Consider the following 72089-nt stretch of genomic DNA (forward strand, 5'->3'; position numbering starts at 1 on the left):
AACCCCGAACAACAATTTGGCCAGGTTGCCTCCAGTTTATCCAAATAGCCACTCACGTGTGCCACATGACCTTCATCAGGCCACCTGATTCACCCCAGTGACTAAAAGGCAATATATCAGTTATTCCCGCAGCTGTAATAATCCACTGATCATCAAATAGGTATATATATATATATATATATATATATATATATATATATAATTAGCTGGCCACGTGACAGAACCAACATAAAAAAGCTATTCATAGAAAAAAACTTTTAGTCAAAAAGTCACTTCACAAAAAATTTTTTTTACAAAAGTTTTTACAGAAAGTCCATTCGTCCTCCATGTTCTTAATATCTTCACCAGGGTAATTTCAACACTGTTACAAATAGTGATATATCTAAAAAAGAATAAAAAAGAATTAAAATCAGGAATAATCACAAAAATTACAGAAAATTATTCCCTATACAACCATAGGCCCTCAACACAGCACATACAGAGGAACTTTCTCACATAACAGTATTTAGTTTAAATTCAGCATTTAACACTTTCGGTTTTAGTGTATTCAGCTCATAGATCCACTTCAGTTCCTTTCTCTTAAGTATAAGTTCTCTATCACCACCCCTTCTCTGTATTGGGACCACATCAATTATTCTAAGTCTCAAGTCCCTCTCAGTATGATTACACTCCACACAGTGTTTTGGGATTGGCAAATCAAGTTTCTTCTTTCTAATAGTATATCGATGTTGATTTATTCTGGTCTTAAAGTCCCATGTGGTTTCCCCAATATACCACAGTTTGCAGGGGCATTCCAAGAGATATATCACGTGATTGTCACGCCCGCGCCTTGGCTGAATGGCGCGAGCCGGGGGTTGTGGCCCCACTGTGCCACAGACCAGACTACCCTGGAAGGGGCGTGACTGCGACAGCTACCTTGGTCTTCACTGGAGCCTCTGATGGTGAGGTCAGGCTTGTGCGGCAGATAGCTGTCAGGGTGCCACTCCAGGGTGGTGTCTGGCTGTGGCTGCTGATCCCACTTGGAGACAAGTCACTTGGACAGATGTGACTGACAGGCAGACTGAGACACAGGGCAAGAAGGTACAACAGATACAGGGCAAGCAGGCGTGGCTTGGAGACACTGGTTTAGGCGGGCACGGCTTGAGACACAGGACAGGCAGGCACGGCTTGAGACACAGGACAGGTGGGCACGGCTTGAGACACAGGACAGGCGGGCACGGCTTGAGAAGGAACAGGTAGGGACCTGTTCACACAGCAGACGCAGGTATGGATGCAGGCAGGCAGGAGTGGAATATGAAGGAACAGGTTTGGACCTGTTCACACAGGAGGTGCAGGTATGGATGCAGGCAGGCAGGAGTGAAATAAGAAGGAACAGGTTTGGACCTGTTCACACAGGGGGTGCAGGTGAAGGCAGAAGTGCAGAGAGAAGCTGCAGAAAGAGGTTCTGCAGTGACAGCAGGAGTGGAGCAAAGCTGGACCACAAGGTCTGTGGAGAGAAGCTGCAGCAAGAGGTACTGCAGCGGCAGAAGGAGCCGTGCAGGCAGAGCGGCTAAGGAGCCGTGCAGGCAGAGCGGCTAAGGAGCCGGGCAGACAGAGCGGCGAGAGTGCAGATGCACAGATAGAGCGACGAGAGTGCAGATGCACAGATAAAGCTGCGAGAGTGCAGATGCACAGATAAAGCTGCGAGAGTGCAGATGCACAGATAAAGCTGCGAGAGTGCAGATGCACAGATAAAGCTGCGAGAGTGCAGATGCACAGACAGGGAGGACACAAGGAAAGACACAGCAAGGAAGGGAGCCATGGACAAGGAGAAAGGGAGACTGATAGACAAAGGTAAGACTGAGTTCAGACAGAGAGACTGGGACAAAGACAGAAGGACCAGGATATTCAGCCTCCTGGCAGGCGGGCAGAGAACAGACAAGGCACTGGGAACAAGACTCAAGGACCAGGATATTCTGTCTCCTGGCAGGCGGACAGAGAAATGCTAGGCAAGGTACCAAGACACAGAAATACGCAGTAAGAGCCTTCAGAGAAGGCAAGACATAGGACAGGGCCTGGCTAGCTCAGCAGCAAGGAGCTAACTGAGTTTAGACATTGCACAGGCAATGATTCAGTGGGAGTGGCGAAACTAAATAGTCAAGGGCTCTAGGTGATTGGTCAGGGACAGATTACACAGGTGCACCCTGACTGCATAAGAACCAGAGAATTCTGGCGCCGCCCCCCTATACACACATGGCCAGGAAACATACAGGAGAGCAGAGGCACAAAGTACGGAACACAGGGCTGGCAAGAGACAGAATTCACAGCATGGCTTGAAGCAGAAAGTAAGTTGGTGTGCAGGGGATGGGAGGCCATGCAGTGACGCCAGCAAGGTTGTTACAGTGATCAGAGTTACAAATTAGAAACTGATTTATTTTATAGATTTTAGAAGTTTCATGATGTTGGAAAGTGGAACCCTTTAACATTAGTGGACAATTCACACATGACAAACATGGGGAGCAACCTGTTCTTTTGTTACCCGTCAGTGTAACCTGTAGGTTTCTTTTTAAAGATCCAATATCAGATTTAACTAGAAAATCTCCAATATTCCTATTTCTTTTATATGCAAACAATGGTGGTACAGGAAGTTCCTCAACATGTGGTAAACATTTACCCAACATACCCCAATGGTTTTTTATTATAATTGATATATCTTTGCTTTCCTCATTTTATGTAGTTATAATTCGGATTCTTTTTAAATCTTTTCTCTTGCTGATATCCGACTTACCACCAATTAATTCTTTCCTACCCTTTTCCAAAGTTTTCCTTTTTATATTCTCCAACATATATTGAGGATAACCCCTATTCATAAATTTTTTGCTCATAGTGTCCATAACTATATCCACCTCACTATCCATCCTCCTCACTCTCAATAGTTGACTGAGTGGTATTGATCTTATTATACTGCGTGAGTGTTGGCTGTCATATACCAATAAATTATTTTTGTCAGTTTCTTTAACAAACAATGTAGTAACCAATTCACCTTCTATTTGTTTTATTAACACATCCAAAAACTGTAACTGTGTTTTTGAAGAAACCAAAGTGAATTTGATTGTTTCATCAATTGTGTTCAAAAACCGATGAAACTCATCCAATGCATCCTCTGTGCCAGGCCAGAGTAGAAAAATGTCATCTATGTACCTCCACCACACCAACGTATGTTGAAAGTGGGGAGACACATAGACAAAGTTCTTCTCTAGGACCCCATAACAATATTTGCATAGGCAGGGGCCATATTGGCCCCCATTGCTGTACCACGTCTTTGCGCATAAAAAAAAAATCACCAAATAAAAAATAATTTCGGGTCAAAATTATTTCCAATATTTTTAATAAAAAATTCTTCCCCTCTTCAGTGTATCCGGCCTGTTTCAACATCTTATCAACTGAACTAAGACCACACTTATGGTCTATTGAAGTATAAAGTGACACGACGTCAAAAGACGCCAATATCACTTCACCCTGTAGTTCAATTGTCTCCAATTTTTTAAAAAAATCTGTCGTATCTAATATATACGATCTACAACTCCTTGCAATTGGATTTAATATTTTATCCAAAAATATCCCCATGTTGCTGAACAATGAGTCGACTCCTGATACTATCGGTTGACCCGGGGGATTTATTAACGTTTTGTGGATTTTTGGAATTGTATATAGTACAGGGGTACGGGGGTTTCTAACTAACAAAAAATCAAACAAATCTTGATCAATGATATGAAAATCCAACGCTTCTTGTAAACACTCCCTTATTTCTTTCATTATTTTAAATTTTGGATCACTAACCATAATTAAATACACTTCATCATCCAAAAGTTGTCTCCTTATCTCTTTTCAGTAATTATCCTTGCCCATGACGACGACCGCACCCCCTTATCTGCGGACTTGATGACTATGTCGTCATCATGGACAAGTTCCTGTAATGCCTTATATTCAACTTTTGTAACATTCGGATGTCTAAAACCCTCAGTCATAGAACTTCTTAGTTTTTCAACATCACCCCTGACTGCTTTCTCAAAAGCTTCTATAACAGCCGAATTACTAGGAGGAAGAAAATCACCCTTCTTTCTTAAATCAACTTGATGTAAATCAAATTCACTTTTCCTCATTTTTTTCACATCATTTTTACCATAAAACCACTCTTTAAGCTTAATGTTCCTAAAGAAATGTTCCAAATCTAGTTGAAGTCCAAACCAATCAGTGTGTGAACACGGGCTGTATGACAAACCCTTACTTAATATTGAAATCTGAGGCTCAGTCAATACCTTGGTGGATATGTTGACTACAAGATCTAGTCCTTTTTCTTCTGGGTGGCTTGTCTCTGTGGCTGTAATCTGTTCTTTTCTAATTTTCTTCTGGCTCCGATGGTGACGCTTGCCCCATCTCCTTTTACGTCGGGGAGATCCCCTGTTCCATTGTCTAGCTCTAAAGGGAATAAAATCGTTAGTAAAATATCTAGGACCAACAAGATTATAATGACCATCTTGAAATTGACCTCTTTTCTTCCATACTGGTTTAATATTATCCTTCTGCCTTGTGTAAACATGTCCACTCTCATAGTCCTCCATATCAGCTCTACCTGGCCATAAATTGTAGGCTTAGCCCGGTAGTCACATGTTTGTCCAAAATTGTAGGCTGATGGCCCAGAAGTGGCTTATGTACGGTAGAGCAGGGACCCATCAGGGGAGGTCACCTTGCCGTGGTTGATGGGCTTACATGAAATGGCCAATTTGTGCACTAAGAACCTTCATTTTCATCTTACTGTAAGTAAAAAAAATTTTTTTTGAAATAAATATTTTTGAGGATTATTATCTAAATTGAATGGTTTTAATGTTTCTCTGTGTTTTCACATGGCCTAGATTCATGTACATGTGCTGCTGTATTCTTTTTCTCTATATTGTGCAGTTTTTGCAGCTTGCACGTGTTTACACTAGGAGGTGCTGGTCGTTTTTTTTTTTATCTATCTATCTATCCCTAGGTCTACTGTACGGTTGCACAGGTTGCAAAGATATGTCTCCTCTGTCTCTCTCTATCTATCTATCCCATATCTACCTATCTGTCTACATATCTACGTTTCTATCTATCTATCCCATATCTATCTATCTATCTATCTATCTATCTATCTATCTATCCCATATCTATTCATCCATATATATATCTCTCTATATATCCCATATCTATTTATTCTTCTATCAGCTATCTTTCTATCTATCAACTATCTCATATTTATCCATTCTCTATCTATTCATGATCTATCTAATCATCCACTGGTGAACACAGACATAAAAAGGCCCCTGTGCAAGAACCACATATGGGCCCTTTTCAGTCCCGTAGCTCATTATAATACACAATTACACCGGCTTTGGAGGTAGAAATGGTCCCCTTGACTCATTGGGCTATTGGTCTCCCCTGTCACTCTCTATCTATCTATCTATCTATCTATCTATCTATCTATCTATCTATCTATCCCATATCTATCTATCTATCTATCTATCTATCCCATATCTATCTATCTATCTATCTATCTATCTATCATCTTTACATCTTTTTCACATTTACCTTTCTTTTTAAATCATACCTATATATTTCTCAATCTAATAACATTTATCCTCTTTCTTTCATCAATCTATCTACACTTTTTATATCCTGACTTTTTCATATCTATTGATCATATGTATCAAATATCTTTAGATCGCATATATTTGTGATAGCTATCACTCTGTTTATGTCATACATGTTTCATTTTCACTCTAATAATATCTAATAAGTGCTGCATTCAGCTTTCTTCGAGAATGAATGGTGCGGCGGCCGGGTTTGAGCATTTCAACTCCATTCTAATGGGAAGTTGCTACCTATCTTGTGACTAGGTGATATCCTGCTCCAACCTGAATACCATTTAATTTTCTCTATTTTTTCCTATTAGTAAATGCAATTGTTTAATATGTTTTACAGTTTCCCTAGTGAATACAGATTTAGGCCTCCTGCATATAGCGGTATTACAGACCTGTGGGGTGCTAAACCCTAAATATGTGGTCCAGAGTGTGCCACCATACTGTCATTATGCAAAAAGCAATAACAGCCATATATTAGAATGCTGAATAAACACACAGACACAAATAGGCAACCTCTCTATATGAGTTGTCACAGATATAACATCTCAGTCGTGTCTCAGTTAACTCCAACTTGACCTCTGATTTTATAGCCTAGCTTTGTTTGTGAAACATAACTATAAATTAAAGTATGCAGAGCAGATATTCTACCAGGAGATGGAGACAAAATCCATTTAGAATTTGGAGGTTGCAGCTGTAATGTCATCTTTTAACCACTAGGGACATATTCCGTTGCAATGGTGTCATAAGTATAGAAAATTCTCATCAGCATCACTTTGAGTGCTCGCTCACACCACCGTATAAATCTGATGAGTACTATCTGATTTTTTTTATCAGATAGCCCACTAACCAATGTTATTCAATTGGGCAGTGCTGATGACTGATCTGCTTTCACTGACAGACTCTGTCTGTAAAAAAAATTGCAGCATGCAGCGATATCACTCCGAAATCGTATGGGTGCAAAAAAAAAAAAAAATTGAATCCCATAGCTGATGAGTAAAACTAACAGATTGCACACAGAGAAAAAAAATCGTCCCACTTTTCTGAATGTAAATCAGATCGATATATTTTATGTATTCGTGTGACTCTAGCCTTAATCAGGCACTAGAAAGGTGCAAACAAGTTGAACACACACTTTTCGATAACTTGCTTTGAGATGCTGTCGGGTATTAGAAGAAAAATCATGCTAAAGTAGGCTGTCAAATTATGACAGTATGCGATGCGCACACTGTCACAATTCCACTGTGTACTCCGTGTGACTTATGGGCGGACATACCGCCTGCGCGGCTGCATCGGGGCCTGGAGGTGGAGGGGGGCCCCTGCAGGGCAGCTAATAATGAGGGCAATCTGGCCTGCTTATCCGGCCCTGAGGCTCCAGGGGGCCCCTGACCAGATTGCCCTAATGTGGGGCGGGCAGGGAGCGATCCTTGCAGCTCCGCTGCCTACAAGAGAAGTCCGTCCTCCTTCCCGCCCGCGCTTCCTCTCACACAGACAGCAGCACTGCTGAATGATGTCATCATTCAGCGGCCAACAGTGCCAGAGAGAGGAAGCAGCCAGCGATGGTGATGCTGCAGCTGCGGGAGAGCGTGCGGACAGGAGAGAGATGCTGTGTGTGTGTTTTTTGTATGTATGTGTGTAGTGTATATGTGTAGAGATGAGTGGTGGTGTGTGTGTGTGTATGCATGCGTAGTGCTGGGAGGGAATGAGCAGAGAGGTGAATGGTGCTGTGTCTGTGTAGATGGAGGAGAGGGGAATGATGGGGGTGATGGGGAGAAGGCAGTGATGGGGTGATGGGGAGAAGGCAATGATGGGGTGATGGGGAGAAGGCAATGATGGGGATGGTAGGGGAGGAGGAAATGATGGAAGTGGTGAAATGGGTGAGAAGGAAATGATGGAGGTGGTGGAATGGGCAATGGTGGGGGGTAGAAGGCAATGATGAAAGTGGTGGAAAGGGCAATAATAGGGGTGGAAGGGGAGGAAATGATGGAGGTGGTGGAATGGGCAAGCATGGTGGTGGTGGAAAGGACAATGATGGGGATGGTAAGGGAGGAGAAAATGATGGAGGTGGTGGAGAGGGCAATGATGGGGTGGTGGTGGAAAATGCAATGATGGAGGTAGTGGAAAGAACAATGATCAGGTGGTGAGGGAGAATGCAATGATGGTGGTGGGGGAAAGAGCAATAATGGGGGTGGTGGGGGAGGAGGAAATGATGGAGGTGGTGGAATGGGCAATGATGGGAGTGGTGGGAAAAAGACAGTGATGGGGGTGGGAGAGGAGGAAATGATGGAGCTAGTGGAATGGGCAATGATGTTAGTGGTGTGGAAAAGTCAATGATGGGGGTGGGGGAGAAGGAAATGATAGAGGTGGTGGAATTGGTAATGATGGGGTGGCGGGGGAGAAAGCAATGATAGTGGCGAAGGAGAAGGCAATGATGGAGGTGGTGAAGAGGGCAATGATGCGGGGGGAGGATGACAATGAGGGGTGTGGGGGATTGGGATGGGAGGAAGGGGGACTTATAATGGACTTAGGAGTACAGTCCCTTAGTATATAGTGTACTCACTTTTTATGTCTACCACAGTCCCTTAGTATATAGTGTACATACTTATTATGTATAACAGTCCCTTAGTATATAGTGTATTGACTAATTCTGTATAACACCATCCTTAGTTACATAGTTTCCTCTTTTATTATGTATAACACCGTCCCTGGTCGGACTGGGGTGTCTGGGGCCCACCAGGGGAATTGACTCTAGGGGCCCACCCTACAGCTATATACAAATATCTGTCAGTCGTTATCCCCATTATAGTGGAGCATCGACTGTAAAATACAGGCGACTCCTGTACATCTACTGTGCGCCACCACAAATGGGATGTATAATTACAGGAGTTTACATTAATGGGGTTCTTTGGTTAAAACAAGTTATCATCGATCCATGGGCTCCACAGGATAGGTGATCGCTTAGGTCCGACCATTAGAAACTGCACCGATCGGAAGAATGAAAAAGTTTTATTGCTGATAGGACACTTATCCTCATTTTAAAATGGAGCAGCAGGTGGGATATCTGATCGAAGCTCCATTCATTCTCTTTGGAGCGTCTACAAAAAAAGTGGAGCCACTGAGGGAAAGAATGGATCTGTGGTCAAGTCGGACATGCCACTCCAGTCTAATGGGGATAAAAAGTTTCACATTTTGCTGAATGGGTCCAAGTAGTCAGACCCCCACCTATCAATACGTTATCATTTATCCTGTGGAGAGATGATTACTTTTTTCCACAGGAAACCCCCTGTAAGTGCATCTCTGCCGCTGTGTACACAGTATTTAATCTCTAGTTGAAATAAAGAATCTTCTCCTAAATAATATCAGAGAGAACAAATGACCGCCATACACAACACAATCCACTATACCAAGACCAATACCACCACATTCTGGAAGAAATACCAAAACATCATGATCAGACCACATGGAGACTGAATAATACTACATACAAGGGACAAATACCGCCACACCATGACCAGACCACATTACCACCACATAGTGACTGAATAATATGACCTATTACCAGCATATAGGGACCAAATAATACCACATACAAGGAGAAATACTGCCACACCGTGACCAGACCACAAATTACCACCACATAGTGACCGAATACTACAATACCGATTATGAATACAAACCACAATACTAACAACACTTATTACCACCAGTGACATTATACACAGTACCTCTGTATAAAGTGTCAGTGTACAGGTAATACAGTGATCACCAGTGACATTATACATAGGAGCTCTGTATATAGTGTCAGTGTACAGGTAATGCAGTAATCACTGCTGACATTATACACAGGAACTCTCTATATAGTGTCAGTGTACAGGTAATACCAGTGACATTATACACAGGAGATCTGTATATGGTGTCAGTGTACAGGTAATACAATGATCACCAGTGACATTATACACAGGACCTCTGTATATAGCATATAGTGTACAGATAATACAGTAATCACTGCTGACATTATACACAGGAACTCTATATATAGTGTCAGTGTACATGTAATACAGGGATCACCAGTGACATTATACACAGGAACTCTGTGTATATCTCATCTAGCTGCTACTTGCAGAAGTATTCTGATGACTCTGCAATAGTAGGCCTCATCAAAGGAGGAGATGAAAGAGAGTACAGAGATACTAACCAAGCTTTTGTGGAGTGGTGTCAGAGGAACCACCTTAGGATTAATTCCGGGAAGACCAAGGAATTGGTGGTGGACTTTCGCAAGGTAAAAAATCCACCAGTAGTGGTGAACATTCAGGGAAATGACATTGAGATAGTCGACACCTATAAGTACCTTGGTGTGATCCTCAATAATAAGCTTGACTTGGCCCATCACTTGGATGCAGTGTACAGGAAGGGCCACAGTAGGCTTTATCTGCTCAGAAGGCTGAGAGCCTTCGGAGTTAGGGGGGCACTCTTTGCATCCTTCTTCAACTCTGTTGTGGCATCAGTCATCTTCTTTGGTGTGGCGTGCTGGGGTAGTGGCATATCAACCAGGGACAGGAATAGGATGGACAAACTGATTAGAAGGGCCAGCTCTGTCCTGGGATGCCCCCTTGATCCAGTTCAGGAAGTAGGCGACAGGAGGATACTGGCCAAGGTGAGCTACATGGTGCAGAATGATTCCCATCCAATGCATGAGACCGTGACAAAGATGTGCAGTACTGTCAGTGACCGGCTACTTCATCCTAAATGTGAGAGGGAGCGCTATCGAAAGTCCTTCCTTCCTGCTGCAGTTAGGCTGTATAACCAGCACTGTCCAAAACGGAGAACGACCCAGACAGTGCACTGATAGATCCAAAGATGTGATAGTCCAGTTATATCCTTTTTTTTTTTTTTTTCGTATATGTACCTACCTACTGTCAATGTAATGCCTTTATGCATCTGTATCTGTACGTGTTCCTGCCTTGCTGCTGTAATGCTCTGAATTTCCCCATGGTGGGACGATTAAAGGATTATCTTATCTTATAGTGTCAGTGTACAAGTAATGCAGTAATCACTGCTGACATTATACGCAGGAACTCTATATATAGTATCAGTGTACATGTAATACCAGTCACATTACACACAGGAGCTCTTATATAGTGTCAGTGTACAGATAATACAGCGATCACCAGTGACATTATACACAGGACCTCTGTATATAGCATATAGTGTACAGGTAATACAGTAATCTCTGGTGACATTATACAGAGGAGCTCTGTATATAGTGTCAGTGTACAGGTAATACAGGGATCACCAGTGACATTACACACAGGACCTCTGTATATAGCATATAGTGTGCAGGTAATACAGTGATCACCAGTAACATTATACAAAGGAGCTCTGTACACAGTATATAGTGTATAGCGTGTGTGTGTATGTAATACACTGACTCACCAGTGACGTCTGTAGTTGAAGTCCTTCATCTTTGCTTTTCTTCTACCAGCATAGACCGCCGTCTTTTCTTCCAGCCAGGACTCGTCTCTGCAAAAAATAACACAGTCATCAATAGCTGATCGCTTCCAGAGCATTTTCCTTACTTTTTCCCTGACTTCTACACTCTGTCAGATGAAGAAGAAAAGCAACGTAGTACTGCCCTGCACAGTAACAAGATCCCCTTTTGTTCCTTCCATGGAAAACCATTTCCTGAAAAGTAAATTATATTACAGTAGTAATAATGTCCCTAATTGGACCCTAAAGAAATTATGTTCCCCACTTGTCACCATAAACTAATATAGCATGTTCCTCATTCTGGCCCCCAAACAGTAATAAAGTCCCTCATCCTGGCCCCCTTTATTTAATAATCTCACCCAGCCTGAACCCCTATGTCCCTTGTCTAGACTGGCACCCAGATATCCATGCCGCTTTCCCAGGTATACATACTGGCCCTCAAATGTCCCTTGTCCTGCCTCACCATATATTTCTCCTGGACCCGCATATATCCTTCCTGGTCCCTTGTCCTGCCCCCCCCATATAGCCACCCTGGCCCCACATATATGCAACCTGCCCCCCCATATATATCCACCCTGGCCCCTCCCCATATATCTGCATCTTGGTCCCTTGCCCTGCCCCCCTCACCCATAAATCTATCTTGGGCCCCCATATATCTGCATCCTGGTCCCTTTCCACCATATATGAATTCTTGTCTCCCCACTCATATATATCCATCCTGCCCCCCCTCCATATATTCATCCTGGCCACCACCTCCCCCCATATATCCATCCCGGCTGCCCCATAAATGAATCCTGGCCTGCCATTTATATGCATCCAGGCCCCCCTATATATATGCATACTGGTCCCTTATCCTGCCCCTCCCCCATATATCCATCCTGGCCCCCTCCCCATCAATGCATCATGGCCACCCCCCTTATATATGCATCCAGGCCCCCCCCTATATATATGCATCCTGGTCCCTTGTCCTGCCCCTCCCCCCATATATCATCAGGGCCCCCTCCCCCATATATCCATCCTAGCTCCTCCATATATGCATCCTGACCCACCATAAATATGCATCCTGGTCCCTTGTCCTGTCCCCCCATAAATCCATCCTGGCCCCCCCACATATATGCATCCTGGCTCCCACATATATCCACCCTCGTCTCTTATCCTGCCCCCCCATATACAGTACAGACCAAAAGTTTGGACACACCTCATTCAAAGAGTTTTTATTTTCATGACTATGAAAATTGTAGATTCACTCTGAAGGCATCAAAACTATGAATTAACACATGCGGAATTATATAATTAACAAAAAAGTGTGAAATAACTGAAAATGCTTTGATTAATGCTTTGCACACTCTTGGCATTCTCTTGATAAGCTTCAAGAGGTAGTCACCGGAAATGATTTTCACTTCACCGGTGTGTCCTGTCAGGTTTAATAAGTGTGATTTCTTGCCTTATAAATGAGGTTGGGACCATCAGTTGTGTTGTGCAGAAGTCTGGTGGATACACAGCTGATAGTCCTACTGAATAGACTGTTAGAATTTGTATTATGGCAAGAAAAAAGCAGCTAAGTAAAGAAAAATGAGTGGCCATCATTACTTTAAGTAATGAAGGTCAGTCAGTCTGAAAAATTGGGAAAACTTTGAAAGTGTCCCCAAGTGCAGTGGCAAAAACCATTAAGCGCTACAAAGAAACTGGCTCACATGAGGACCGCCCCAGGAAAGGAAGACCAAGAGTCACCTCTGCTGCAGAGGATAAGTTCATCCGTGTCACCAGCCTCAGAAATTGCAGGTTAACAGCAGCTCAGATTAGAGACCAGGTCAATGCCACACAGAGTTCTAGCAGCAGACACATCTCTACACCTATTAAGAGGAGACTTTGTGCAGCAGGCCTTCATGGTAAAATAGTTGCTAGGAAACCACTGCCTAGGACAGGCCAAAAGCAGAAGAGACTTGTTTGGGCTAAAGAACACAAGGAATGGACATTAGACCAGTGGAAATCTGTGCTTTGGTCTGATGAGTCCAAATTTGAGATCTTTGGTTCCAACCACGGTGTCTTTTTGCGACGCAGAAAAGGTGAATAGATGGACTCTACATGCCTGGTTCCCACTGTGAAGCGTGGAGGAGGAGGTGTGATGGTGTGGGGGTGCTTTGCTGGTGACACTGTTAGGGATTTATTCAAAATTGAAGGCATACTGAACCAGCATCTTGCAGCGGCATGCTATTCCATCCGGTTTGCGTTTAGTTGGACCATCATTTATTTTTCAACAGGACAATGACCCCAAACACACCTCCAGGCTGTGTAAGGGCTATTTAACCAAGAAGGAGAGTGATGGGGTGCTACGCCAGATGACCTGGCCTCCACAGTCACCAGACCTGAACCCAATCGAGATGGTTTGGGGTGAGCTGGACTGCAGAGTGAAGGCAAAAGGGCCAACAAGTGCTAAGCATCTCTGGGAACTCCTTCTGTTGGAAGACCATTTCTGGTGACTACCTCTTGAAGCTCATCAAGAGAATGACAAGAGTATGCAAAGCAGTAATCAAAGCAAAAGGTGGCTACTTTGAAGAACCTAGAATATAAGACATCCAGTATTTTCAGTTGGTTCACACTTTTTTGTTAATTATATAATTCCACATTCATAGTGTTGATGCCTTCAGAGTGAATCTACAATTTTCATAGTCATGAAAATAAAGTAAACTCTTTGAATGAGAAGGTATGTCCAAACTTTTGGTATGTACTGTATCTATCCTTGCCCCCCATATGTATCCATCTGGGCCCCCCACATGTATCCATCCTGCCCCCCCCGAAAGGGTATCCAACCAGGCCCCTTGTCCTGCCCCTCCCCCCATGTGTATATCCATCCTGGCCCCTTGTCCTACCCTTGGCCCCCATGTGTATCCCGCCTAGCTCCCTCCCGTACGTGTATCTATCCTGGCCTCCCCCGTACATTCATCCATTCTGGCCCCCCAGTATGTGCATCCATCCAGGGCTCCCCCCTTTCTTGTATGTGCCTGCATCCAGGCCCCCCTCCCTTGTATGAGCATCCATCCAGACCCCCCTCCCCTGTATGTGCATCCTTCCAGCCCCCATCTATCCCCTGTATGTGCATCCTTCCAGACCCCCCTCCCCTGTATGTGCATCCTTCCAGCCCCCTCCATCCCTTGTATGAGCATCCTTCCAGCCCCCCTCCATCCCCTGTATGTGCATCCTTTCAGCCATCCAAAGCCAAACACATTACTGCAGCTTATCACACCTGTACCTACCAAGCAGCAAAGGACAAGATAGATCGTTAATTAAATGACAGATTGAATACAGTGCAATGCCTTCCATATAGAGGTGAATAGCACTTGCTGTAGTAGAAGAGTTGGTCAACTTAAATCAAGGCTAAGGAATTGGAAATGTGCAACTTGGACCAAGAAAAACTCATAGCAGAGCAGCGACATTTGAAAAAAGCATTCAAATAATGCTTTGAAAACACTACTTGTGTATCCCGATTTCAATTCAATCTGTCTTTGGAAACCGCTTAAGAGAGTGAGTGCACCATTCTCAGAGAAACTGCCGATACTGAGCGAGCGAGCGAGCGAGCATCCCCCCCACCTGTCTGCTGAGGCTCCCTCAGCAGACTGAAGCTGACTACTACTGCGCATCTGCTACAGACTCTGGGTTGCCCATTGTGACACGTGGTCCCATTGTTCCAGTGATCCAAAGTGTTCCAGGAATAGAACACATCCAAGCATTGTGTTCTATGAATGGAATGAATCCTATCATAGTGTTCCATGGATGGAACACATCCTATTTACTGCAGGCAAGCAGCGCACCTAGCTGCTGCTGCTGCTACAAGCCACTAGAATACCGTCTGTCAGACAGGTGGATGTAGGCCGAACATTCAAATAACTCGCCAGATAAATTGTTGCTTTTCCATTTAATTCATATATGAATTCATTCAAAATTGAACAGTAAATTTCAAAGTTGAAAGGCCACAAGAGGGGGACAATGTTTCAAAAATGAAATGACATATCATTGCATGAGGGATGTGGTAGGAATTGAATGCTTGAATTAGAATCATAGAATCATAGAATCGTAGAGTTGGAAGGGACCTCCTGGGCCATCTGGTCCAACCCCCTGCTCAAAGCAGGATTCGCTAAATCATCCCAGTCAGATGTCTGTCCAGCCTCTGTTTGAAGACTTCCATTGAAGGAGAACTCACCACTTCTCGTGGCAGCCTGTTCCACTCATTGATCACTCAAACTGTCAAAAAGTTTTTTCTAATATCTAATCTGTGTCTCCTCCCATTCAGTTTCATCCCATTGCTTCTAGTCTTTCCTTGTGCAAATGAGAATAAAGTTGATCCTTCTACAATGTGACAAGATTGGGGAATTAAGGCTGGGGAAGTACTGAGGGGAAGAGGCTGCAGGCCTTGTAGCAGGTGGGTGTGCAGAAATGTAGCTATCCAAAGCCAAACACATTACTGCAGCTTATCACACCTGTACCTACCAAGCAGCAAAGGACAAGATAGATCGTTAATTACATGACAGATTGAATACAGTGCAATGCCTTCAATATAGAGGTGAATAGCACTTGCTGTAGTAGAAGAGTTGGTCAAGTTTAACCCCTTCCTGCCATCCGACGTACTATCCCGTCCACGGTACCCGGGCCCGTATGACCGGGGACGGGATAGTACGTCGGCGCGATCAGCGGCGCCCACGTGGTGAGCACCGCTGATCGCGGCCGGGTGTCAGCTGATTATCACAGCTGACACCCGGCACAATGTGTCAGGGGCGGTCACGGACCGCCCCCGACACGTTAACCCCTTGCACACCGCGATCAAACACGATCGCGGTGTACCGGGGGTTAAAGGGAAGCATCGGCAGGGAGGGGGCTCCCTCCGTGCTTCCCTGAGCCCCCCACGGCAGCGCAATGTGCAGCGCTGCTGCGGGGGACTCCCTTCCTCCAGGCGCCCGAATCCAAGATGGCGACGGGGGCCTTCGGGGGCCTGCGGAAGCTGGCTTCCTCAGTGCCTGCAAAGCGCAGGCATGAGGAAGCCTTGTGCACTGCCTGTGACAGATTGCTGATCTGTCACAGTGATCTGTCACAGGACAGTGATGTCCCACCTGGGACTATTTAATAAAGTAAAAAAAAAAATAAAAAAAAGTGTAAAAATAATTTTAAAAAAATCGCCAAATAAATTAGAAAAAAAAAAAAAATATTCCCCCAATAAATCCATTTTTTGGAAATAAAAAAAAACAATAAAAGTACACATATTAGGTATCGCCGCGTCCGTAACGACCCGCCCTATAAAACTGTCCCATTAGTTAACCCCTTTAGCGAACCCCTTAAAAAATAAAAATAAAAAACGAAGCAAAAAATAATGATTTATTATCATACCGCCAAACAAAAAGTGTAATAACGCGCGATCAAAAAGACGCATATAAATAGCCATGGTACCGCTGAAAACGTCATCTTGTCCCGCAAAAAACGAGCTGCCACACAGCATCATCAGCGAAAAAATAAAAAAGTTATAGCTCGCTGAATAAAGCGATGCAAAAATAATTATTTTTTATATAAAATAGTTTTCATTGCATAAAACCGACAAAAACATAAAAAACGACCTAAATGAGGTATCGCTGTAACCGTACTGACCCGAAGAATAAAACCGCTTTATCAATTTTACCGCACGCGGAACGGTGTAAACGCACCCCCCCCAAAAGAAATTCATGAAACGCTGGTTTTTGTTCATTCTGCGTCCCAAAAATCGGAATAAAAAGTGATCAAAAAATTTCACATGCCCGAAAATGGTAGCAATAAAAACGTCAACTTGTCCCGCAAAAAATAAGACCTCACATGACTCGGTGGGTCAAAATATGGAAAAATTATAGCTCTCAATATGTGGTGATGCAAAAACTATTTTTACAATAAAAAGCGTCTTTTAGCGTGCGACCAAACATAAAAACCGCCATAAATAGTAAATCAAACCCCCCGTTATCACCCCCTTAGTTAGGGAAAAATAATAAAATTAAAAAAATGTATTTATTTCCATTTTTCCATTAGGGTTAGGGCTATGGTTAGGGCTAGGGGTGTGTTGGGGTAGGGTTAGGGTAGGGTTAGGGTTAGGGCTAGGGCTAGGGTTAGGGTTAGGGCTAGGGTTAGGGTTAGGGTTAGGGGCGTGTTGGGGTTCGGGTTGGAGTTAGAATTGGGGGTTTCCACTGTTTGGGCACATCAGGGGATCTCCAAATGCAACATGGCGTCTGATCTCAATTCCAGCCAATTCTGAGTTGAAAAAGTCAAATGGTGCTCCTTCCCTTCCAAGCTCTGCTATGCGCCCAAACAGTGTTTTACCCCCACATGTAGGGTATCAGCCTACTCAGGACAAATTGCAAAACAATTTTTGGGGTCCAATTTCTCCTGTTACCCTTAGGAAAATAAAAAATTGGGGGCAAAAATATCATTTTTGTGGAAAAAAATGATTTTTTTATTTTCACGTCCGAGTGTTATAAACTTCTGTGAAGCACTTGGGGGTTCAAAGTGCTCACCACACATCTAGATAAGTTCCGTGGGGGGTCTAGTGTCCAAAATGGGGTCACTTGTGGGGAGTTTCAATAGTTTAGGTACATCAGGGGCTCTCCAAACGCACATGACACCCGCAGACCATTCCATCAAAGTCTGCATTCCAAAACGTCACTGCTTCCCTTCCGAGCCCCGACGTGTGTCCATACAGTAGTTTTCTCCCACATATGGGGTGTCAGCGTACTCAGGACAAATTGGACAACAACTTTTGGGGTCCAATTTCTCCTGTTTCCTTTGGGAAAATGAAAAAATTGGGGACTAATTGATCATGTTTGTGGAAAAAATACGATTTTTTTATTTTCATGCCCGGGCATTATAAACTTCTGTGAAGCCCTTGGGGGTTAAAAGTGCTCACCTCACATCTAGATACGTTCCTTAGTGGGTCTAATTTTCAAAATGGGGTCATTTGTGGGGGGTTTCCACTGTTTAGGTACATTAGGGGCTCTCCAAAGGCAACATGACACCCGCAGACCATTCCATCAAAGTCTGCATTCCAAAACGTCACTACTTCCCTTCCGAGCCCCGACGTGTGCCCATACAGTAGTTTTCTCCCACATATGGGGTATCAGCATACTCAGGACAAATTGGACAACAACTTTTGGGGTCCAATTTCTCCTGGTACCCTTGGGAAAATAAAAAAATGGTGATTAAAAGATCATGTTTGTGGAAAAAATAAGAATTTTTTATTTTCACGCCCGGGTGTTATAAACTTCTGTGAAGCACTGGGGGGGTCAAAGTGCTCACCACACATCTAGATAAGTTCCTTAGGGGGTCTAGTTTCCAAAATGGTGTCATTTGTGGGGGGTTCCACTGTTTTGGTACATCAGGAGTTTTCCAAACGCGACATGGTGTCCGATCTCAATTCCAGCCCAAAACGTCAAATGGCGCTGCTTCCCTTCCGAGCTCTGCCATGCGCCCAAATAGTGGTTTACCCCCACATGTGGGGTATCAGCGTACTCAGGACAAATTGCACAATAACTTTTAGGGTCCTGTTACCCTTGGAAAAATAAGAATTGAGGGTGAAAAGATCATTTTTGTGGAAAAAATATGATTTTTTAATTGTATGGCTTTATGTTATAAACTTCTGTGAAGCCCATGGGGGTTCAAAGTTCTCACCACACATCTAGATAAGTTCCTTAGGGGGTCTAGTTTCCAAAATGGTGTCATTTGTGGGGGGTTTCCACTGTTTTGGTACATCAGGGGTTTTCCAAACGCGACATGGTGTCCGATCTCAATTCCAGCCCAAAACGTCAAATGGCGCTGCTTCCCTTCCGAGCTCTGCCATGCGCCCAAATAGTGGTTTACCCCCACATGTGGGGTATCAGCGTACTCAGAACAAATTGCACAATAACTTTTAGGGTCCTGTTACCCTTGGAAAAATAGGAATTGAGGGTGAAAAGATCATTTTTGTGGAAAAAATATGATTTTTTAATTGTATGGCTTTATGTTATAAACTTCTGTGAAGCCCATGGGGGTTCAAAGTTCTCACCACACATCTAGATAAGTTCCTTAGGGGGTCTAGTTTCCAAAATGGTGTCATTTGTGGGGTGTTTCCACTGTCTTGGTACATCAGGGGTTTTCCAAACGCGACATCGTGTCCGATCTCAATTCCAGCCAAAAACGTCAATGGCGCTGCTTCCCTTCCGAGCCCTGCCATGCGCCCAAATAGTGGTTTACCCCCACATGTGGGGTATCAGCGTACTCAGGACAAATTGCACAATAACTTTTAGGGTCCTGTTACCCTTGGGAAAATAAAAATTGGGGTGAAAAGATCATTTTTGTGGAAAAAATATGATTTTTTAATTGTACCGCTGTACGTTATAAACTTCTGTAAAGCCCTTGTGGGTTCAAAGTTCTCACCACATATCTAGATAAGTTCCTTGGGGGGTCTAGTTTCCAAAATGGGGTCACTTGTAGGGGGTTTCCACTGTTTAGGTACATCAGGGACTCTCCAAACGTGACATGGCGTCCGATCTGAATTCCAGCCAATTTTGCATTGAAAAAGTCAAACGGCGCTCCTTCCATTCTGAGCTCTGCCATGCGCCGAAACAGTCGTTCCCCCCACATATCAGGTATCTGCGTACTCAGGACAAATTGCACAATAACTTTTGCAGTTCAATTTCTCCTGTTACCCTTGGTAAAATAAAAAAAATTGAACCTGAAGTATTTTTTTTATGAAAAAAAGTTAGATGTTCATTTTTTTTTTAAATATTCAAAAAAATTCCTGTGACGCACCTAAAGGGTTAATAAACTTCTTGAATGTGGTTTTGAGCACCTTAAGGGGTGCAGTTTTTAGAATGGTGTCACTTTTGGGTATTTTCTATCATATAGACCCCTCAAAGTGGCTTCAAATGTGATGTGGTCCTAAAAATAAAATGGTGTTGTAAAAATGAGATATCGCTGGTCAACTTTTAACCCTTATAACTTCCTAACAAAAAAAAATTTTGTTTCCAAAATTGTGCTGATGTAAAGTAAACATGTGGGAAATGTTAGTTATCAAGTTTTTTGTGTGCCATATCTCTGTGATTTAAGGGCATAAAAATTCAAATTTGGAAAATCGCGAAATTTTCAAAATTTTCGCCAAATTTCCGTTTTTCTCACAAATAAACGCAAGTTATTTGAATGAAATTTTACCACTAACATGAAGTACAATATGTCACGAGAAAACAATGTCAGAATCACCGGGATCCATGGAAGCGTTCCAGAGTTATGACCTCATAAAGGTACAGTGGTCAGAATTGTAAAAATTGGTCCGGTCATGAACGTGCAAACCACCCTTGGGGGTGAAGGGGTTAATCAAGGCTAAGGAATTGGAAATGTGCAACTTGGACCAAGAAAAACTAATTGCAGAGCAGCGACATTTCAAAAAATCATTCAAATAATGCTTTGAAAACACTACTTGTGTATCCCGATTTCAATTCAATCTGTCTTTGGAAACCGCTTAAGAGAGTGAGTGCACCATTCTCAGAGAAACTGCCGATACTGAGCGAGCGAGCGATCCCCCCCACCTGTCTGCTGAGGCTCCCTCAGCAGACTGAAGCTGACTACTACTGTGCAGCTGCTACTGACTCTGGGTTGCCCATTGTGACACGTGGTCCCATTGTTCCAGTGATCCAAAGTGTTCCAGGAGTAGAACACATCCAAGCATTGTGTTCTATGAATGGAATGAATCCTATCATAGTGTTCCATGGATGGAACACATCCTATTTACTGCAGGCAAGCAGCGCACCTAGCTGGTGCTGCTACAAGCCACTAGAATACCGTCTGTCAGACAGGTGGACGTAGGCCGAACATTCAAATAACTCGCCAGATAAATTGTGGCTTTTCCATTTAATTCATATATGAATTCATTCAAAATTGAACAGTAAATTTCAAAGTTGAAAGGCTACAAGAGGGGGACAATGTTTCAAAAATGAAATGACATATCATTGCATGAGGGATGTGGTAGGAATTGAATGCTTGAATTAAGGCTGGGGAAGTACTGAGGGGAAGGGGCTGCAGGCTTTGTAGCAGGTGGGTGTGCAGAAATGTAGCTATCCAAAGCCAAACACATTACTGCAGCTTATCACACCTGTACCTACCAAGCAGCAAAGGACAAGATAGATCGTTAATTAAATGACAGATTGAATACAGTGCAATGCCTTCCATATAGAGGTGAATAGCACTTGCTGTAGTAGAAGAGTTGGTCAAGTTGAATCAAGGCTAAGGAATTGGAAATGTGCAACTTGGACCAAGAAAAACTAATTGCAGAGCACCGACATTTGAAAAAAGCATTCAAATAATGCTTTGAAAACACTACTTGTGTATCCCGATTTCAATTCAATCTGTCTTTGGAAACCGCTTAAGAGAGTGAGTGCACCATTCTCAGAGAAACTGCCGATACTGAGCGAGCGAGCGAGCGAGCATCCCCCCCACCTGTCTGCTGAGGCTCCCTCAGCAGACTGAAGCTGACTACTACTGCGCAGCTGCTACAGACTCTGGGTTGCCCATTGTGACACGTGGTCCCATTGTTCCAGTGATCCAAAGTGTTCAAGGAATAGAACACATCCAAGCATTGTGTTCTATGAATGGAATGAATCCTATCATAGTGTTCCATGGATGGAACACATCCTATTTACTGCAGGCAAGCTGCGCACCTAGCTGGTGCTGCTGCTACAAGCCACTAGAATACCGTCTGTCAGACAGGTGGACGTAGGCCGAACATTCAAATAACTCGCCAGATAAATTGTTGCTTTTCCATTTAATTCATATATGAATTCATTCAAAATTGAACAGTAGATTTCAAAGTTGAAAGGCCACAAGAGGGGGACAATGTTTCAAAAATGAAATGACATATCATTGCATGAGGGATGTGGTAGGAATTGAATGCTTGAATTAAGGCTGGGGAAGTACTGAGGGGAAGGGGCTGCAGGCCTTGTAGCAGGTGGGTGTGCAGAAATGTAGCTATCCAAAGTCAAACACATGGTAGCATAAAGTCCACCATAACCCTTTAAATTACTGTCACTAAATAAATAAATACTCAGACACGTTACTTTTGGAATAAAAAATGGCCGTGGTGTTTTATTATTGGTAACTTTATAATTTAGAATAAATCACCATATTATTAAAATCATAAATAACCATAAAAATTCATAAATATCAAAACACATATACAAACCACAATCCACCCAACATAGTTGGGCGATTTTACCCCAACTAATAAAACAGCAAGACAAAAATAAGAAACGTTAAAAAACATAATCTTAACAATGGGAGGGTGGGCGGGGGATTCTTATTGCTTCACAACTGTCACTGACACAGTTGGCTCACAGCTGGCTCCTTATAAAGGTAAGGCTCCCGCGCTTTTTCTTTCTCCACCAATAGCATAAATCAAAAATAGGCGCGCAACAGGCTGTCCAATCACACAGCCTGCTCGCGTTACTCACTGAGGGCAGATTAACCCCAAAATTAATCTTCCATAGCTACACCATTAAACACAACGCAGCAGGCTGACCAATCACAGCAGCCTGCTCGTGTTACCACATGAAGGGCATTAACCCTTAAATGCCCACACTGACTTCAGCACTGCCGAATAGCACAAGCTATTAAACAAACCACATAAAATTAAACATTTTCGGGCCCATGCCACCATGTAATCACCATGCTATCCGCTGCGGTGATTATACATGGTAGCATAAAGCCCACCATAACCCTTTAAATTACTGTTACTAAATAAATAAATACTCAGACACGTTATTTTTGGAATAAAAAATGGCCGTGGTGTTTTATTATTGGTAACTTTATAATTTAGAATAAATCACCATATTATTAAAATCATAAATAACCATAAAAATTCATAAATACCAAAACACATATACAAACCACAATCCACCCAACAAAGTTGGGCGATTTTACCCCAAACGGCCGAGTATTAAAAATACGAGGCCCCCCAAACACCACAGCCATTTCTCAATCATATTCTGAATACCCACATTAAAAATGTCTAGACCCACATCAGAAAGATGCACACCATCCGTTCTGTAAAGGCCAGCTGTGAAACCTTCTAAGTCAATATGGCGATATGAAAAATCACCCAAATTAATAAAAAATTTTGCCATTTCCCAATTTACCCGTTTCCTTATTTTTTCCAAAAAGGCAAACTAGGTACAACTCCAGGCCAATCTCGGAACAATTTCGGAGAAAATCAATGATGAATCAGGAAAAATGTTCTTTATTAAGGCAAAATCCCTGCGGAAATTAGCTAATAACTCCAATGTTTTAATCTTTCCTAAATCATTACCTCCAATATGAACAATTATGAGATCAGGATATGGGTGCGTCAACAGCATGCTTTTTAAGCTGGCCACTAAATTTGAAAATTTCAGACCTCTTACACCATACCAAAAAACGTTAACCATGTCATACTTAAAAGATAGGTTCTCTGTGTAGCTTCTGCAAGCTGCTCTCCTCTGCGCCCAATGTATAAATGAGTGACCTACCAGCCAAATGACCATTGGGCCTAGAATTGGAGAGAAACAATATAAATTAATTATAATAAATTGGGACGGACATACAACTGATATCGGTTCGACGCCCATCTACCAATTTTACAGATACTTTTTCTATTAAGGCCTGCTCTTGCTGCCTCGGTTGCAGCCCCAATACGAAAGGAATGTGATGAAAAATTAGAGCTATCCAACTGTAATTTTACTATACATTTTTTTTAATATGGCATTAAACTGAAACTTAGTGGCAGGAGAACCATCTTCATATAAAAATAACAAACCGGGAGTATCCCCCCGTAAAGAAAGCCAGTTAAACAAATTAGTGACAGGGCATACAGACGAACCTTGTAAAGATCGCAACTTCAAAACACACCCCTTACCCAGCTGATCCATTTTAGACCTATTGATAAACAGTATAGCCTGAGCATCGGATAAACTAACATCATTTCTACACAAGCCGGAGGTGTTGGACCGACAATGAGATAGCAATTCGCTAATCCTAAGAGCTGCAAAGAAACAAATAACAAAAGCTGCCCGAAATAAACACAACTCAAAATTATTAAAACAAACTTCGTATAACACCGACCATAACCTCTCTAATAGATTTACAGATATAGGCCTGCGGCTATCAGGCACAGACCAACCTTTTTTACAACCTTTTAAAGCTTGTCGAACCGGAAAAAGGCTTAATAAAGACTCTTCGCCATACAATTTTAAGAAAAAAGAGACCCCACACAACGATTTATACAAAAAAGTGTAACGATAACCTAAACCTATGTAAAAATTCAAAAAAACCAAGTGCTATAGTAACATCACACTTATAAGGAAGCAGATTCCTGGCAACACAAAATTGATTCCATGTAAGCCAAGCAGCCGAGTATGCTCTCCATGTCCCTGGCGCAAGGGAGTTTCTAATAGATTCGAACACTAATTCAAAACTGCCTCCCATAATTGGGACGGGCAGACAGTCGGTAGGGGATCCATTTCTTTTGTACTTTTCTTGAAATCCTCTAACCTCTGAGAAGAGAGATGAAAAACAAAAGCATTACTGTACTCCGGGGAAAAACGAGCTTTCAACCAAATGTTCCACTTCAAACACAAAAGGACTAATTTCCGTAAAACACTGCCTAAAAACCTGCATTTCACCGCCAATGTGTTTAAAGCAAAAACCAGACCTTGGCAACTAGATACGAACATAACCCTCCTATTCGCTAACTCCTCCCCCCAATATGCAGTGAAACAAAAACTGTAAAGAGCTCCAAGAAAACCTGTTTGTCTAACAAACCTTGAGCAGACCAAGACGAGGGCCACGAAGAAAAACACCAATGCGTTTGAAAAGTTGTACCAAAACCAACCTCACTAGTTATCCCAGTAAACCACAATAAATCCTGAGACGATACAAAATCTTGCTGAATTCAACTAATGCCATTAAAACTTCGTAAAAATTCATCCCAAATTCTTAAATCCATTTTCATCTCCCACGAAATTCTGATATGTGACCCAGAGCACCTAACACCTCTAGTTGCATCATACAAACGCCTAGAAAAGACCCTCCCCATTGGTAAAATTCTTAGTGCAAAGTTCAAACAACCCAACAGAGATTGAAGCTCTCGAAGGGTGCATTTCTTTCTCACTAAAAAACCCGCAATACAATACCTCAACTTCACAATCTTTTGGCAAGGGACTCTCAATTCCATTTTTTCTGAGTCTAACACAATCCCTAAAACCTCAAGCTCTTTACAAGGGGCAACTGTTTTGTCATGGGCTAACGGGACCCCAAACCATTCCATCAAACTCAAAAATTTATTCAATAACCTCAAACAATGACCCAGCCCACCCACAAACAAAAAATCATCCAGATAATGTAACACACCCCCTTCTAAAAACCCATCCTGAACCGCCCAATGCAAGAACGTGGAAAATGACTAAAAATAAAAACATGACAACGAAAATCCCATAGGGAGACACCTATCAAAATAGAACGAACCTTCAAAACAGAAACCCAAAGAATAGAGTTGAGCGAAACGAGTCGAAAAAATTCAAAAGTCGCCGACTTTTGACAAAGTCGGGTTTCATGAAACGAAACCCGACCCTAGGATGAGGTCGGCCACGAGGTCGGCGACTTACGCGCCAAAGTCGCGTTTCAAAAGTTTGTTTTGCGCTCTTTTTCAGCCAATCATGATCCACGGACACTGTGGGCAACGTGATGACATAGGCACGGGTCAACACCATCTTTCAGAAGGGCATGCAGTGATTGGCTTGCACGCCGACCGCCATCTTACTTCTGCCGATCTTAGTATAGGGAGAGGTTGCTGCTGATTCTGTAGGGAGAGCGTTAGGCAGGGAAGAAGACAAAAAAACTGCTTCTGCTGCTAGCGATTTGGCCTGCACAACACACCAGTCACTGTGTGTGCAGTGCAAGGGGAGGCTATATAGTGGTGTATCAGTGGTGTTGGTTGTTGGGCTGCCTTCTAAGGCTTCCTGACATTCCTGCATTGCTGTTTACCCACTGCTCCGCAAACTGCTTTTTTAAAAGCAATCCCAATTTTTTTTTTTTGTCCTGCTGAGAAGACAAAAAAACTGCTTCTGCTGCTAGCAATTTGGCCTGCACAACACACCAGTCACTGTGTGTGCAGTGCAAGGGGAGGCTATATAGTGGTGTATCAGTGGTGTTGGTTGTTGGGCTGCCTTCTAAGGCTTCCTGACATTCCTGCATTGCTGTTTACCCACTGCTCCGCAAACTGCTTTTTTAAAAGCAATCCAATCTCCCTTATCCTCTAGTCACTTTTGTCACAGCTGTGCCATCGAGCCTGTCACATAGCGCTCAGATATTCATTGGGCCTCACACAATCCAAACGTGTCCAGTGTCCAAAAGTGTGTGCAGAGATTCAAAATCTCCCTTATCCTCTAGTCACTTTGGTCACAGCTGTGCCATCGAGCCTGTCACATAGCGCTCAGATATCAGTGGGCCTCACACAATCCAAAAGTGTCCATCCAGTGTCCAAAAGTGTGTGCAGAGATTCAAAATCTCCCTTATCCTCTAGTCACTTTTGTCACAGCTGTGCCATCGAGCCTGTCACATAGCGCTCAGATATTCATTGGGCCTCACACAATCCAAAAGTGTCCAGTGTCCAAAAGTGTGTGCAGAGATTCAAAATCTCCCTTATCCTCTAGTCACTTTTGTCACAGCTGTGCCATCGAGCCTGTCACATAGCGCTCAGATATTCATTGGGCCTCACACAATCCAAAAGTGTCCATCCAGTGTCCAAAAGTGTGTGCAGAGATTCAAAATCTCCCTTATCCTCTAGTCACTTTGGTCACAGCTGTGCCATCGAGCCTGTCACATAGCGCTCAGATATCAGTGGGCCTCCCACAATCCAAAAGTGTCCATCCAGTGTCCAAAAGTGTGTGCAGAGATTCAAAATCTCCCTTATCCTCTAGTCACTTTTGTCACAGCTGTGCCATCGAGCCTGTCACATAGCGCTCAGATATTCATTGGGCCTCACACAATCCAAAAGTGTCCAGTGTCCAAAAGTGTGTGCAGAGATTCAAAATCTCCCTTATCCTCTAGTCACTTTTGTCACAGCTGTGCCATCGAGCCTGTCACATAGCGCTCAGATATTCATTGGGCCTCACACAATCCAAAAGTGTCCAGTGTCCAAAAGTGTGTGCAGAGATTCAAAATCTCCCTTATCCTCTAGTCACTTTTGTCACAGCTGTGCCATCGAGCCTGTCACATAGCGCTCAGATATCAGTGGGCCTCACACAATCCAAAAGTGTCCATCCAGTGTCCAAAAGTGTGTGCAGAGATTCAAAATCTCCCTTATCCTCTAGTCACTTTTGTCACAGCTGTGCCATCGAGCCTGTCACATAGCGCTCAGATATTCATTGGGCCTCACACAATCCAAAAGTGTCCAGTGTCCAAAAGTGTGTGCAGAGATTCAAAATCTCCCTTATCCTCTAGTCACTTTTGTCACAGCTGTGCCATCGAGCCTGTCACATAGCGCTCAGATATTCATTGGGCCTCACACAATCCAAAAGTGTCCAGTGTCCAAAAGTGTGTGCAGAGATTCAAAATCTCCCTTATCCTCTAGTCACTTTGGTCACAGCTGTGCCATCGAGCCTGTCACATAGCGCTCAGATATCAGTGGGCCTCACACAATCCAAAAGTGTCCAGTGTCCACAAGTGTCTGCAGAAATTCAAAATCTCCCCTGTCCTATAGACACCTTGTACCTTGTTTTACATTACTATATAGTTTGTTGGATTTTGTCTACATTTCTACCAAAAATGAGGAAGGCTGGTGGAAGAGGCAGTGGAATTGGGCGGGAGTTGGCAGCTGGTAATGATGGTGTTGGTGGTGGATCTGATGGTAGTGGCAAGAGCAAAATAGGACCGAATGCAGGAGGTGCTGACCCTGCGTCATCGTCTGGCTACATAAGGCCTCGAACGCTTAGTTTTCTAGGAGTTGGCAAACCGCCTTTAAAGCCAGAGCATCAGGAAAAAGTTTTGCCTTACATTGCTGACTCAGCCTCCAGCTCTATCGCCTCCTCTTCTTCAGTTGTAAAAAGTAAAAGCACTGAGTCGTCATTGGAGGCTCATGTTCATGAACCACATCTTTCCTTGTGTCCTTCACCCCAACCAAGATTGAAGGATGACGCAGGCCATACTACTGATTACTCCATGGAGCTGTTTTCACATACCATGCCTGGATTATCAAGTGAAATGGTGAATTACCCAGGCCAAGATGAATCTGACATGGAGTGCACTGATGCACAGCCGCTGATGGATGATTCTGCTGGTACATTCACTCAGAGCACTACATTGTCCTCGCAGTGTACAGAGCCAGATTCTGACCCTGATGAGACTCAGGTGCCCCTTCCCGCACACTATACCACCATACACGGTGACACAGAGGAAGGTGCACATGACATAGAAGAGGAGGTGATGATGACCCAGTTGTTGACCCAGATTGGCATCCATTGGGGGAAGAGGGTGCTGCTTCCAATAGCTCAGATGAGGAGCATCCACAGCAGACATCGACATCGCAACAGCTGTTATCTGGCAGGCCCGGAGCACTCCAAAGACAGGTTCCAAACATCAAAAGAGTTGCTGGACAGCTTGTCCAGAGGGTCAAAAGATCACAGCGTGCTAGGCCGCAAAATGTCTGCCAAAGTAGGAAGAGTGCAGTGTGGCACTTTTTTGACCAAAATCCTCATGATCAGGCCAAGGTTATCTGTAAGAAGTGCGCAAAGACCTTTAGCCGAGGGAAAAATCTGAAAAATTTGAATACCAGTTGCATGCTTAGACATTTAACCAGCATGCACTTGCAAGCGTGGACACAACACCAAACCTCAAGTGCCACATGTGCAACTGATCACAACGAAGGTAGTCAGCAACGCTACATTGTTTCCCCCACTGTAAGCCCACCGGTTAGCACAGCAGCAAATGTTGAGGTGTCATTGCAAGACCACAGCAGTCAGGGAATCCCACTGTTATATCAACGAAAGACTGATTCTAGGCCATCAGAAAGAACACCAACTCCATCACCATCATCAACCCTCTCTCAGTCCACCCTGTCCACCGCTACTTCCACCATAAGCAGCTCTCAAGTCCAGCACACCCTCCCAGACACTATGAGTAGGTCAAGAAAGTACTCAGTCTCTCATCCGCGTACACTGGGTTTGAACGCCCACATTGCCAAACTAATCTCGTTTGAGATGATGCCCTTTCGGTTGGTGGAAAGCACAGCTTTCCGCGAACTCATGGCCTATGCAGTACCACGCTATGACCTACCCAGTTGCCACTTCTTCTCTCGCAAAGCCATCCCAGCCCTCCACCATCATGTGAAAGACCGCATTGTCCATGCACTCAAGCAGTCAGTGAGCGGAAAGGTGCACCTCACAACTGATGCATGGTCCAGTCGGCATGGCCAGGGCCGTTACGTGTCCATCACTGCGCACTGGGTTAATGTGGTGGATGCAGGGTCCACAGGGGACAGCGGTGGTGGGACAGTGCTGCCTAGCCCACGGTATAGGAAACAGTTGGCTGTAGGCGTTCGACCCTCCTCCTCCTCCTCCAGAAGCGAAAGCTCGTCCACAGAGCGCAGTCGTACGAGCACTCCATCTGCAGCTGCCACTGTTGCACACGAGGTGTCCCCCTATCGAGCAGCTAGTGGAAAGCGTCAGCAGGCTGTGTTGCAGATGATGTGTTTGGGCGACAAACTCACCGCCGAGGTGCTGGCCGAGTACTTGAAGCGACAAACTGAGTCATGGCTGGGCAGTGTACATCTTGAGGCAGGCAAGGTAGTTAGTGATAACGGCCGTAATTTTGTGGCAGCCATAGCCCTTTCAAAACTCAGCCACATACCTTGCTTGGCTCACACCTTGAACCTGGTGGTGCAGTGCTTCCTCAAAAATTATCCGGAGTTAACAGCCCTGCTCCAGAAGGTGCGAAGACTGTGCGCGCACATCGGCCGGTCGCCTGTACACTCCGTTCGTATGCAGAAGCTGCAGCGATTGCTCCACCTTCCCAACCACCGCCTCATTATCGACATTGCAACAAGGTGGAACTCCACCCTGCACATGGTGGAGCGGCTGTGCAAGCAGAGGCAGGCCATAATGCATTTGTGGGAGGATACACGGCCAGGCACTTTGAGAGCAGACATGGAGTTGACAGGTGTGCAGTGGTCGAAGCTGAAAGACCTTTGTAAAGTCCTTCAGTGTTTTGAGGAATGCACATGGCTGGTAAGCGCAGACGACGCCATCCTAAGCATGAGCATCCCACTTATGCGTCTGCTCATGCAAACTTTGACGCACCTTAAGGAGCAGGCGTCTGCAGCCAATGTTGATGAGGAAGAAGAGGAGGAGGGAATCCTTGATGACATTCAGCCATTGTCTGCTCAGGGACCTCTCCTGGACGAGGTGGAGGAAGAAGAGGAGGAGGAGGATGATGATGGGGATGATTACTTAGGGGAGGAGGATGCATCTCGTGGGGCAAGTGAAAATGTTGGCGTGGCAAGGTCTGGTACAGGGTTTGTGCGTGACTGGAGGGATGTGGATTTGCCAGAAAGTGCTCCTCCACCCAGCACTCGCAGTGCATCATTGACACCGGGAACATTGGCCCACATGTCAGATTATGCCTTGCGGATCCTAAAAAGGGACCCCCGCATTGCCAAAATGATGAACGATGACGACTACTGGTTGGCCAGCATCCTGGATCCACGCTATAAAGGCAAATTACAAAACATCATGCCACAGGAGAACCTTGACCTAATATTGGCTAATAAACAAGCAACTCTGGTAAATCGGTTGCTTGAGGCATTCCCAGCACACAGCAGCGGTGATGGTTCTCACACGAGCCGTACGGGCTGGGTGCAGCTTGGCAGAGGTGTTCGTGGTGCACACAGCAGAAGTGGCGTTGGAGACAGGGGTTTCATGACAATGTTGTGGACTGATTTTTCAAATACCGCTCACACAACTGGTAATACTGCATCGATGGAAAGTGACAGGAGACAGCAGTTGTCAACTATGGTTACAAACTACTTTTCCTCCCATATCGATGTTCTCCCACCCAGGTCATTCCCCTTTGACTATTGGGCCGCTAAACTGGACACCTGGCCTGAATTGGCCCAATATGCCTTACAGGAGCTCGCTTGCCCAGCTGCAAGTGTGCTATCGGAAAGAGTCTTCAGTGCAGCTGGATCAATCCTGACAGAAAAAAGGACCCGTCTGTCAACCCAAAATGTGGATGATCTAACCTTCATTAAAATGAACCACGCATGGGTTTCCAAGGATTTTGTCACACCTTCCCCTGATGACACATAGGGTGACAGAAAAATGGCTTGCTTTGGTCCACCTCTTCCTGGTACTTCACCTATTTCGCCTTTTGCATCAGCTGAATGTCCAACATCAACATATGCCACTTTCTAAAACTCCCTAACTGTGCTGCCTCCCCCCCATGGCCGGGGTCACCACCTAGCGCACGACACCGTGCGAGTGCCGTTGCCCTGGACAGGTGGGTAGGCCGACTCTTGGGCGCGGGCACTGGCACAGGGTCCCTCATAGTGCAATCAAGTGTCTCTGACGGTGGTGGTGCACACCCGCCGTCATACACACCGCTGTACTATGAGGGGCCCAGTGCCAGTACCGACGCCCACAAGTGGGCCCCCCTTGCTTGGGCAGGGCCCCAGCATTTGCAATCTTTACCTCTCCCTGCTCCTCCGCTGTGTAATCTGGGCCGTCAAATCCATACTGTGCCTGACACCGTCTGAGCCTGCCACCTGATGTATAGACATATATTTTGAATGTGTACGCTATCCATACATGTTATCCGGGGATACGGTACCCTTTCTAACCTTTGTGCAATCACGTGCAATCCATACTGGGCCTAACACCGTCTGAGCCTGCCTCCTGAGACATATATTTTGAATGTGTACGCTATCCATACATGTTATCCGGGGATACGGTACCCTTTCTAACCTTTGTGCAATCACGTGCAATCCATACTGGGCCTAACACCATCTGAGCCTTCCTCCTGAGACATATATTTTGAATGTGTACGCTATCCATACATGTTATCCGGGGATACGGTACCCTTTCTAACCTTTGTGCAATCACGTGCAATCCATACTGGGCCTAACACCGTCTGAGCCTGCCTCCTGAGACATATATTTTGAATGTGTACGCTATCCATACATGTTATCCGGGGATACGGTACCCTTTCTAACCTTTGTGCAATCACGTGCAATCCATACTGGGCCTAACACCGTCTGAGCCTGCCTCCTGAGACATATATTTTGAATGTGTACGCTATCCATACATGTTATCCGGGGATACGGTACCCTTTCTAACCTTTGTGCAATCACGTGCAATCCATACTGGGCCTAACACCGTCTGAGCCTGCCTCCTGAGACATATATTTTGAATGTGTACGCTATCCATACATGTTATCCGGGGATACGGTACCCTTTCTAACCTTTGTGCAATCACGTGCAATCCATACTGGGCCTAACACCGTCTGAGCCTGCCTCCTGAGACATATATTTTGAATGTGTACGCTATCCATACATGTTATCCGGGGATACGGTACCCTTTCTAACCTTTGTGCAATCACGTGCAATCCATACTGGGCCTAACACCGTCTGAGCCTGCCTCCTGAGACATATATTTTGAATGTGTACGCTATCCATACATGTTATCCGGGGATACGGTACCCTTTCTAACCTTTGTGCAATCACGTGCAATCCATACTGGGCCTAACACCGTCTGAGCCTGCCTCCTGAGACATATATTTTGAATGTGTACGCTATCCATACATGTTATCCGGGGATACGGTACCCTTTCTAACCTTTGTGCAATCACGTGCAATCCATACTGGGCCTAACACCGTCTGAGCCTGCCTCCTGAGACATATATTTTGAATGTGTACGCTATCCATACATGTTATCTGGGGATACGGTACCCTTTCTAACCTTTGTGCAATCACGTGCAATCCATACTGGGCCTAACACCGTCTGAGCCTGTCTCCTGAGACATATATTTTGAATGTGTACGCTATCCATACATGTTATCCGGGGATACGGTACCCTTTCTAACCTTTGTGCAATCACGTGCAATCCATACTGGGCCTAACACCGTCTGAGCCTGCCTCCTGAGACATATATTTTGAATGTGTACGCTATCCATACATGTTATCCGGGGATACGGTACCCTTTCTAACCTTTGTGCAATCACGTGCAATCCATACTGGGCCTAACACCGTCTGAGCCTGCCTCCTGAGACATATATTTTGAATGTGTACGCTATCCATACATGTTATCCGGGGATACGGTACCCTTTCTAACCTTTGTGCAATCACGTGCAATCCATACTGGGCCTAACACCGTCTGAGCCTGCCTCCTGAGACATATATTTTGAATGTGTACGCTCTCCATACATGTTATCCGGGGATACGGTACCCTTTCTAACCTTTGTGCAATCACGTGCAATCCATACTGGGCCTAACACCGTCTGAGCCTGCCTCCTGAGACATATATTTTGAATGTGTACGCTATCCATACATGTTATCTGGGGATACGGTACCCTTTCTAACCTTTGTGCAATCACGTGCAATCCATACTGGGCCTAACACCGTCTGAGCCTGTCTCCTGAGACATATATTTTGAATGTGTACGCTATCCATACATGTTATCCGGGGATACGGTACCCTTTCTAACCTTTGTGCCATCACGTGCAATCCATACTGGGCCTAACACCGTCTGAGCCTGCCTCCTGAGACATATATTTTGAATGTGTACGCTATCCATACATGTTATCCGGGGATACGGTACCCTTTCTAACCTTTGTGCAATCACGTGCAATCCATACTGGGCCTAACACCGTCTGAGCCTGCCTCCTGAGACATATATTTTGAATGTGTACGCTATCCATACATGTTATCCGGGGAAACGGTACCCTTTCTAACCTTTGTGCAATCACGTGCAATCCATACTGGGTCTAACACCGTCTGAGCCTGCCTCCTGAGACATATATTTTGAATGTTTACGCTATCCATACATGTTATCCGGGGATACGGTACCCTTTCTAACCTTTGTGCAATCACGTGCAATCCATACTGGGCCTAACACCATCTGAGCCTGCCTCCTGAGACATATATTTTGAATGTGTACGCTATCCATACATGTTATCCGGGGATACGGTACCCTTTCTAACCTTTGTGCAATCACGTGCAATCCATACTGGGCCTAACACCGTCTGAGCCTGCCTCCTGAGACATATATTTTGAATGTGTACGCTATCCATACATGTTATCCGGGGAAACGGTACCCTTTCTAACCTTTGTGCAATCACGTGCAATCCATACTGGGCCTAACACCGTCTGAGCCTGCCTCCTGAGACATATATTTTGAATGTGTACGCTATCCATACATGTTATCCGGGGAAACGGTACCCTTTCTAACCTTTGTGCAATCACGTGCAATCCATACTGGGCCTAACACCGTCTGAGCCTGCCTCCTGAGACATATATTTTGAATGTGTACGCTATCCATACATGTTATCCGGGGATATGGCACCCTTTCTAACCTTTGTGCAATCACGTGCAATCCATACTGGGCCTAACACCGTCTGAGTCTGCCTCCTGAGACATATTTTGAATGTCTACGCTATCCATACATGTTATCCGGGGATACGGTACCCTTTCTAACCTTTGTGCAATCACGTGCAATCCATACTGGGCCTAACACCGTCTGAGCCTGCCTCCTGAGACATATATTTTGAATGTGTACGCTATCCATACATGTTATCTGGGGAAACGGTACCCTTTCTAACCTTTGTGCAATCACGTGCAATCCATACTGGGCCTAACACCGTCTGAGCCTGCCTCCTGAGACATATATTTTGAATGTGTACGCTATCCATACATGTTATCCGGGGATACGGTACCCTTTCTAACCTTTGTGCAATCACGTGCAATCCATACTGGGCCTAACACCGTCTGAGCCTGCCTCCTGAGACATATATTTTGAATGTGTACGCTATCCATACATGTTATCCGGGGATACGGTACCCTTTCTAACCTTTGTGCAATCACGTGCAATCCATACTGGGCCTAACACCGTCTGAGCCTGCCTCCTGAGACATATATTTTGAATGTGTACGCTATCCATACATGTTATCCGGGGATACGGTACCCTTTCTAACCTTTGTGCAATCACGTGCAATCCATACTGGGCCTAACACCGTCTGAGCCTGCCTCCTGAGACATATATTTTGAATGTGTACGCTATCCATACATGTTATCCGGGGAAACGGTACCCTTTCTAACCTTTGTGCAATCACGTGCAATCCATACTGGGCCTAACACCGTCTGAGCCTGCCTCCTGAGACATATATTTTGAATGTGTACGCTATCCATACATGTTATCCGGGGAAACGGTACCCTTTCTAACCTTTGTGCAATCACGTGCAATCCATACTGGGCCTAACACCGTCTGAGCCTGCCTCCTGAGACATATATTTTGAATGTGTACGCTATCCATACATGTTATCCGGGGATACGGTACCCTTTCTAACCTTTGTGCAATCACGTGCAATCCATACTGGGCCTAACACCGTCTGAGAATGATAGATGGGGCCCACCATACACTGGAACATTCCAAAGGTGGACATCAGACACTGGAGCAGCATTTACAGGGCCCATTATACACTAGAGCATTAGAAATGGGGCCCATTATGTTTGGAGCATTATTTGGGCCCATAAGACAGTAGAGCTTCATCCATGGGGACCAACATATACTGTAGCATTATGTGGAGCTCATCATATACTGTTTCAAACATTATATGGGACCAATGATTCTGTATGGAGAAATAGATGGGCCTCGTCATGAGATGTAAAAAGTGAGGTATTTTTCATTGTACTATACCGCTATTTCTCTGCCGTATCGGAGCATGATGAGTTGTGGTATGTGTTAAAGGGGCGCTCTTTCGCCCAGGGCACATGAAAACCTGGAGCCAGCCCTCCCCACCCACAGTCTGTAGCCAAATAACCCCCATTTTTCAGTGCGTAACTTGTATTATGAAGTTAATTAAGGTTGACAAGCTTAAGTAAGAAGAATTGATGCTTTTGGCATTCAAATGGGCACTGTTGGTGTGTTTCCTGTCCTCCTCTCACTGCCGACTTTTATTCCCCATTGACTTACATTGGGTTTCGTGTTTCGGGACGACCCCGACTTTTCCCTATAATCGGACGATCTTGCTCGACCCGACTTTTGGAAAAGTCGGGTTTCACGAAACGAAACGCGACCCTAAAAAAACAAAAGTCGCTCAACTCTACCAAAGAATTAAAACCCAAAGGGTTAATTGGTAAAAGCCGAAAAGCAGACTTGATGTCTGATTTGGCCATGAAACAATCACGGCCAAACTTCCGCAAGAAATCCACCGCCTGATCAAATGACGTGTAATTCACCGAAGAAGCATTGGGATCAATAGCATCATTCAGTGAGCTACCTGTTGGATACGACAAGTGATGTATGATCCTAAAAGAATTAATCTCCTTCTCGGGTACAACTCCCAAAGGTGATATCCTAAAATTGGCAAATGGAGGAAATTCAAAAGGACCAGACACTCTGCCTAACAACAGTTCCTTTTCAATGTGTGCCCTGACTACCTCCCTGTGACAATCTACTGATTTTAAGTTCTTTGTTACAGTACAAGCTATACCTTCAAAAGAAGGCACAGGAAAACCCGACTGAAAACCTTTATGTATCAGCGCCGCTTTCAGCCTGTCTGGAAAATGGCCTAGCCAGGGAAGCATTCTTTCCAGGCTCACTGGAGTCTGAGCCTTTGAAAAACTGCTCCCTAAAACCAGATGGCTGTACTGTGGACTGACCATGCTTGTTAAAACATTTAAACAAGGGATGGGCCCCACCACAATACGAGCACTCGTGGCGAAAGCGACAGTTATTCTGCCACTTGCACGAGGACTCATTAAATCCAAAGCACACCCCCTTCTTCGCAATGACATTTACTTGCGGCCTATGGGGGTTCTGTCGCTGCGGTAGCATTAAATTCAGCCACAACCCCACATCTTTCCCACCCCACCTGACAGAAGGGTGAACAGCCAATTTTTGTCTGAAGGATTCGTCATAATTCAGCCAGGCTAAACCGCCGAAATTACAATAAGCCTCCAGAATACAGTCTTGGTGTTGAAACAAACCTGAACACAATTTTGGAAACTTTTCCCCTAAAACTGCCGCATAAATGGAGAAGGCCTGCAACCATGAATAAAATGATTTAAAATTTTTCTTTCTATCTGATTCCTCCTGTTTTCCCTCAGGCCTCTCCATTTTATGATGCAGTTCCCTAGCAACCGGTAACAGAGAAAAAATATCCACATACTCTTGTTTCCATATCTTCTCTTTAATGGAAGCACTGAGATGAAAGCCCAAAGGGGAAACATCACATGTCGGTGCTTCTTTTAAATGGGGCTCAGCCACCCCAGGGAACCTGTCCTGAATAGACAATTCAGCAGCAGGCGCCTGAGGTACGACCTGTCCCCCAAGCAGATCAGACAAAGTCCTAAAGACAATGTCCTTAACACAATCACTACCCACAATAAGTGCTCCAGCATGGGGGCTCTCACCATGTCCTTCGTTCCTGGATCCGTCCATTGCGTCGTGCAGGGGGTGCCGACCGCCACTTGCCTCGACGTCTTCTTCTGACTCCTCCGATGTGTTCCATACCTGTGTCGCCGCCGCCAAAACCCCAGCAGAGCTCTTTTGCAATGGGGCTGACGGCGCGTGCAGGCCTGTGAGCGGCGCCGCGTTCGCGCTGTGCCTGGCCACAGCAGCTGATGCGGCATACCCGGCGGCGACTTCCGGGATAATCGCCTGCCGGGCATTCTGTGAATCGTGTGCCGATGACGTGGCCAAGCCTCGTCGGCTTCGTGTGCGATCTCGCGATGTCACGATCCCTCCTCTCGCTGCCACTCCTGCCTCTCGAGAGGCTTCTGGCGCTTTCCTCCCGGAGCTGCGCCGACCACAAGCAGACGTCGACCTCTTCCTCCCTCCACTGAACCGTTGGGAACAGGATTCAGGCGGTGAGTATACTTCGTTCTTCTTCTTCTTCTTCCGCAGGGACCTCCGGACATCTTCTCCATCCCCGGACTGCAGCAGCTCTTCCATGTGCGCAGAAACCTCAGCGGGAGCCGGAGCTGGAACCAGGGGTACTTCAGCGGCTTCATTCACCGGCGCCAGACACTTCTTCAACCACTCCTCACCGTCTGCTGCGCCGACCCGGGCCATCATCTGCTCCAGCAGGGACTCCATCTGGATTCTTCTTGCTTCACAACTGTCACTGACACAGTTGACTCACAGCTGGCTCCTTATAAAGGTAAGGCTCCGGCGCTTTTTCTTTCTCCACCAATAGCATAAATCAAAAATAGGTGCGCAACAGGCTGTCCAATCACACAGCCTGCTCGCGTTACTCACTGAGGGCAGATAAACCCCAAAATTAATCTTCCATAGCTACACCATTAAACACAACGCAGGAGGCTGACCAATCACAGCAGCCTGCTCGTGTTAACACATGAAGGGCATTAACCCTTAAATGCCCACACTGACTTCAGCACTGCCGAATAGCACAAGCTATTAAACAAACCACATAAAATTAAACATTTTCGGGCCCATGCCACCATGTAATCAACATGCTATCCGCTGCTGGTGATTATACATTACTGCAGATTATAACACCTGTACCTACCAAGCAGCAAAGGACAAGATAGATCGTTAATTAAATGACAGATTGAATACAGTGCAATGCCTTCCATATAGAGGTGAATAGCACTTGCTGTAGTAGAAGAGTTGGTCAAGTTAAATCAAGGCTAAGGAATTGGAAATCTGCAACTTGGACCAAGAAAAACTAATTGCAGAGCAGCGACATTTAAAAAAAGCATTCAAATAATGCTTTGAAAACACTACTTGTGTATCCCGATTTCAATTCAATCTGTCTTTGGAAACCGCTTAAGAGAGTGAGTGCACCATTCTCAGAGAAACTGCCGATACTGAGCGAGCATCCCCCCCACCTGTCTGCTGAGGCTCCCTCAGCAGACTGAAGCTGACTACTACTGCGCAGCTGCTACAGACTCTGGGTTGCCCATTGTGACACGTGGTCCCATTGTTCCAGTGATCCAAAGTGTTCCAGGAATAGAACACATCCAAGCATTGTGTTCTATGAATGGAATGAATCCTATCATAGTGTTCCATGGAAGGAACACATCCTATTTACTACAGGCAAGCAGCGCACCTAGCTGCTGCTACAAGCCACTAGAATACCATCTGTCAGACAGGTGGACGTAGGCCGAACATTCAAATAGCTCACCAGATAAATTGTTGCTTTTCCATTTAATTCATATATGAATTCATTCAAAATTGAACAGTAAATTTCAAAGTTGAAAGGCCACAAGAGGGGGACAATGTTTCAAAAATGAAATGACATATCATTGCATGAGGGATGTGGTAGGAATTGAATGCTTGAATTAAGGCTGGGGAAGTACTGAGGGGAAGGGGCTGCAGGCCTTGTAGCAGGTGGGTGTGCAGAAATGTAGCTATCCAAAGCCAAACACATTACTGCAGCTTATCACACCTGTACCTACCAAGAGCAAAGGACAAGATAGATCGTTAATTAAATGACAGATTGAATACAGTGCAATGCCTTCCATATAGAGGTGAATAGCACTTGCTGTAGTAGAAGAGTTGGTCAAGTTAAATCAAGGCTAAGGAATTGGAAATGTGCAACTTGGACCAAGAAAAACTAATTGCAGAGCAGCGACATTTGAAAAAAGCATTCAAATAATGCTTTGAAAACACTACTTGTGTATCCCGATTTCAATTCAATCTGTCTTTGGAAACCGCTTAAGAGAGTGAGTGCACCATTCTCAGAGAAACTGCCGATACTGAGCGAGCGAGCGAGCATCCCCCCCACCTGTCTGCTGAGGCTCCCTCAGCAGACTGAAGCTGACTACTACTGCGCAGCTGCTACAGACTCTGGGTTGCCCATTGTGACACGTGGTCCCATTGTTCCAGTGATCCAAAGTGTTCCAGGAATAGAACACATCCAAGCATTGTGTTCTATGAATGGAATGAATCCTATCATAGTGTTCCATGGATGTAACACATCCTATTTACTGCAGGCAAGCAGCGCACCTAGCTGCTGCTGCTGCTACAAGCCACTAGAATACCGTCTGTCAGACAGGTGGACGTAGGCCGAACATTCAAATAACTCGTCAGATAAATTGTTGCTTTTCCATTTAATTCATATATGAATTCATTCAAAATTGAACAGTAAATTTCAAAGTTGAAAGGCCACAAGAGGGGGACAATGTTTCAAAAATGAAATGACATATCATTGCATGAGGGATGTGGTAGTAATTGAATGCTTGAATTAAGGCTGGGGAAGTACTGAGGGGAAGGGGCTGCAGGCCTTGTAGCAGGTGGGTGTGCAGACATGTAGCTATCCAAAGCCAAACACATTACTGCAGCTTATCACACCTGTACCTACCAAGCAGCAAAGGACAAGATAGATCGTTAAAGGAGGGGGCTGGAAGTAAGCCCAGCTAGATGGAGGCCCCCCATGACTGCGTTGGGCAGGTCAGGGTTTTTTGAAATAGGGGTGGATTGGGAGGGGATTGGGTGAGGCAGATGATGGGAGGAGTATGGGGGAGGGACAGATGATACTGGGGTGAGGAAAGTGCGGGAAAAACCGCATTCTGGCTGGAAGAGAATGCCGAGGGAAGACCTACCAGAGGATCCTGATCCCACACTTCGCCGTCCGGTCTTGATGGAGTCGGTGGAGGCGCTCGTAGGCAGGCTGCAGGACGTGGCGAGGTCCAGGAGGGGAGGCTGGCTCCAGGCGCAGCTGTCCTCGCTGCTTCGTGAGGCCGGGACCCAGGAGACCGCGGGCAGGAAAAGGACGCGGCCCCCAGAGCGTCTTTCCCCGGAGGTAGCTACGCGCGGCAGGCGCAGGCTCCGGAGCCCCTCCGGGGACCTTGCGGAGGCTGGGTGCAGCGGCGCGGCTTCTCCACGCTGCCCCAGCTCCGGCAGGAATCCGCCCAGCCGGCCGGCTGGCGCTCGGAGGCGGCGGGTCACCACGGTGCGGCCTGGGCAGGAAGTGAGGGCCGCACCGGAAGTGCGGCCTGTCGCAGCGAGGCGGGCGGCGACTCGGGCCCGCGGCGCTGCCAGGAGGAGGGACGGACCAGCGGCGGTGCAGGCCGGGAGCAGCGGCGCAGCGGGCACCCCTAGTGGAGGCCGTAGGGGGGGCCCTGCAAGGAGGACCACAGGGAGGAGGACTTCGGCAGGTGGGCAGCAGGAATGGGATGCCCTGCTGCCAGGCCCTGGCGCTCAACAGATGGCGGGGGGAGCGGCGGGCAGCAAGGACATGCTGTCTGGCAGGGGTCGTGGATCAGACCAGGCAAACCTGCCTGGGTCTCGCGGGCGATCTCGCTCGAGATCAGGGTCGAGGTCGGGGGTGCGTGGTGCTGCGGGCGCTCCGGTCCCCCCTGGTGACGAGGAGGCCAGGGGCGTGGGCCTGGGGCAGCCAAGCGGCACGGAAGATTCTGACTCCAACAGTGAGCAACGGCAGGACGGAGAGCGGCAGGATTCCGGATGTCCGGCTGGCGGGGACACAGCACCCGCGCAGCTTGGTGAGTATGAGTCCATGTTTTGTCTGTCGCCCATAGGGGCTGTATCTGATGTAGCGGGTGTGAGTCGGGGGTTTGAATCGGGCGTGAGGGGGATGGGGGGAGCGAATGGAGCGGAGGCGCCCGGCCTGTGGGATCTTTTGCTTAGCGTGTCGCAAATGTTGGAGAGGCTGCAAAGTGGGATGGCGTGCGGGTCTTGGATGTCACCAGCGGAAGCGGGGATCTCGGGGGTGGGGCATGGCCCAGCCTTGGCGGGGGACGCATTGGGGCCTGTGGGAGGGGTGCGAGCAGCTGCAGGGGGAATACCCGTGTCCGCGGTGTCGCCAGCGGGGGCATGGATCCCGGGGATGGGGGCAGGGGCGCACATGGCGAGCGAGGCAAGGAGGCCGGTTGGAGTCGGCCAAATACCAGTGGCGGGTATATCTGTGTCGGTCCAGACAGAAACGGAAAAAGGGGATTCGGTGAGATTGGATGACCGAGCGAAAGGGGAGGTATATGTGTGTTTTGAGGGGCCTTTGGGTGCACATTTGAAGAAAGAAGTGAAAGAGAAGATCTGGCGAGATGAGTTTGTGGAGATTTTCTCCCTTCTTCCATTGGAAAAGTTTAATTTGGATAAGGGAAAGAAGGACGATAGTAAGAAGGAGGAGGACGAAAAGCGGAGATGGGGGTTGATCCCGCAGACATTTGTCAATTGGCTGCAGGCGTTTGCGATATTGGCGAGTGTGATTGGAGAGAGGTCTCCGGGCAATTGTTCTGGCTTGTTTTGCTATCTGGATGCGATTGAGGAGGCTCACCATACGTATGGGGGTCAGGCATGGCTGCGTTATGATGAGCAATTTAGGCAGCGGAAGGCGGTGCGGCCGGAGATTCGGTGGGACCAAAAGGATATCGGGCTTTGGTTAAAGGTGATGGCACCGGTTAGGTATAGGCAGCCCTTTCTTGGTGGCGGAGGGAGTGGCAATCAGCAGGCCGCACAAGGGAGCGGTAGTCAAGGGGCGTCAGGGGGAAAAGAGAAATCAGGAGCGTGCTGGCAGTTTAACGACGGTCAATGCAAGTATGGCAGTACCTGCAAGTTTAAGCATGTTTGCTCCCATTGCAACGGTAGTTCGCATGGAGCATCCAAATGTTTTAGGAAAACAAGGGGGAAGCCAGCAGTGGCGGCCGGTCAAGGGGGAGACACCGGTGCGGCTTCAAAAGATGGCCCCCTTTCTAAGTAGGTACCCTGATCAAGAAAAGGCTGGTGTGATACGGGATGGTTTTGCAGATGGTTTTATAATCCCTTCTCCTAGCCATACGGTCCCCTTTTCGGTTAAGAATTTGAGGTCGGCTGAACTGCATTCTGAGGTGGTGAGTGCCAAAATACTGAAAGAAGTTGAATTGGGTAGGATGGCAGGTCCATTTACGGAGGTTCCTGTGGAAGGAATGGTTGTTTCCCCATTGGGGGTTGTTCCCAAGAAGGAACCGAATAAATTCAGGTTGATTCAGCATCTGTCTTACCCAAAGGGGTTGTCGGTAAATGACGGCATTGATCAGGAGTTATGTTCGGTTGTTTATACCTCCTTTGACACGGCGGTGCAATGGGTTCGCAGGTACGGTAAGGGGGCCTTGTTGGCAAAAACTGACATTGAGTCTGCCTTCAGACTGCTACCGGTACACCCGGATAGCATCCCCTTGTTGGGATGTTTTTGGAACGGAGGTTATTATTTGGATAGATGTTTGCTAATGGGTTGTGCAATTTCGTGTTCACTGTTTGAGACGTTCAGTACTTTTTTGGAATGGGCGGTTAAGGACGTTGCTGGTGTTTCGTCCGTGATTAATTATTTGGACGAATTCTTGTTCATAGGCCCACCGGATTCGGTTTTGTGTCAGAATACGTTGGCCGCAATGGAATGGGTGTCGGAGTCTTTTGGGGTACCATTGGCGAGAGATAAGACGGAGGGTCCTTGCACGGTCTTAAGTTTTTTGGGTATACTGATTGACTCTGAAAAAAAGGAGTGTCGGTTACCGGAGGACAAATTGTCGTTGCTGAGGCTGGAGGTGCGGCGAATCATGAGATTGCGTAAAGTGACGTTAAAAGAATTACAGTCACTTCTAGGCAGGTTGAACTTTGCCTGCAGGATTATGCCCATGGGCCGGATTTTTTGCCTACGGTTGTCGGGCGCGACGGCGGAAGCTCGGTCGGCCTAACACTTTATCCGGTTAAAAAAGGAGCACCGGGATGATTTGGCGGTGTGGCAGCGATTTTTGGAGACTTACAATGGTAGATCTCTGATTCAACAAGAGATATTGAATGATTTTGATTGCGAAATCTATACGGACGCGGCAGGTGGCGTTGGTTACGGGGCTTTTTGTAAGGGGCGTTGGAGCGTTGGTAGCTGGCCGGATTGGTGGCGGCAGAGAGGCTTCACGAAAAATCTGGCTTTGTTGGAGTTGTTCCCCATTGTCGTGGCGGTATTAATATGGGGTGAAATGTTTGAGAACCGCAGAGTTAGGTTTCACTGTGACAATATGAGTGTGGTGTCAGTAATCAACACTTTGTCCGCCTCTTCCCCCCCGGTTGTTAAGCTCATGAGAGAATTCGTTTTGCGGTGTCTGGCATTGAATGCGTGGATTTCGGCTGTGCATGTGCTGGGAGTGCAAAATTCTATAGCGGATGCTTTGTCTCGTTTACAGTGGGAGCGGTTTCGGGAGCTGGCACCAGGCGTGGAGATTTCCGGAACGGAATGCCCTTCTCACTTGTGGCGGATTGTTACGGAGGAGCAGGAAAGTTAATTCGGGAGTCTGTTACAAGCCAGACTTGGGCGTCGTACGAGGCATCATGGAAAATATGACGGAGTTGGGAGTCCCATTGGGGAGGTTTGGGGTCTGTAGAGGAGAAGACGTCGGGGGTTTTGTTTTTGGTTGGTAGGGCAGAGGAACTGCGGTGGTCTGTTTCAAGGGTTAACAAATTTATGGCTGGCCTTGCTTTCAGCTTTAAGTTGGAGGGTTCGGTGGATGTGACGAAGGATTTTCGGGTCAAGCAGGCTCTCAAAGGTTTTCGGAGGTGTAACCGGGTTTTTGATAGGCGTTGACCAATCTCTTTTAGTATTTTGGAGCGATTAGGTGGAGTCCTGGAGGTGGTTTGCTGTTCTACTTTTGAGTCGGCATTGTTCAAATTAGCTTTTTCTCTGGCGTTCTTTGGGGCAATGAGGTTGGGTGAACTAGTGTCGCTCAGTAGGGGCAGGGCAGGTGGCCTGTTTGCGGAGGATGTTGAATTGGGGTCATCAGGTGTTTCTTTTTGGATTCGACGTTCGAAAACTGATCAGCTCGGGAAAGGGAAGCGTGTGGTGTTGGGGAGCGTGGGGGGTTCGTTGATGTGCCCAAAAAGCTGTTTGGAATTGTATTGGAGTTTGTGGCCGGGTCGGGTCGGCCCATTGTTGTGCCACGAAGACGGGGCGTTCTTGTCTCGTTTTCAGTTTATTGCGCTGCTAAAAAGGAGTTTGGGAGAGTTGGGCCTTCCACCAGGCATGTATGGATCACATTCCTTTAGGATTGGGGCAGCATCTGAGGCTGATAGCCTTGGAATGGGGGAGGCCGCGATTAAGCGGATTGGTCGTTGGAGTTCGGGCTGCTACCGAACATATGTACGTCATTGATTGGAGCGGCATGGCTCGGACTGGGGGGATTTAACAATGTTGTTGTGGTTATGCATTTCAGGTCGGCAACCCTACTTGGCTTGGATTCTTGGACACTCGTTCGTTCATTGGGGTGCGCTTCGGGCAGACGTGAGGCCGGATGGCAGGCAGCTTGGTTTTAACAGGGACTTGGTCGTCATTCGTTGGTTGGGTTTTCGGGGGATGGTGTGGAGCAGGGCGTTACCTGAGTTTGCCAAGTTTGCTCGTTTGGATAAAGCGCCCGACATCTTGGTGGTGCATTTGGGAGGGAATGATTTAGGCGTTAGACCTGTTAGGGAGTTGATCAGGGATATCCGGTTTGACTTCCTTCGGTTGTGGTCGTCTTTTCCTGGGGTCGTTACTGTATGGTCGGATATCGTCCCAAGGCTGACATGGAGAGCTGCCCGATCTGTGAAGGGTATCAATAGGGCTAGGGTGAAGTTGAATAGGGCTGTGTCGAGTTTTGTTTCAAGGAATGGGGGTATAAGCGTGCGACATTTCGAATTGGAAGCTGGGGTGGGTAATTTTTGGAGAAATGATGTGGTTCATTTGAATGAGATAGGGATGGATTTGTGGTCACTTGCAATGCAAGAAGGAATTGAGAGGGCTGTGGCGGTGTTGGGGCACTCACGAGCCTGAGGTGGTCAGGGCTGTTCGTGTGTGGCGGGGGTGGGGTTCTTGGAGTTGACGCTGATTCAGCGTAAAAAGGAATTTTGGGTAAAATTCCGGACAGTTAAATTCTGTGGGTGATCTGGCATTTTGGTTACGGGCTCTGGACGGGGGTTTTACCCTGGGAGCTGTTTGGTGGTTGGCCTTCCCAGAACGGGATTTATGGTGCCCTCGAGCTGGTGGTGTACGGCTGGGGGTAACTTGGCGGTTGGAGTTATCGTTGGACAATTTTTGCCAAAATATTTTAAGCCAGATTTTATGGGCTCCAAGAAACCTCCCCTTCATGTAATTACATATGACATATTAATATTTAATATTTATTGTTAAACATGGCTATGTTTTGTTTGTTAATAAACTGGCCGCTGTGGCCAAAATTATCCAAAAATATTATTTTGTGTAGTATTGTTATTTTAAAGGTAAATTTGGTGTTGCCTACCGGTTAGGGTGGGCATAAGATGGTTTCTCGGTAAGGAAAAAACCCATATTGGCCGTACGCGGTCAAGGAGGGGGCTGGAAGTAAGCCCAGCTAGATGGAGGCCCCCCATGACTGCGTTGGGCAGGTCAGGGTTTTTTGAAATAGGGGTGGATTGGGAGGGGATTGGGTGAGGCAGATGATGGGAGGAGTATGGGGGAGGGACAGATGATACTGGGGTGAAGAAAGTGCGGGAAAAACCGCATTCTGGCTAGAAGAGAACGCCGAGGGAAGACCCACCCGCCCTCCCCTTTTTTATTTTGGGCCCCCTCGTTTTTGCGGGATGGGGTGGGGGGTTTGTTTGAGTCGTAATGGGGTGCCTGGGCAATGTAGTCTGGGTATATTCTGTGGGGAAAGTTACTTTGTCACAGTGGCAGGTGGCGGGGGGTGGGGTTCTTGGAGTTGACGCTGATTCAGCGTAAAAAGGAATTTTGGGTAAAATTCCAGACAGTTAAATTCTGTGGGTGATCTGGCATTTTGGTTACGGGCTCTGGACGGGGGTTTTACCCTGGGAGCTGTTTGGTGGTTGTCCTTCCCGGAACGGGATTTATGGTGCCCTCGAGCTGGTGGTGTACGGCTGGGGGTAACTTGGAGGTTGGAGTTATCGTTGGACAATTTTTGCCAAAATATTTTAAGCCAGATTTTATGGGCTCCAAGAACCCTCCCCTTCATGTCATTACATATGACATATTAATATTTATTGTTAAACATGGTTATGTTTTGTTTGTTAATAAACTGGCCGCTGTGGCCAAAATTATCCCAAAATATTATTTTGTGTAGTGCTGTTATTTTAAAGGTAAATTTGGTGTTGCCTACCGGTTAGGGTGTGCATAAGATGGTTTATCGGTAAGGAAAAAACCCATATTGGCCTTACGCGGTCATTACATGACAGATTGAATACAGTGCAATGCCTTCCATATAGAGGTGAATAGCACTTGCTGTAGTAGAAGAGTTGGTCAAGATAAATCAAGGCTAAGGAATTGGAAATGTGCAACTTGGACCAAGAAAAACTAATTGCAGAGCAGCGACATTTGAAAAAAGCATTCAAATAATACTTTGAAAACACTACTTGTGTATCCCAATTTCAATTCAACCTGTCTTTGGAAACCGCTTAAGAGAGTGAGTGCACCATTCTCAGAGAAACTGCCGATACTGAGCGAGCGAGCGAGCATCCCCCCCACCTGTCTGCTGAGGCTCCCTCAGCAGACTGAAGCTGACTACTACTGCGCAGCTGCTACAGACTCTGGGTTGCCCGTTGTGACACGTGGTCCCATTGTTCCAGTGATCCAAAGTGTTCCAGGAATAGAACACATCCAAGCGTTGTGTTCTATGAATGGAATGAATCCTATCATAGTGTTCCATGGATGGAACACATCCTATTTACTGCAGGCAAGCAGCGCACCTAGCTGCTGCTGCTGCTACAAGCCACTAGAATACCGTCTGTCAGACAGGTGGACGTAGGCCGAACATTCAAATAACTCACCAGATAAATTGTTGCTTTTCCATTTAATTCATATGTGAATTCATTCAAAATTGAACAGTAAATTTCAAAGTTGAAAGGCCACAAGAGGGGGACAATGTTTCAAAAATGAAATGACATATCATTGCATAAGGGATGTGGTAGGAGTTGAATACTTGAATTAAGGCTGGGGAAGTACTGAGGGGAAGGGCCTACAGGCCGTGTAGCAGGTGGGTGTGCAGAAATGTAGCTATCCAAAGCCAAACACATTACTGCAGCTTATCACACCTGTACCTACCAAGCAGCAAATGACAAGATAGATCGTTAATTAAATGACAGATTGAATACAGTGCAATGCCTTCCATATAGAGGTGAATAGCACTTGCTGTAGTAGAAGAGTTGGTCAAGTTAAATCAAGGCTAAGGAATTGGAAATGTGCAACTTGGACCAAGAAAAACTAATTGAAGAGCAGCGACATTTGAAAAAAGCGTTCAAATAATGCTTTGAAAACACTACTTGTGTATCCCGATTTCAATTCAATCTGTCTTTGGAAACCGCTTAAGAGAGTGAGTGCACCTTTCTCAGAGAAACTGCCGATACTGAGCGAGTGAGCGAGGATCCCCCCACCTGTCTGCTGAGGCTCCCTCAGCAGACTGAAGCTGACTACTACTGCGCAGCTGCTACAGACTCTGGGTTGCCCATTGTAACACGTGGTCCCATTGTTCCAGTGATCCAAAGTGTTCCAGGAATAGAACACATCCAAGCATTGTGTTCTATGAATGGAATGAATCCTATCATAGTGTTCCATGGATGGAACACATCCTATTTACTGCAGGCAAGCAGCGCACCTAGCTGCTGCTGCTGCTACAAGCCACTACAATACCGTCTGTCAGACAGGTAGACGTAGGCCGAACATTCAAATAACTCACCAGATAAATTGTTGCTTTTCCATTTAATTCATATATGAATTCAAAATTGAACAGTAAATTTCAAAGTTGAAAGGCCACAAGAGGGGAACAATGTTTCAAAAATCAAATGACATATCATTGCATGAGGGATGTGGTTAGAACTGAATGCTTGAATTAAGGCTGGGGAAGTACTGAGGGGAAGGGGCTGCAGGCCTTGTAGCAGGTGGGTGTGCAGAAAGTAGTTATCGAAAGCCAAACACATTACTGCAGCTTATCACACCTGTACCTACCAAGCAGCAAAGGACAAGATAGATCGTTAATTAACCCCTTCACCCCCAAGGGTGGTTTGCACGTTCATGACCGGGCCAATTTTTACAATTCTGACCACTGTCCCTTTATGAGGTAATAACTCTAGAACGCTTACATGGATCCCGGTGATTCTGACATTGTTTTCTCGTGACATATTGTACTTCATGTTAGTGGTAAAATTTCATTCAAATAACTTGCGTTTATTTGTGAGAAAAACGGAAATTTGGCGAAAATTTTGAAAATTTTCCAAATTTGAATTTTTATGCCCTTAAATCACAGAGATACGGCACACAAAAAACTTGATAACTAACATTTCCCACATGTTTACTTTACATCAGCACAATTTTGGAATCAAAATTTTTTTTTGTTAGGAAGTTATAAGGGTTAAAAGTTGACCAGTGATTTTTCATTTTTACAACACCATTTTATTTTAAGGACCACATCACATTTGAAGCCACTTTGAGGGGTCTATATGATAGAAAATACCCAAAAGTGACATCATTCTAAAAACTGCACCCCTTAAGGTGCTCAAAACCACTTTCAAGAAGCTTATTAACCCTTCAGATGCGTCACAGGAATTTTTTTGAATATTTAAAAAAAAATGAACATCTAACTTTTATTCACAAAAAAAAACTTCAGGTTCAATCTTTTTTATTTTACCAAGGGTAACAGGAGAAATTGGACTGCAAAAGTTATTGTGCAATTTGTCCTGAGTAAGCTGATACCTGATATGTGGGGGGAACGACTGTTTCTGCGCATGGCAGAGCTCAGAATGGAAGGAGCGCCGTTTGACTTTTTCAATGCAAAATTGGCTGGAATTCAGATCGGACGCCATGTCACGTTTGGAGAGTCCCTGATGTACCTAAACAGTGGAAACCCCCTACAAATGACCCCATTTTGGAAACTAGACCCCCCAAGGAACTTATCTAGATATGTGATGAGAACTTTGAACCCACAAGGGCTTTACAGAAGTTTATAACGTACAGCGGTACAATTAAAAAATCATATTTTTTCCACAAAAATGATCTTTTCACCCCAATGTTTATTCTCCCAAGGGTAACAGGACCCTAAAAGTTATTGTGCAATTTGTCCTGAGTACGCTGATACCCCACATGTGGGGGTAAACCACTATTTGGGCGCATGGCAGAGCTCGGAAGGGAAGCAGCGCCATTTGACGTTTTTGGCTGGAATTGAGATCGGACACCATGTCGCGATTGGAAAACCCCTGATGTACCTAAACAGTGGAAACCCCCCACAAATGACACCATTTTGTAAACTAGACCCCCCAAGGAACTTATCTAGATGTGTGGTGAGCACCTTGAACCCCTCAGTGCTTCACAGAAGTTTATAACGCCCGGGCGTGAAAATAAAAAATTCGTATTTTTTCCACAAACATGATCTTTTAGTAACCTTTTGTTTATTTTCCCAAGGGTACCAGGAGAAATTGGACCCCAAAAGTTGTTGTCCAATTTGTCCTGAGTATGCTGATATCCCATATGTGGGAGAAAACTACTGTACGGGCACACGTCGGGGCTCGGAAGGATAGTAGTGACGTTTTGGAATGCAGACTTTGATGGAATGGTCTGCGGGTGTCATGTTGCCTTTGGAGAGCCCCTAATATACCTAAACAGTGGAAACCCCCACAAATGACCCCATTTTGGAAACGAGGCCCCCTAAGGAACTTATCTAGATGTGTGGTGAGCACTTTGAACCCCCAAGGGCTTCACAGAAGTTTATAATGCCCGGGCATGAAAATAAAAAAATCGTATTTCTTCCACAAACATGATCAATTAGTCCCCAATTTTTTTATTTTCCCAAGGGTAACAGGAGAAATTGAACCCCAAAAGTTGTTGTCCAATTTGTCCTGAGTACGCTGACGCCCCATATGTGGGAGAAAACTACTGTATGGACACACGTCGGGGCTCGGAAGGGAAGTAGTGACGTTTTGGGATGCAGACTTTGAGGGAATGTTCTGCGGGCGTCATGTTGCCTTTGGAGAGTCCCTGATGTACCTAAACTATTGAAACTCCCCACAAGTGACCCCATTTTGGACACTAGACCCCCCACGGAACTTATCTAGATGTGTGGTGAGCACTTTGAACCCCCAAGTGCTTCACAGAAGTTTATAACGCTCGGACGTGAAAATAAAAAAATCATTTTTTTCCACAAAAATGATATTTTTGCCCCCAATTTTTTATTTTCCTAAGGGTAACAGGAGAAATTGGACCCCAAAAATTGTTTTGCAATTTGACCTGAGTAGGCTGATACCCTACATGTGGGGGTAAAACACTGTTTGGGCGCATGGCAGAGCTAGGAAGGGAAGGAGCACCATTTGACTTTTTCAACTCAGAATTGGCTGGAATTGAGACCAGACGCCATGTTGCATTTGGAGAGCCCCTGATGTGCCCAAACAGTGGAAACCCCCAATTCTAACTCCAACCCGAACCCAAACACACCCCTAACTAGAGTTGAGCGAAACGGGTCGAAAAATTTCAAAAGTCGCCGACTTTTGGCAAAGTCGGGTTTCATGAAACGAAACCCGACCCTAGGATGAGGTCGGCCACGAGGTCGGCGACTTACGCGCCAAAGTCGCGTTTCAAAAGTTTGTTTTGCGCTCTTTTTCAGCCAATCAGGATCCACGGACACTGAGGGCAACGTGATGACATAGGCACGGGTCACCACCATCTTTCAGAAGGGCATGCAAGTGATTGGCTTGCTTTGGGGGGCATCACAGGGGGTATAAAAGGGCGTGCACGCCGACCGCCATGTTACTCATGCTGATGTCAGAATAGGGAGAGCTGCTGCTGATGATGATTTTGTAGGGAGAGCGTTAGGCAGGGAAGAAGACACCAAAAACTGCTTCTGCTGCTAGCGATTTTGCCTGTACAACACACCAGTCACTGTGTGTGCAGTGCAAGGGGAGGCTATATAGTGGTATCAGTGGTGTTGGTTGTTGGGCTGCCTTCTAAGGCTTCCTGACATTCCTGCATTGCTGTTTACCCACTGCTCCGCAAACTGCTTTTTTAAAAGCAATCCCAATTTTTTTTTTTGTCCTGCTGAGAAGAAAAAAAAAACTGCTTCTGCTGCTAGCGATTTTGCCTGTACAACACATCAGTCACTGTGTGTGCAGTGCAAGGGGAGGCTATATAGTGGTGTATCAGTGGTGTTGGTTGTTGGGCTGCCTTCTAAGGCTTCCTGACATTCCTGCATTGCTGTTTACCCACTGCTCCGCAAACTGCTTTTTTAAAAGCAATCCCAATTTTTTGTCCTGCTGAGACGAAAAAAAACTGCTTCTGCTGCTAGCGATTTTGCCTGTACAACACATCAGTCACTGTGTGTGCAGTGCAAGGGGAGGCTATATAGTGGTGTGTCAGTGGTGTTGGTTGTTGGGCTGCCTTCTAAGGCTTCCTGACATTCCTGCATTGCTGTTTACCCACTGCTCCGCAAACTGCTTTTTTAAAAGCAATCCCAATTTTTTGTCCTGCTGAGAAGAAAAAAAAACTGCTTCTGCTGCTAGCGATTTTGCCTGTACAACACATCAGTCACTGTGTGTGCAGTGCAAGGGGAGGCTATATAGTGGTGTATCAGTGGTGTTGGTTGTTGGGCTGCCTTCTAAGGCTTCCTGACATTCCTGCATTGCTGTTTACCCACTGCTCCGCAAACTGCTTTTTTAAAAGCAATCCCAATTTTTTGTCCTGCTGAGGTACTGAGCGTGCATTTTTTCACACCATACAGCGGTGTACGCTCCTCACACAGTACCGTGTAACGGCTGTTATCACAGCCACAGTGAAGCTATCAGTGTGTCACTCTGTGAGAATAAAACGAGGACATGTTCCGTTCTTACAGACCTGCAGTCTAGGGAGATTCCTATTCTGCCCAATTCTACATACACCTTGTAGTTTGTGATACACTAGCCAATTTCTGCCTGTGACATAGCGCTGTGATATTCATTGGGCCTCACACAATCCAAAAGTGTCCAGTGTCCACAAGTGTGTGCAGAAATTCAAAATCTCCCTTATCCTCTAGTCACTTTGGTCACAGCTGTGCCATCGAGCCTGTCACATAGCGCTCAGATATTCATTGGGCCTCACACAATCCAAAAGTGTCCAGTGTCCACAAGTGTGTGCAGAAATTCAAAATCTCCCTTATCCTCTAGTCACTTTGGTCACAGCTGTGCCATCGAGCCTGTCACATAGCGCTCAGATATTCATTGGGCCTCACACAATCCAAAAGTGTCCAGTGTCCACAAGTGTGTGCAGAAACTCAAAATCTCCCTTATCCTCTAGTCACTTTGGTCACAGCTGTGCCATCGAGCCTGTCACATAGCGCTCAGATATTCATTGGGCCTCACACAATCCAAAAGTGTCCAGTGTCCACAAGTGTGTGCAGAAATTCAAAATCTCCCTTATACTCTAGTCACTTTGGTCACAGCTGTGCCATCGAGCCTGTCACATAGCGCTCAGATATTCATTGGGCCTCACACAATCCAAAAGTGTCCAGTGTCCACAAGTGTGTGCAGAAATTCAAAATCTCCCTTATCCTCTAGTCACTTTGGTCACAGCTATGCCATCGAGCCTGTCACATAGCGCTCAGATATTCATTGGGCCTCACACAATCCAAAAGTGTCCAGTGTCCACAAGTGTCTGCTGAAATTCAAAATCTCCCTTATTCTCTAGTCACTTTGGTCACAGCTGTGCCATCGAGCCTGTCACATAGCGCTCAGATATTCATTGGGCCTCACACAATCCAAAAGTGTCCAGTGTCCACAAGTGTGTGCAGAAATTCAAAATCTCCCTTATCCTCTAGTCACTTTGGTCACAGCTGTGCCATCGAGCCTGTCACATAGCGCTCAGATATTCATTGGGCCTCACACAATCCAAAAGTGTCCAGTGTCCACAAGTGTGTGCAGAAACTCAAAATCTCCCTTATCCTCTAGTCACTTTGGTCACAGCTGTGCCATCGAGCCTGTCACATAGCGCTCAGATATTCATTGGGCCTCACACAATCCAAAAGTGTCCAGTGTCCACAAGTGTGTGCAGAAATTCAAAATCTCCCTTATCCTCTAGTCACTTTGGTCACAGCTGTGCCATCGAGCCTGTCACATAGCGCTCAGATATTCATTGGGCCTCACACAATCCAAAAGTGTCCAGTGTCCACAAGTGTGTGCAGAAATTCAAAATCTCCCTTATCCTCTAGTCACTTTGGTCACAGCTATGCCATCGAGCCTGTCACATAGCGCTCAGATATTCATTGGGCCTCACACAATCCAAAAGTGTCCAGTGTCCACAAGTGTCTGCTGAAATTCAAAATCTCCCTTATTCTCTAGTCACTTTGGTCACAGCTGTGCCATCGAGCCTGTCACATAGCGCTCAGATATTCATTGGGCCTCACACAATCCAAAAGTGTCCAGTGTCCACAAGTGTGTGCAGAAATTCAAAATCTCCCTTATCCTCTAGTCACTTTGGTCACAGCTGTGCCATCGATCCTGTCACATAGCGCTCAGATATTTATTGGGCCTCACACAATCCAAAAGTGTCCAGTGTCCACAAGTGTCTGCAGAAATTCAAAATCTCCCTTATCCTCTCGTCACTTTTGTCACAGCTGTGCCATCGAGCCTGTCACATAGCGCTCAGATATTCATTGGGCCTCACACAATCCAAAAGTGTCCAGTGTCCACAAGTGTGTGCAGAAATTCAAAATCTCCCTTATCCTCTAGTCACTTTGGTCACAGCTGTGCCATTGAGCCTGTCACATAGCGCTCAGATATTCATTGGGCCTCACACAATCCAAAAGTGTCCAGTGTCCACAAGTGTGTGCAGAAATTCAAAATCTCCCTTATCCTCTCGTCACTTTTGTCACAGCTGTGCCATTGAGCCTGTCACATAGCGCTCAGATATTCATTGGGCCTCACACAATCCAAAAGTGTCCAGTGTCCACAAGTGTGTGCAGAAATTCAAAATCTCCCTTATCCTCTCGTCACTTTTGTCACAGCTGTGCCATCGAGCCTGTCACATAGCGCTCAGATATTCATTGGGCCTCACACAATCCAAAAGTGTCCAGTGTCCACAAGTGTGTGCAGAAATTCAAAATCTCCCTTATCCTCTAGTCACTTTGGTCACAGCTGTGCCATCGAGCCTGTCACATAGCGCTCAGGTATCAGTGGGCCTCACACAATCCAAAAGTGTCCAGTGTCCACAAGTGTCTGCAGAAATTCAAAATCTCCCTTATCCTCTCGTCACTTTTGTCACAGCTGTGCCATCGAGCCTGTCACATAGCGCTCAGATATTCATTGGGCCTCACACAATCCAAAAGTGTCCAGTGTCCACAAGTGTGTGCAGAAATTCAAAATCTCCCTTATCCTCTCATCACTTTGGTCACAGCTGTGCCATCGAGCCTGTCACATAGCGCTCAGATATTCATTGGGCCTCACACAATCCAAAAGTGTCCAGTGTCCACAAGTGTGTGCAGAAATTCAAAATCTCCCTTATCCTCTCGTCACTTTTGTCACAGCTGTGCCATCGAGCCTGTCACATAGCGCTCAGATATTCATTGGGCCTCACACAATCCAAAAGTGTCCAGTGTCCACAAGTGTGTGCAGAAATTCAAAATCTCCCTTATCCTCTAGTCACTTTGGTCACAGCTGTGCCATCGAGCCTGTCACATAGCGCTCAGATATTCATTGGGCCTCACACAATCCAAAAGTGTCCAGTGTCCACAAGTGTGTGCAGAAATTCAAAATCTCCCTTATCCTCTCGTCACTTTTGTCACAGCTGTGCCATTGAGCCTGTCACATAGCGCTCAGATATTCATTGGGCCTCACACAATCCAAAAGTGTCCAGTGTCCACAAGTGTGTGCAGAAATTCAAAATCTCCCTTATCCTCTCGTCACTTTTGTCACAGCTGTGCCATCGAGCCTGTCACATAGCGCTCAGATATTCATTGGGCCTCACACAATCCAAAAGTGTCCAGTGTCCACAAGTGTGTGCAGAAATTCAAAATCTCCCTTATCCTCTAGTCACTTTGGTCACAGCTGTGCCATCGAGCCTGTCACATAGCGCTCAGATATTCATTGGGCCTCACACAATCCAAAAGTGTCCAGTGTCCACAAGTGTCTGCTGAAATTCAAAATCTCCCTTATCCTCTAGTCACTTTGGTCACAGCTGTGCCATCGAGACTGTCACATAGCGCTCAGATATTCATTGGGCCTCACACAATCCAAAAGTGTCCAGTGTCCACAAGTGTCTGCAGAAATTCAAAATCTCCCTTATCCTCTCGTCACTTTTGTCACAGCTGTGCCATCGAGCCTGTCACATAGCGCTCAGATATTCATTGGGCCTCACACAATCCAAAAGTGTCCAGTGTCCACAAGTGTCTGCAGAAATTCAAAATCTCCCCTGTCCTATAGACACCTTGTACCTTGTTTTACATTACTATATAGTTTGTTGGATTTTGTCTACATTTCTACCAAAAATGAGGAAGGCTGGGGGAAGAGGCCATGGAATTGGGCGGGGGTTGGCAGCTGGTAATGATGGTGTTGGTGGTGGATCTGATGGTAGTGGCAAGAGCAAAATAGGACCGAATGCAGGAGGTGTTGAGCCTGCGTCATCGTCTGGCTTCATAAGGCCTCGAAGGCTTAGTTTTCTAGAAGTTGGCAAACCGCTTTTAAAGCCAGAGCATCAGGAAAAAGTTTTGTCTTACATTGCTGACTCAGCCTCCAGCTCTAACGCCTCCTCTTCTTCAGTTGTAAAAAGTAAAAGCACTGAGTCGTCATTGGAGGCTCATGTTCATGAACCACACCTTTCCTTGGGTCCTTCACCCCAACCAAGATTGAAGGATGACGGAGGCCATACTACTGATTACTCCATGGAGCTGTTTTCACATACCATGCCTGGATTATCAAGTGAAATGGTGATTTACCCAGGCCAAGATGAATCTGACATGGAGTGCACTGATGCACAGCCGCTGATGGATGATTCTGCTGGTACATTCACTCAGAGCACTACATTGTCCTCGCAGTGTACAGAGCCAGATTCTGACCCTGATGAGACTCAGGTGCCCCTTCCCGCACACTATACCACCATACACGGTGACACAGAGGAAGGTGCACATGACATAGAAGAGGAGGTGATAGATGACCCAGTTGTTGACCCAGATTGGCATCCATTGGGGGAAGAGGGTGCTGCTTCCAATAGCTCAGATGAGGAGCATCCACAGCAGACATCGACATCGCAACAGCTGTTATCTGGCAGGCCCGGAGCACTCCAAAGACAGGTTCCAAACATCAAAAGAGTTGCTGGACAGCTTGTCCAGAGGGTCAAAAGATCACAGTGTGCTAGGCTGCAAAATGTCTGCCAAAGTAGGAAGAGTGCAGTGTGGCACTTTTTTGAACAAAATCCTCATGATCAGGCCAAGGTTATCTGTAAGAAGTGCGCAAAGACCTTTAGCCGAGGGAAAAATCTGAAAAATTTGAATACCATTTGCATGCTTAGACATTTAACCAGCATGCACTTGCAAGCGTGGACACAACACCAAACCTCAAGTGCCACATGTGCAACTGATCACAACGAAGGTAGTCAGCAACGCTACATTGTTTCCCCCACTGTAAGCCCACCGGTTAGCACAGCAGCAAATGTTAAGGTGTCGTTGCAAGGCCACAGCAGTCAGGGAATCCCACTGTTATATCAGCGAAAGACTGATTCTAGGCCATCAGAAAGAACACCAACTCCATCACCATCATCAACCCTCTCTCAGTCCGCCCTGTCCAAAGCTACTTCCACCTTATGCAGCTCTCAAGTCCAGCTCACCCTCCCAGACACTATGAGTAGGTCAAGAAAGTACTCAGTCTCTCATCCGCGTACACTGGGTTTGAACGCCCACATTGCCAAACTAATCTCGTTTGAGATGATGCCCTTTCGGTTGGTGGAAAGCGCAGCTTTACGCGAACTCATGACCTATGCAGTACCACGCTATGACCTACCCAGTCGCCACTTCTTCTCTCGCAAAGCCATCCCAGCCCTCCACCATCATGTGAAAGACCGCATTGTCCATGCACTCAAGCAGTCAGTGAGCGGAAAGGTGCACCTCACAACTGATGCATGGTCCAGTCGGCATGGCCAGGGCCGTTACGTGTCCATCACTGCGCACTGAGTTAATGTGGTGGATGCAGGGTCCACAGGGGACGGCGGTGGTGATACAGTGCTGCCTAGCCCACGGTATAGGAAACAGTTGGCTGTAGGCGTTCGACCCTCCTCCTCCTCCTCCAGAAGCGAAAGCTCGTCCACAGAGCGCAGTCGTACGAGCACTCCATCTGCAGCTGCCACTGTTGCACACGAGGTGTCCCCCTATCGAGCAGCTAGTGGAAAGCGTCAGCAGGCAGTGTTGCAGATGATGTGTTTGGGCGACAGACACACCGCCGAGGTGCTGGCCGAGTACTTTCAGTGACAAACTGAGTCATGGCTGGGCAGTGTACATCTTGAGGCAGGCAAGGTAGTTAGTGATAACGGCCGTAATTTTGTGGCAGCCATAGCCCTTTCAAAACTCAGCCACATACCTTGCTTGGCTCACACCTTGAACCTGGTGGTGCAGTGCTTCCTCAAAAATTATCCGGAGTTAACAGCCCTGCTCTGTGCGCGCACATCCGCCGGTCGCCTGTACACTCCGTTCGTATGCAGAAGCTGCAGCGATTGCTCCACCTTCCCAACCACTGCCTCATTATCGACATTGCAACAAGGTGGAACTCCACCCTGCACATGGTGGAGCGGCTGTGCGAGCAGAGGCAGGCCATAATGCATTTGTGGGAGGATACACGGCCAGGCACTTTGAGAGCAGACATGGAGTTGACCGGTGTGCAGTGGTCGAAGCTGAAAGACCTCTGTAAAGTCCTTCAGTGTTTTGAGGAATGCACACGGCTGGTAAGTGCAGACGACGCCATCCTAAGCATGAGCATCCCACTTATGCGTCTGCTCATGCAAACTTTGACGCACCTTAAGGAGCAGGCTTCTGCAGCCAATGTTGATAAGGAGGAAGAGGAGGAGGGAATCCTTGATGACATTCAGCCATTGTCTGCTCAGGGACCTCTCCTGGACGAGGTGGAGGAAGAAGAGGAGGAGGAGGAGGATGATGGGGATGATTACTTAGGGGAGGAGGATGCATCTCGTGGGGCAAGTGAAAATGTTGGCGTGGCAAGGTCTGGTACAGGGTTTGTGCGTGACTAGAGGGATGTGGATTTGCCAGAAAGTGCTCCTCCAACCAGCACTCGCAGTGCATCATTGACACCAGGAACATTGGCCCACATGTCAGATTATGCCTTGCAGATCCTAAAAAGGGACCCCCGCATTGCCAAAATGATGAACGATGATGACTACTGGTTGGCCAGCATCCTGGATCCATGCTATAAAGGCAAATTACAAAACATCATGCCACAGGAGAACCTTGACCTAATATTGGCTAATAAACAAGCAACTCTGGTAAATCGGTTGCTTGAGGCATTCCCAGCACACAGCAGCGGTGATGGTTCTCACACGAGCCGTACGGGCCGGGGGCAGCTTGGCAGAGGTGTTCGTGGTGCACACAGCAGAAGTGGCGTTGGAGACAGGGGTTTCATGACAATGTTGTGGACTGATTTTTCAAGTACCGCTCACACAACTGGTAATACTGCATCCATGGAAAGTGACAGGAGACAGCAGTTGTCAACTATGGTTACAAACTACTTTACCTCCCATATCGATGTTCTCCCACACAGGTCATTCCCCTTTGACTATTGGGCCGCTAAACTGGACACCTGGCCTGAATTGGCACAATATGCCTTACAGGAGCTCGCTTGCCCAGCTGCAAGTGTGCTATCGGAAAGAGTCTTCAGTGCAGCTGGATCAATCCTGACAGAAAAAAGGACCCGTCTGTCAACCCAAAATTTGGATGATCTAACCTTCATTAAAATGAACCACGCATGGGTTTTCAAGGATTTTGTCCCACCTTCCCCTGATGACACATAGGGTGACAGAAAAATGGCTTGCTTTGGTCCACCTCTTCCTGGAACTTGACCTATTTCAACTTTTGCATCAGCTGAATGTCCAACATCAACATATGCCACTTTCTAAAACTCCCTAACTGTGCTGCCTCCCCCCCCATGGCCGGGGTCACCACCTAGCGCACGACACTGTGCGAGTGCCGTTGCCCTGGACAGGTGGGTAGGCCGACTCTTGGGCGCGGGCACTGGCACAGGGTCCTTCATAGTGCAATCAAGTGTCTCTGACGGTGGTGGTGCACACCCTCCGTCAGACACACCGCCGTACTATGAGGGGCCCAGTGCCAGTACCGACGCCCACGAGTGGGCCCCCCTTGCATGGGCAGGGCACCAGCATTTTCAATCTTTACCTCTCCCTGCTCCTCCACTGTGTAGTCTGGGCCGTCAAATCCATACTGTGCCTGACACCGTCTGAGCCTGCCTCCTGATGTATAGACATATATTTTGAATGTGTACGCTATCCATACATGTTATCCGGGGATACGGTACCCTTTCTAACCTTTGTGCAATCACGTGCAATCCATACTGGGCCTAACACCGTCTGAGCCTGCCACCTGATGTATAGACATATATTTTGAATGTGTACGCTATCCATACATGTTATCTGGGGATACGGTACCCTTTCTAACCTTTGTGCAATCACGTGCAATCCATACTGGGCCTAACACCGTCTGAGCCTGCCTCCTGATGTATAGACATATATTTTGAATGTGTACGCTATCCATACATGTTATCTGGGGATACGGTACCCTTTCTAACCTTTGTGCAATCACGTGCAATCCATACTGGGCCTAACACCATTTGAGCCTGCCTCCTGATGTATAGACATATATTTTGAATGTGTACGCTATCCATACATGTTATCTGGGGATACGGTACCCTTTCTAACCTTTGTGCAATCACGTGCAATCCATACTGGGCCTAACACCGTCTGAGCCTGCCTCCTGATGTATAGACATATATTTTGAATGTGTATGCTATCCATACATGTTATCCGGGGAAACGGTACCCTTTCTAACCTTTGTGCAATCACGTGCAATCCATACTGGGCCTAACACCGTCTGAGCCTGCCTCCTGATGTATAGACATATATTTTGAATGTGTACGCTATCCATACATGTTATCTGGGGAAACGGTACCCTTTCTAACCTTTGTGCAATCACGTGCAATCCATACTGGGCCTAACACCGTCTGAGCCTGCCTCCTGATGTATAGACATATATTTTGAATGTGTACGCTATCCATACATGTTATCTGGGGATACGGTACCCTTTCTAACCTTTGTGCAATCACGTGCAATCCATACTGGGCCTAACACCGTCTGAGCCTGCCTCCTGATGTATAGACATATATTTTGAATGTGTACGCTATCCATACATGTTATCCGGGGAAACGGTACCCTTTCTAACCTTTGTGCAATCACGTGCAATCCATACTGGGCGTGAGAACGGCTGGCGAGCTGTTAAGCAAGCTACAGCACCTGTGGTTTGCACACGTAAGTTTTTCATTTTTTCAGGAATGACGGTTAGGCCTAATTCCGGAACTGCGGTTGACCTGCACTTACTGGGAAATCATTGTTCGCGGGTAATAATTGTAATCAGTGATCCCCATCACTAACGTTGTTCAGCGGGTTATCTGCACCTGTAAGCGACAAACGCTGGCCTTTTCAGTGTAGCGCACATGCAGCCACGGACATGTAAGGGCATGACACACCAGTTATTGGCCAATCTCATGTGCCAGAGCCTCACGTGTCCCTCTAGTAAGCCGGACTCGGACCGCGGGGCATGACGGAGTCTCGTTCGTTAACGGAATTAAGCTTGCAATGTGTGCATCTGTTCTGTAGCTGGCATGATTGAGGTTTCCCAGGTGGAGTCGAATTTAACCGTAGGCTCCACTCCTGGTGGTGCCCTTCTGGACATTCCTTTAAGGTTCAGCTTTGCAACCATACTTCCCACGTAAAACAAACACTTTGCCTTCATGAACGCTGTTTGGAGGGTCATGACTCGTGGGAATAACGCCGCCCAATCAGTTAACCTGCTAGAGAGATCGTTCGTTGCTCCCAAGCATGACATCAGGAAGAAGGTAATGCCACTGTGGCGACCGTACTCCTGGGGGCGACACAAGTGCACTGATTCCCAGCCACTGCTCGATGAATCTGCTGGTACATTGACCCAGACCACTACATTCCCCTCGCACGCTACACGACCTGAATCTGACCCTGATGAAACTCAGGTTACCCTTCCCATATACAGTTCCATCTTACACGGTGACAAAGAGGAAGCTGCAGATGAAAGTGCAGGTTCGGCCCACCCGCCATCAGACACACCACCGTACTATCAGGGGCCCTGTGCCAGTGCCGTCGCCAACGAGTGGGCCCCCCCCTGCTTGCTCAGGATCACAGCACTTGCAAAGTTGAAACACTGTGCAGTGAGATGGAAGATGGGGACGACGAGGAGTCCAGACAAGTACAGGGATTCCCTAGCGAGGAGACTTATTTGATTGTTTTCAATGTTGGGACAGCAATTTTTGGGGAGCACTATACTCTGGAGAATGATAGATGGGGCCCACCATACACTGGAACATTCCAAAGGTGGACATCAGACACTGGAGCAGCATTTACAGGGCCCATTATACACTAGAGCATTAGAAATGGGGCCCATTATGTTTGGAGCATTATTTGGGCCCATAAGACAGTGGAGCTTCATCCATGGGGACCAACCAACATATACTGTAGCATTATGTGGAGCTCATCATATACTGTTTCAAACATTATATGGGACCAATGATTCTGTATGGAGAAATAGATGGGCCTCGTCATGAGATGTAAAAAGTGAAGTATTTTTCATTGTACTATACCGCTATTTCTCTGCCGTATCGGAGCATGATGAGTTGTGGTATGTGTTAAAGGGGCACTCTTTCGCCCAGGGCACATGAAAACATGCAGCCAGCCCTCCCCCCCACAACTTTAGCCAAATAACCCCCATTTTTCAGTGCGTAACTTGTATTATGAAGTTAATTAAGGTTGACAAGCTTAAGTAAGAAGAATTGATGCTTTTGGCATTCAAATGGGCACTGTAGGTGTGTTTCCTGTCCTCCTCTCACTGCCGACTTTTATTCCCCATTGACTTACATTGGGTTTCGTGTTTCGGGACGACCCCGACTTTTCCCTATAATCGGACGATCTTGCTCGACCCGACTTTTGGAAAAGTCGGGTTTCACGAAACGAAACTCGACCCTAAAAAAACAAAAGTCGCTCAACTCTACCCCTAACCCTAATCTCAGCCCTAACACTAACCCTAACCCTAACCCTAACCCTAGCCCTAACCCTAGCCCTAGCCCTAACCCTACCCTAACCCTAACCCTAGCCCTAACCCTAATGGAAAAATGGAAATAAATACTTTTTTTTATTTTATTATTTTTCCCTAACTAAGGGGGTGATAACAGGGGGTTTGATTTACTATTTATGGCGGTTTTTATATTTGGCAGCTGTCGCACGCTAAAAGACGCTTTTTATTGTAAAAATAGTTTTTGCATCACCACATATTGAGAGCTATAACTTTTCCATATTTTGAGCCACTGAGTCATGTGAGGTCTTATTTTTTGCGGGACGAGTTAACGTTTCTATTGGTACCATATTCGGGCACGTGACATTTTTTTGATCGCTTTTTATTCCGATTTTTGTGACGCAGAATGAACAAAAACCAGCGTTTCATGAATTTCTTTTGGGGGGTGCGTTTACACCGTTCCGCGTGCGATAAAATTGATAAAGCGGTTTTATTCTTCGGGTCAGTACGGTTACAGCGATACCTCATTTAGGTCGTTTTTTTATGTTTTGTCGGTTTTATGCAATGAAAACTATTTTATATAAAAAATAATTATTTTTGCATCGCTTTATTCTGCGAGCTATAACTTTTTTATTTTTTCGCTAATGATGCTGTGTGGCAGCTCGTTTTTTGCGGGACAAGATGACGTTTTCAGCGGTACTATGGATATTTATATATGTCTTTTTGATCGCGCGTTATTACACTTTTTGTTTGGCAGTATGATAATAAATTATTATTTTTTGGTTCGTTTTTTATTTTTATATTTTTAAGGGGTTCGCTAAATGGGTTAAGTAATGGGACAGTTTTATAGGGAGGGTATTTACGGATGCGGCAATACCTAATATGTGTACTTTTATTGTTTTGTTTTTTTTTTATTTCCAAAAAATGGATTAATTTGGGGGAATATTTTTTTTTTTTTCTAATTTATTTGGCGATTTTTTAAAATTTATTTTAACACTTTTTTTTAATCTTTTTTTTAACTTTATTAAATAGTCCCAGGTGGGACATCACTGTCCTGTGAGAGATCGCTGATCTGTCACATCACAGATCACTGTGACAGATCGGTGATCTGTCACAGGCAGTGCAGAAGGCTTCCTCATGCCTGCGCTTTGCAGGCACTGAGGAAGCCAGCTTCCTGCAGGCCCCCGAAGGCCCCCGTCGCCATCTTGGATTCGGGGTCCTGCAGGAAAGGAGCCCCCCGCAGCAGCGCTGCACATTGCGCTGCCATGGGGGGCTCAGGGAAGCACGGAGGGAGCCCCCTCTCTGCCGATGCTTCCCTTTAACCCCCGGTACACCGCGATCATGTTTGATCGCGGTGTGCAAGGGGGTAATGTGTCGGGGGCGGTCCGTGACCGCCCCTGACACATTGTGCCGGGTGTCAGCTGTAATAATCACCACGTGGGCGCCGCTGATCGCGGTAGACGTACTATCCCGTCCATGGGCATAGGGGCCCGGGTCCCATGGACGGGATAGTACGTCGGATGTCAGGAAGGGGTTAAATGACAGATTGAATACAGTGCAATGCCTTCCATATAGAGGTGAATAGCACTTGCTGTAGTAGAAGAGTTGGTCAAGTTAAATCAAGGTTAAGGAATTGGAAATGTGCAACTTGGACCAAGAAAAACTAATTGCAGAGCAGCAACATTTGAAAAAAGCATTCAAATAATGCTTTGAAAACACTACTTGTGTATCCCGATTTCAATTCAATCTGTCTTTGGAAACCGCTTAAGGCTGGTTTCACATTAGCGCATTTTCAGCGCGCGCACGGCCGGGGGTAGCTCCGCCCCCGAGCCGGCTCTCTGCCCGGCGTGCCCGCCCCTTGCTTGTAGCGCCGCCTACTAGCGGACAGCAGCGCCTGCGATCGGCGCACCCTATCTTTAGCATAGGGTGCGCAGATCGTGCGCAGGCTGTGCGCTAGTTGCGCTTTGACCTGCGCTGCGCACTTTTGACGGTGCGCCGTGCGCGCCAAAATCCGAAAAGTTTAATTTTGGCGCGCACGGCGCACCGTCAAAAGTGCGCAGCACAGGTCAAAGCGCAACTAGCGCACGGCCTGCGCACGATCTGCGCACCCTATGCTAAAGATAGGGTGCGCCGATCGCAGGCGCCGCTGTCCGCTAGTAGGCGGCGCTACAAGCAAGGGGCGGGCACGCCGGGCAGAGAGCCGGCTCGGGGGCGGAGCTACCCCCGGCCGTGCGCGCGCTGAAAATGCGCTAATGTGAAACCAGCCTTAGAGAGTGAGTGCACCATTCTCAGAGAAACTGCCGATACTGAGCGAGCGAGCGAGTGAGCATCCCCCCACCCACCTGTCTGCTGAGGCTCCCTCAGCAGACTGAAGCTGACTACTACTGCGCAGCTGCTACAGACTCTGGGTTGCCCATTGTGACACGTGGTCCCATTGTTCCAGTGATCCAAAGTGTTCCAGGAATAGAACACATCCAAGCATTATGTTCTATGAATGGAATGAATCCTATCATAGTGTTCCATGGATGGAACACATCCTATTTACTGCAGGCAAGCAGCGCACCTAGCTGCTGCTGCTGCTGCTACAAGCCACTAGGGTACCGTCTGTCAGACAGGTGGACGTAGGCCGAACATTCAAATAACTCGCCAGATAAATTGTTGCTTTTCCATTTAATTCATATATGAATTCATTCAAAATTGAACAGTAAATTTCAAAGTTGAAAGGCCACAAGAGGGGGACAATGTTTCAAAAATGAAATGACATATCATTGCATGAGGGATGTGGTAGGAATTGAATGCTTGAATTAAGGCTGGGGAAGTACTGAAGGGGAAGGGGCTGCAGGCCTTGTAGCAGGTGGGTGTGCAGAAATGTAGCTATCCAAAGCCAAACACATTACTGCAGCTTATCACACCTGTACCTACCAAGCAGCAAAGGACAAGATAGATCGTTAATTAAATGACAGATTGAATACAGTGCAATGCCTTCCATATAGAGGTGAATAGCACTTGCTGTAGTAGAAGAGTTGGTCAAGTTAAATCAAGGCTAAGGAATTGGAAATGTGCAACTTGGACCAAGAAAAACTAATTGCAGAGCTGCGACATTTGAAAAAAGCATTCAAATAATGCTTTGAAAACACTACTTGTGTATCCCGATTTCAATTCAATCTGTCTTTGGAAACCGCTTAAGAGAGTGAGTGCACCATTCTCAGAGAAACTGCTGATACTGAGCGAGCAAGCATCCCCCCACCTGTCTGCTGAGGCTCCCTCAGCAGACTGAAGCTGACTACTACTGCGCAGATGCTACAGACTCTGGGTGTCACGCGGGGCTTAGTTCAACTAAGGCTGAAATACCCGGGGCCCCTGTGATGTCCCTTTAACTAGGGAAAACCCTGTCTGACCCTCAACCCAGGGTTTTTGCTGATGGTGCAAATGCCTGAGCCTCCAACCTTTCCTTATCTCCTGCTCGGCCCTGCACTTAACCCTCCACCCTCCACCCAGTGAGGAGACACACCACCAAAGCCCCTACACAAATTATGACAGACAGGGAGAACTTAAACTGCACTGCGCCGCACGCACACAGGAATATACAGTAATGTGAACAGGGCACAACTAAACACAAATATGGGAAGGAGAAAGGATAACACCGGATCATACGCCACCAGATACGAATCTCTCTCTCTTCAACACCTCCACTCCAGACCAGAACCACTTGGTATGAAACACAAGCTATAATCGGCGACGCCCATAGGCCAGCATGACTATTTAAAGACCGTGGGCGTGACTAAGCATCCAACCTGGTCTCCAGCAAGATTAACCCCCGAGAGCCTGAATATCAAGCCGGCGCCACTGAGGCTATAGTGGACGGAGGTGGAACTACCTCTGCCTGCCGGACGCTGGGGTGTGAATAGCGTCCGACATGACATTACCCCGTCTTCTACGAGGGACCCCCGGACCCTCAAGACTCATAGGATCCGGCTTGTCTGGATGACGACGGTGAAAGGAACTGACCAGCTGATTCGCATGTATGTCTGTGGCTGGAACCCAAGACCTCTCCTCCGGACCATACCCCCGCCAGTGCACCAAATACTGAAGAGTACGGCGTACTACTCGAGAGTCCACTACCTTGGCGACCTCAAACTCTAAATTGCCATCCACCATGACTGGAGGTGGCATCGGCGTTGTGTCCACAGAGCCTACCACCTTTTTCAATAAAGCCCTGTGAAACACGTTGTGTATCTAGTACACCGCAGGAAATTCCAACCGATAAGCCACTGGGTTAATGATGGCAGAAATCCTAAAAGGCCCAATAAACCTTGGACCCAGTTTTAAAGATGGGATTTTGAGTTTTATGTTCTTCGTAGCTAACCACACCCATTCACCCACACACAGGTCCGGACCTGACACGCGTCTACTGTCAGCCACCCGTTTGTACCTAGCACTCATGCTCAACAAACGCTGTTTCACCCTCCTCCAGACGGATGACAATTGGGCTCCTAGCTGATCCTCCTCCGGGACACCCCCCAAGTCACCCTGACGTAAGGTACAAAACTGAGGATGTTGACCGTAAACACAAAAGAACGGAGACTCTCCCGATGACTCTTGGCAGTGATTATTTAACGCGAATTCGGCCAGAGGAAGGAAAGTAGACCACTCCTCCTGGTTGTCGGACACAAAGCATCGTAAATACTGTTCTAGATTTTGGTTCATGCGCTCAGTTTGTCCATTAGACTGTGGATGAAACGCCGATGAATGTGACAACTTGATCCCCAAACGTGAGCAAAAAGCTTTCCAAAACCTCGCCACAAATTGCGTACCCCTATCAGATACTATGTCCGACGGAACTCCGTGGAGTCTGACCACCTCCTGCACAAATACCTGAGCCAACGTCTTTGCATTGGGCAATGAAGACAACGCTACAAAATGCGACATCTTAGAAAAACGGTCAACCACCACCAGGATGACCGTGTTCCCCGCCGAGGCTGGCAAGTCAGTGATGAAATCCATGGAGATTTCTGTCCATGGCCTATTGGGTACCCCCAGAGGCTGTAGCGTGCCAGCAGGACGGGCTCGGGGCAACTTGGCCCTAGCGCACGTGATGCAAGCTGCCACGTATGAGACTACGTCCTGCCGGATTTTGGGCCACCAGAAACGACGCGATACCAGCTCTAAGGTGCCCTTCACCCCTGGATGACCAGCCAGTACCGAGTCGTGGTGTTCCTTCAACACCTTAAAGCCGAAGATGCAGGGGTACAAATGATTTGTTGGCGGGAAGTCCTGGCGGTACCTCCTCTTGGGCCTCGGCAATCTCCGCCTCTACCTCAGTAGTGAGAGCCGAGACCACTACCCCTTCCTGGAGGATGGGTACCGGCTCTTCCCGAGGTTCTCCCCCCCCCCGGAAAACACCTAGACAAAGCATCCGCCTTGGTGTTTTTAGCCCCGGGACGGTAAGTCACAAGGAAATTGAAACGAGTAAAAAACAATGCCTAGCGGGCCTGCCTAGGAGACAGACGCTTGGCCGACTCCAGATAGAGCAGATTCTTATGGTCGGTGATGACTGTGACCTGGTGAGCCGCCCCCTCCAAGAAGTGTCGCCATTCCTCAAAAGCCAATTTGATGGCCAACAACTCCCTGTTGCCGATATCATAATTCCGTTCGGCCGGCGACAGCTTCTTGGAGAAGTAGGCGCATGGATGCATCTCGCTCAAGGACGAGCCTTGAGACAGTACTGCCCCCACTCCCACCTCCGACGCATCAACCTCCACCACAAAAGGTTTAGACACGTCTGGTTGCACCAGAATGGGGGCTGAAGCAAAACTATTCTTCAGACGCTCAAATGCGCGTATGGCCACCTCAGGCCAGCTCGCCAGATCGGCACCTTTTTTTGTCATGTCCGTGAGCGGTTTGGCGATAGTCGAAAAGTGTTTTATAAATTTCCTATAATAATTCGCAAACCCAAGGAACCGCTGGAGTGCTTTCAGACTCTCCGGCCTCTCCCATTGCAGCACCGCTTGCACCTTAGCGGTGTCCATTTTAAACCCGGCTGCGGACACAATATATCCCAAAAAGGGCAACTCCTGGACAAAAAATAAACATTTTTCCAGCTTAGCATAGAGCTGGTTCTCCCGGAGCAACTGTAACACCTGCCTGACATGCTCCAAATGAGTGTCCCGATCGCTAGAATAAATGAGGATATCATCCAGGTATACAATCACAAATCTCCCCAGAACATGAGCAAATACATCATTAATAAAATGTTGGAAAACGGCCGGCGCGGTTGTCAACCCAAACGGCATAACCAGACTCTCAAAATGACCCTCAGGAGTGTTAAACGCCGTCTTCCACTCATCCCCCTGACGGACCCTTATGAGGTTATACGCCTCCCTGAGGTCCAGCTTGGAAAACCATTTCGCCCCCCGCTACCTGGTTGAATAAATCCGGGATCAACGGCATTGGGTAGGGATCACGGATAGTAATCTGGTTTAACTCTCGGAAATCCAGACACGGGCGTAGCCCCCCATCTTTCTTCTTAATGAAGAAGAACCCCGCGGCTACAGGCGAGGACGAAGGCCGGATGTGTCCTTTGCTCAGACTCTCCGCGATGTAGTCTTTCAGAGCTTGTCTCTCAGGACCAGAAATATTAAACATCCTGGCCTTAGGTAATTTGGCCCCGGGTTTTAGCCTAATTGCACAATCATAGGCTCGATGTGGAGGCAGTTCTGAGCAACCCCTCTCAGAGAAAACATCCGCGAAATCCTGCAAAGCCTCCGGCAGGGTGGGCGTCACGGCGGACACACATGTGGCCAAGCAATTGTCTTGGCAGAAACCACTCCATTGTACTATGTCCTGAGTTTTCCAATCAATTACCGGGTTGTGCCTGGACAACCATGGAAAACCCAGGACCATTTGTGCTGGGAGATTACGGAGGACCCTACATGTAACCGACTCAGAATGTAGGACCCCAATATGGAGTTTCACCTCTGCCACAAACTCCGTAATCTCCCCTTGAGGGAGGGGAACAGCATTAATGGTAACCACCTGTATGGGGTGAGGAAGTCTTTCGATCTTAAACCCGGCGGTGTGTGCAAACTCCCCATCTATGAGATTGGTGGTGGAACCGCTATCCACAAACACTGATATTGGTAGCTCTCTGCCCACGATAATAACCTTGGCAGGGAGCATACATTGAGATACCATCATGGAGGATATGCATACGCTCAGTTGGGCCTCCTCCATACCCTCTGAGCTTAACAGTTTTCCGCCGGTGTGACCCTCTTAGGTAGAACAGGGCAAACGATAACATAATGACCTCCCTTACCACAGTAGAAACATGCTCCGGGCTTCCGGAATCCCGGAACGCGACGCTTAACCTGTGCCACGCCAGCAATCTGCATAGGTTCAGTGGACTCATCTACTTCAACCACACTTGCACCTCTGCTATCCCCCAGAGGTAGCGTCTCCTGTGCCCCCTGACGAAAACGGCGATCAATACGTATCACCAAACTCATGGCAGACTCCAACGATGCCGGAGTCTCATACATCAGGAGGGCTTGTTTAACCTTCCCTGATACCCCATGAATAAACTGGCTCCGCAGTGCTGGGTCATTCCACTGTGTGTCTACGGCCCAACGGCGAAATTCCGAACAATAGTCCTCTGCCAAGCGCTCCCCCTGGCGGAGGGCGCGGATTTTAGATTCCTCTAGAGCCAGTCGGTCAGGATCATCGTAAATGAGCCCGAGGGCAGAAAAAACATTATCGACAGAATGAAATGTAGCAGAGTCCGCTGGTAAGGAAAATGCCCATGCTTGGGGGTCACCACTCAGTAATGACAACACGAGCCCTACCCGGTGGGCCTCATTACCTGAGGAGATAGGGCGCATGCGGAAGTATAACTTGCAGGCCTCCCGAAATACGACAAATTTGCTGCGATCCCCTGAAAATCGTTCTGGCAGCGGGATCTTCGGCTCTGCACCGATACCTGCAGCTGCCGTCTGCACCTTTGCTACTACCAGTCCCTGCTGCTGAACAGCCCCTTTCATTTTGGAGACCTGTAAGGACAGCGCCGCCAACTGGCGGGTTATGGAATCTAATGGATCCATGGACTCCTGAAAAAATGTGGGCCGATTATAATGTCACGCGGGGCTTAGTTCAACTAAGGCTGAAATACCCGGGGCCCCTGTGATGTCCCTTTAACTAGGGAAAACCCTGTCTGACCCTCAACCCAGGGTTTTTGCTGATGGTGCAAATGCCTGAGCCTCCAACCTTTCCTTATCTCCTGCTCGGCCCTGCACTTAACCCTCCACCCTCCACCCAGTGAGGAGACACACCACCAAAGCCCCTACACAAATTATGACAGACAGGGAGAACTTAAACTGCACTGCGCCGCACGCACACAGGAATATACAGTAATGTGAACAAGGCACAACTAAACACAAATATGGGAAGGAGAAAGGA

This window comes from Dendrobates tinctorius, unplaced genomic scaffold (genome assembly GCF_039654945.1).
Source record: "Dendrobates tinctorius isolate UK_male_01 unplaced genomic scaffold, ASM3965494v1 ptg000071l, whole genome shotgun sequence".
NCBI lineage: Eukaryota > Metazoa > Chordata > Amphibia > Anura > Dendrobatidae > Dendrobates > Dendrobates tinctorius.